This window comes from Xenopus laevis, chromosome 1L (genome assembly GCF_017654675.1).
Source record: "Xenopus laevis strain J_2021 chromosome 1L, Xenopus_laevis_v10.1, whole genome shotgun sequence".
NCBI classification, from domain to species: domain Eukaryota; kingdom Metazoa; phylum Chordata; class Amphibia; order Anura; family Pipidae; genus Xenopus; species Xenopus laevis.
In genome coordinates, this window is record NC_054371.1 from 143,147,759 (window position 1) to 143,219,847 (window position 72,089).

The 72,089-nt window shown below is 35.9% G+C and overlaps 1 protein-coding gene across 1 annotated transcript; it reads left to right on the forward strand.

Annotated features, from left to right (window-relative positions):
- Positions 1-4,895: 4,895 nt before the first annotated feature.
- vps13a.L (vacuolar protein sorting 13 homolog A L homeolog) lies at positions 4,896-50,292 on the forward strand (the record flags this gene model as incomplete). The annotated part of the gene is given in 26 exon segments (NM_001092965.1): positions 4,896-5,063; positions 14,588-14,631; positions 16,768-16,810; positions 19,132-19,227; positions 19,789-19,890; positions 20,280-20,389; positions 22,686-22,745; positions 22,873-22,932; positions 24,500-24,577; positions 25,302-25,359; positions 26,907-27,034; positions 28,905-29,011; positions 34,053-34,224; positions 34,396-34,458; positions 35,052-35,184; positions 35,692-35,786; positions 39,177-39,319; positions 39,507-39,705; positions 40,336-40,450; positions 41,322-41,458; positions 41,999-42,131; positions 43,270-43,387; positions 43,730-43,868; positions 45,076-45,160; positions 48,049-48,221; positions 50,214-50,292. Coding segments are annotated over 26 exon segments (2,770 nt in total), but the record flags the coding sequence as incomplete, so codon positions are not given.
- Between the last annotated feature and the right edge of the window lie 21,797 nt (positions 50,293-72,089).

Sequence of the window (72,089 nt, forward strand, 5' to 3'; positions counted from 1 at the left end):
TTGGAATATGGCTATGAGAGGGCTGACTAGAAAGATGAGTAATAAAAAGTAACAATAACAATAACAATAAATGTGAAGCCTTACAGAGTATTTGTTTTTTAGATTTTGTCAGTGAACCGAATTTAAAAGTTGGAACAGTCAAAAGAAAAAATGCAAATAATAAAAAACTATAAAAAAAATATCAAAGACCAATTGAAAAGTTGCTTAGAACTGGCCATTCTATAACATACAAAAAGTTAACTTAAAGAAGAACCACCCCTTTAACAAGAGCAGATGGTCAAATTCCACTGGCCACCAATAAATTTATAAAAATTAAGGTAAATTCACTGGGCCCCTAATGGAATGACTGACTTATTAGCACAGTCATTATTTTATTATCTGTTTATATGAATTGCTTATTTTAGAATAACAAATAACATTTTGTCACAGTTGATTTTGATCCACACTTGACACACAACATAATCAGTATCATCGCTATGTAACTTTATTCATAGGAACCATGGATTCCACTAAATGGACACATTCATTTTAAATGCACTTGTTTTTCTATGTAAAACATGCTCTTACCAAGTTTATTAGCATGAGGTCGACTAATTGTGCACTTTTTACACCTGATGTATAACTCATTAATGATGCATGCTGTGAAGGGAGGGTCTGATGTTGGGGGGGGGTATTAAGGATCACTTGGTATTTGAAACATTCACATCCTGATGACGGTCCCTTGAGGTACCAAAACGCGTAGATGTTTATATGATTCAGTAAAGGACTTCTAACAACCTTTATGCCGTGAGTGCTTCCTTTTATTTTTGGACTATATATATATATATATATATATATATATATATATATATATATATATATATATATATATATATATATATATACTGTATATAAATTCTGCATGTACTCACTAGAGGGCACTAGATGCTAAGAGTATTTGTTACATAGACAGCAAATCCTCCAAACAATAAATATGATGGAAAATTTAAGAATATTTCTAACTCATTTTGCTTATCTGAATCATTACTGCTAAAGAAAAAAATAAATAAATAATAGGAACCACTACTTAAGCATAGTTAGTTGCCAGGAAAGGCTCTTATTAAACAACATGTTTACATTCACATTTATACAAGCAGCACATTTATATTTTTATTAACATGTATTTTTAGAGTGCCAACATATTGTGCAGCGCTGTAAAATAAATGTGTTTATACAAAGAACTCACATGAATTACATACATAGAACATACAGCGTTACATACATAATGACCAGTATCAGTACAAAAGGATATGGAAGGCCCTGTGCAAAAGAGCTTACAATCTAAAGGGGAAGGGAATGAGACACAAGGTGTGGGAGTGGGCATGATCAGAAATAAGCAGGTAAGAAATTGAGCATATGGTATTGCATTTGGTAACTAAACAGAGTGATGGTAGGCTTCTCTAAATAAGTGTGTTTAAGAGATCCTTTGGAAGCAGAAATGTTGGGAGAATGTTGGACAGACTCTGGGAGAGAATTCCAGAGGAGAGGTTTACAGGGTCGGACTGGGCCAGCGGGACACTGGGGAAAAACACGGTGGGCCCCCGGCTCTTGTGGGCCCTGCCAGCCCAGATCCGCACCCAGATCTGCTTCTTGATGGCGTGACCCCCTTTGTCGGAGGTTGCAGTATTGCTTTACACATACTCTGAGCCGCACACATGCACACAAATGCGGAAGCGGCACAGGATGGGCCGGAGGGGGGCCCTGGAGCAGTAGCTCCAGTGGGCCCCGGGCCCCCCAGTCCGATGCTGGAGGTGCAGCCGACAGAGTGCAGCTTACAGAGTCTTGAGCATGTGTCAAGGTAATGAGAGAAAGTTGAGAATTAGGTCAGTAGAGGAGAGTTGTATGTGGTTGGGTGAGTATTTATAGATAAATTCAGAGATGTAGGGATGTAATAAAGTAATTTGAATGTCAGGGTCATTAGTTTATTCTGTAAAGTAGCAGGAGCCAGTGCAGGGATTGGAAGAGTGGCATGGCAGAGAAGGAGCTGTTTGTGAGGTGTATACGCCTGCCGGCAATGTTCATTATAGACTTACGAGGTGACAGCCTCTGGCGGGGAAGGCCAATTTATAGAGAGTTAACGTAGTCTAGGCGTGATATGATGAGAGAGTGAATAAGAAATTTGGTGGCATCTTGGGTGATAAATGATCGTATTTTGGATATGTTCCTTAGGTGAAAGTGTCATGATATAATAAGTGACTGGATATGAGGAGTGAAGGACAGGGCAGAATTTAGGATAACCCCAAGGCACTGGGCCTGCGGAGACAGGCTTAGACATCCAAAGAACAATACTACTGAGCCTAACTGCATATTTGGAGCAAACACAGTCAGCAGAGGGCCTTAGTGTAGAAATACTAGACTCTTTCATTGTCCAATTCAAAAGACTATAGGGGCTTGGAGTAAGAGCAGAGACAGCCATTAACAACCCAACTGCTATTAGTTAAAATTAATTATAAATATTATAAAGTTCATTATTTATTTTAGGTTGAACTGTACTGTGACTGAAGGTGCCCTACTGTGCTGGTGCTGAGACTTGATAATATTCTGCAAAATGAAGAAAATCTGATGCATTTAAAATAACAAAGAACCTTTTGAAGAATACAGTTGAAGGCATCATAGCAGTTACAACTTAGAACTTTCTCTTTAAACTGTGAAAATAGCATCAAAATATTGTATACAATTAGTATAGCACTCTCTTAAATGCAAAAATAGCATTGGGTATTTCTAGGTAAATAGAACATTGGTGTATAGACATACGCCATATAACATAATAAACAATACATTCACAAATGCCGCATCCCTCCATACTTATACTGTACATTGCACTTAGTCTTTAGATGCTCTCTACTGTCTTCATTTATTCCGTTTATCTCTATTCTTCCAGCTACTGTATCATCTGCACTGCACTCTTTGCCATTTTTCCCCCTGCACTTCATTAATTTGATTATTGCCCTTCTTTTTGGCCCATTTATTTCCCCCTTCTCTTTTGATCTCTGTTCTGCTTTTTTCTCCTTCCAGTGTCCTAACTATAGTGGAAGCAGACTGAGACTACTTGGCCCATGAGGTATGTGTGTCTAGTGGGGCACTGTCTGACCCTGTCTATGAAAAATGTCTTAAACAGGCCATAGATGCAAAGATCCGATCGTACGAATCATCGTACGATCGGATTTTCCCATCTCCCGACCCGCCACTAACCATTCAGATCAAAGTCTTACCAGTCAGATTAGTTAAAGAACAGATCAGCAATGTTCTGCCCCTGACAGCAATCGTACGATATCTATGTCCAACCAAAGCTAGTGACAGTCTCCCACTGAAAATCGTACGATCGGCAATACACGCAGAGATATTATCGGCAGCCGACAGAAATTTTCTAACCTGTCCGATCGACCAAGCGACCGATCTCCGCCGGACGGAAAATGTCGGGACTCTCCACACACGGTTCGAAAATCGTACGAATCCTCGATTCGTACGATCAGATCTTTGCGTCTATGGCCAGCTTTATACCCAGCCAGGGCCGGAACTAGGTAGGAAGAAGAGGCACCTGCTTAGGGCGCAAAGATGTGGGGCGCTGGGCAAGTATTTGTTCAAAAGTTTTATGCCTACTCTTAGACCGGGAGGTTCGCTCCCCTGCTGCTCTCACCTTCCTCCTCCACTCCCCTCTATCACACTCCCCCTCCCTCTGTCACTCCCTCCCCTTCCTCCCTTCCTTTCTTATGGTGCATGTGAGTTGCGCATACGCGCGACCACACAGGGGTGGTAGCCTAGGGCGCCCTGTTGGCTTGGCCCGGCCCTGTACCCAGCATTGAAGCCAGTGATCCCCAACCAGTGACTCTTGAGTAACATGTTGCTTACCAACCCCTTGGATGTTATTTTTTAATTACTGACTTGGAGACAAGTCTTGGCTATCAAACAGAGCCTCCTGTAGGCTGCCAGTCCACATAGGGACTACCAAATAGCCAATCATAGCTCTTATTGGGCACACCTGGAACTATTTTCATTCTTGTGTTGCTCCTCAACAGTTTTTACATTTGAATGTGGCTCATGCATATAAAAGATTGGAGACCCCTGAAATAATTTTTTGGGACGTATTCAAGTTTAGTTATGTCACTGTCACCTTCCCTTCTGCTCTCCTTCACACCCCACTGCTATGTGTCTCCTTCAACATCCTTACATTCTTCTTTAGTCTTCATTATGATCTCCTATTCTTCTGTTACTTCCCCATTCAAAGCAGCAATACTCAGGTCAAAGAAAAATGTCTGCACAAAGGCCCTCCTTCTCCTTGGGGAAATAAGAGGGCTGTAATGGGGAAATGCAATAAATAATATCAAAATATTTTTTTTTTATAATTGGGTGGCTGTGAAGCAATAAATGGGAAGCATGGTTTTTATGGGTAACTGAGGGGAGGGGCCCCTATTATGCACATTACCACCGTTGCAAATATAAGTGGAGAAACATTAGAAATGAAAAGGGTAATCTAATAAAATCAGAAAGTTTGCCCCGCCCCCAGGTCTAGTATACCAACTATTTACGAGATGTTTGCTTTTCTGTAATCTCACAGGTCCAGAGACAGTAGGGTTGGAGGCTAAAGTAATTGGATTACATTTATTGCAGTATAAATAGCCCACAACAGAGTTAAACATTAAAATCACCCCAACGCCAAAGATTTAAGAATTGGCATATCCGGGAGGCGGGAGCACAGAAAAGTTGTAACCCGTAAGGTCAGCATAATACAGAGAGTTTCCTGAATTTGACACAGGGTTGGTGTTTGGGGCGGTCCGATGGGCGGGGCAAAGCCGCGGGCGCAGTGCGCATTGGGAGACTGGAGGTTCCGGGCTGGCAGAGTGCTGCTGGTGTTTGTGGGACAGGCGGGTGACACAAGGGGTGGGGGAGGATTGCTGTGGGGCTGCTGCTGCTGCTTTAGGACAAGATGGTGTTTGAGTCTGTGGTCGTGGATGTGCTGAACCGCTTCTTGGGAGACTATGTTGTGAATCTTGACAGTTCTCAGCTGAAACTCGGCATATGGGGAGGTGAGTGACACACCCATACTGATTGTGCTGATTGAATACTAACAGGTCCAGTTCGTCCGTGTATACATTACGCACATGCCTTCCGTGTGCCTTATTTGCGTGATGATCATGCTTCCCACGTGGGCATGTCCCAGATATGGGAGATTCAGTGTGCGCCACATAGAAAAGCATTGTCCTCCTGTGCCCTTTGCTGGTCAGTGGCGGCAGGTGGTGTGAGGCAGCAGCGTGTCAGTCCGCCCAAGAGGCTTGTTACTGCTCATAGGGGCCCGTGCCGTTAGTCGCTCAGATAACACGCTGTCAGTCCTTTTAGTGGGGCTGGGCTATCTGTCAGCGTGGTATCATGTCTCTGTATGGCTCGTCTCTCTGTGTGCTTGTTGGTTGCATTCGATTGGTGCTTTATGTGGGCTTTGCGGTTACAGGGTGTTAGTTAACCCTGGGGGAATGGGGGGTCCCAGACTGTCAGACTTACGTGTGGGAATGGCTGTCCAAGATGGAGGCATGTAAGTCTCAGACTGTCATTCTATTCTGGGGGAATGGTGGCCCATACTGCCAGTATTCCCTGTGGAAATGGGGGTTCCAGGCTGTCAATGCAACTTGTGCAAATGGCTGTCAGTCTAACCTGTGGGAATTGTGGTTCCAGGCCGTCAGTCTAACCTGTGGGAAAGGGGGGTGCCAGGCTGTCAAAACAACCTGTGAAAATGGCTGTCAGTCTAACTTGTGGGAATGGGGGTCCCCAGCTGTCAGTCTACTCTGGGATTGGGGTTGCTATGCTGTCATTCCACCCACTGAATAATATTGCTTTTACATTGCCTATTTCACCCCCCATGTTCTTCTATGAGGGGGATGCCATATCTGTCTGTTAGCATTAGAAGCTCTAACTGACCGGTTGAGAAAGGACATTCAGTTTGGCAAAAAAGCCAGATTCAGGAACTCGGTGACAATTACAAGAGCAGTCTGATCAGTAAAAAACAATCTGCACAACATATAAGTACGTTTTATTGTTTATCTGTAGAGTTTATCTGAAGAGTTTTTGTTCAGTATCACTTTAAAGCTGATTTTTTCTGGATCTGAGCGATTGAACGTTTTTAAAAAGTTGCACTGTGTGTTTGTCCATGTCTTTTTAAACGGCTTATGCCCACCCTGTCACTGTAGCTGTTCATTACCATTGGGCAGTTGCACTTGCAGCCAGGTCCGGACTGAGAATTAAAATAGGCCTTGGCATTTCAGGTACACAGAGGCCCACATAGAGGCCCAAACAGCCCCCACCAGCCCACTAAATACTGACTTTCTATGGCACCTTATAGCACCCCCTCTGGCAATTGCCAGAACCCACAGATTGCCAGTCCGGGCCTGCTTGCAGCACAACTTTGATTTGCTACTGAACAAAAGAGTATTGGAGTAGAGATTGGATGATAATACATATTCTAGCTGGCCATAGATGTTGAGATTTTTAAAAGATCCGATCCTCATCGTGAGACCACGATTTTCTCTGAAAGATCGTACGAATTGACCATCAACTAAAAAGACCAATTTGCCAGGAAAACAAAGGGGAGCTGCCTGTTTGGCCCTGCAAACATAGATAGATTGCACTTGGACCGACAAAGATTTTTGACCTGGCCGATCAATTTCCTGACAGATGTCGGCAGAAAAATCGTACGATCGTTCGAATCCCACTAACCGAACGATAATTTCGAAGGATTGGTCGGACTTCCCTAAAATCGGTCGTTCTGCAAGAAGAATCGTCGCATCTATGGGGAGCTTGGATAAGGGCACACATTAAGATTCAGGGAGATTTAGTTGCCTGGCGACTAATCTCCCCGAAAAGTCTTCCTGCCGGCTAGAATCTAAATCGCCAGCGGGATGGCACTTTGAGCAATTTGTTTTCCAAAGTCGCCCCACAAGGAATTAGTTGCCGGGCGACTAAATCTCTCCGAATTTTACCCTTAAGGGATTGTGCATAACATAAAGGGCTACACTAGTTTCAAGAGCCACAGTTAATTTTGTTTATGTGTATTTGTGAGTGTGCTCATGCTGGGCATTTGAAGAGGTTGAACTTGATAGACACTTTTTTCAATACAAACTATGTTTTGCATTATTTTTTATAATCTACAATTTTAAAATCCTTCTACACATTATACACTCATGCTATATACCAAGTGATGTTTTCTTGGGTGCCCAGTGTTTATACTTTTGCGTAGTAGTGTTTATAAAAGGCAAACATGATTGCAACATGTAATAGCTATGTAAATAAAATAAAAGCATTTGGTAGGATAGTCTGAATTCCTTTTTATGTCTTGCCCTGAAAGAACTGTATCTTACAATGACTGTAGGTCCCATAAAATTTTATAGCACTATAAGATTATTTTTTGGAAACCTCAAGGAAGTTCTACTGTTGACATTACTGTGTTTTTTTTTTACTGCAGCTGGGGGTGTCATAGATTTAACAAACTAACTCTGACTGAACCAGGTGGTCACAAGTTGTCACCAACATATTGATTGTTGCAGTTTGTGGATGACTATTTAAAAGCAAGCTGGTGAAATTCCTGCACACTGAATCACAGGTTTTCTTGAAAGAAACCCTTAAAAACAAAGAAGACCTGTTTGCTTACACAGTATATATTCGTATTCCAATGTAAAGATCCCTGGTATAGATCTATTATCTGGAATATTTTGGACCTGTTCATTTCGTATAAGGGGTCTATTTATTATGGGGAGATCCATGCGAAATATACATTTATTTATGTACTCCAGGGGTGCCCAAACTTTTTGCAACGAGGGCCAGATTTGGTGAGGTGAAAATGTGTGGGGGCCAACCATTCAGCCCGACATTCTTTGAACCATTAACATTAAATTACAGGTATCAAGTAATCGTAGCAGTAATATTTGGGCACATTAGTGAAATGATATGCCACTTGTTCTATACTGCTCCCTGTGTGCTGAAGGTGTTAGCAATAGACACGTACTGGAACTTAGTGACGCTATACTTCTTTAGTTTACTGTACTGGCATGTCAGTACGTCTATTGACCCCTTCAGCCCTAAAGAAGAATGTAAAGCGGGGCGTCTCTGATAGACCAGCAGTATAGATCAAGTGGCAGATAATTTCACTAATGTGCCCAAATATTACTACTATCGGATTCCTGATCGTACTGTACTGGGGGGCCTCATTATTATTAATTTCATGACGGAGGCTGAGGGCCGGTGTAAATTTGAAAACGAGCCGCAATTGGCCATGCCTGATGTACTCTATCTTTAAAATTACTTTAAAACCAAAAAAAAACATTCAATGGGTTATTTAATAAAGTTTGAATGCATAAAACTCAGTTTTTTGCATTATAAAATCTGAATATTTAGTGGGGAAAAAAACCTCTAATTTTTCAAGTTTTATTAAATCTCGAGGATGGAAAAAGTCTGAATGATTTCACTGACCCTATCTAAAATACAAATTCTATGTTAAGCTTCACAGTTATTGTTATTGTTAGTTTTTGTTACTCCTTTCTATTCAGGTCCTCTCCTATTCTTATTTCAGTCTTATTCATATCAGTGCATGGTTGCTAGGGTCCTTAGAAACCATACTGCTGAAATTGCAAACTGGAGAGCTGCTGAATAAAAAGCTAAATAAATTAAAAACCACAAATAATAAAAAAATGAAAACCAATTGCAAATTGTCTCCTAATATCAAAGATGAACAGCCCCTTTAGAGCAACTAGTACATGAGATAAGATGCTGACATAACCATGTAGGATGGGATATTTTACTGTAGTGAACAGAAATACAGCATGAAGATGCAAGCATGCATCTACCTGACCTGACAAATCATAAAATTGATTTTTATGAAAATAACATGGTTTAGGCCTCTTACATATTATAGACTTTTTTTTGCTAACTAGGCCAAAGATAACATAATAGGATGCTGTTAAGATTTGAATAAGCTGGATTAGAATTGGAGAAAAGGCTTTAGTGTAAAAGAGGCCTGACTATATATGGACTCAGATTTAGAAAACTGCCTGCATGAAGCTGCCCTTAATGAAATAGTTAAATCTTCAGGTTTCCCACAGTGATATTAACAAAAGGCGGTTTCCCTGTACTGCCAAAAGTAGATCTGCTGTCTGATGATAAACAGTTAGTGGTTTGTATTACACAAATCGTTATTGAGTGTTGTATTCTTGCTGCAATACTACTTGCTGTCAGTCACAGTGCAGTATAGAAGTCTGAGGGGTGGTCTATTATGTCTTTAGGGCTTTTTAAAGCAAGTCAAGTTCCCAGGGCTTTCTTGCATTCTTGTTAAATGCAGCAAATATTCCTGTTGCAGCCCAGATACTTTCTGAGGCAGCACAGAGATCATCCCGAAATGGTGGTTCAAGGCAAGAGATGTAAAAGGCCAATATTTACTTAAATATATATTCAAGTTTGTTAAGATTCTTTAATATGCCACTTAATTTGATATAAACTATTGTTGATTAAGTATTCATTTTGGGGGTATAGTTTTCCTTTAACCTAACTGAAGACATTTTGAGGACTAAACTATATTAAAATTATGAATCTCTTAAAGGGGTTGTTCTCCTTCCAAACAATTTTCAGTTGAGGTGTTCACCAGAAATAAAGACTTTGTTTCAATTGCTTTCCATCTTTTTGTTTCCATCTAATTTTTTTTTAATGTTCTTGTCTCTGGTGTTTCAGTCATTAATTCACAGCTCATTAATCACGGTGCAGAACTGTTACAATTTTCTACATTTAGTTGATACATTTGTCAGCAGCATCTTGGAATATTAGCAAACGTATTAATTCTAACAGCTGCCTTAAATGAAACTTAATTTAAAACGGCTACAGAGTCCGCACCAACACGACCCCCCCCCAGGTGCTGCATTAGAAAGAAGTTTAAAATAGGTAAAGCCAATTAGCAAACATAGAACCATAAAATGGTTGGGTCACATTCAGTCTTGTTCCATTTAAAAGGCACATATTGTGTAGAAAAAAAAAGTGCCAGTACAAGGAATGTGCTTAAGGGGGTTGTTCACCTTTAAATTAACTGTTAGAATGACATACGGAGTGATATTCTGAGATAATTCGCAATTGGTTTTTGTTTTTTAGATGGGGTCAGTAACCCCAATTTAAAAGATGGAAAGTCAGAAGAAGGCAACATATTTTAAAAACTATAAAAAAGAAATAATGAAGACCTGCTTACTATTGCCCATTCTATAACTTACTAAAAGTTATCTTAAAGGTGAACCACCCCTCTAAAAAGTAGTTTTTAGGGCAGATGTATTGAAAATTTTCCCCCAAACCTTACTAACCCCACCAATCTATTCTGTAATTGACTTTATGAGAATATTTTAGGTAAAAGGTAAAAATAGTTCTCCTACTCAATAGTCTCCTACTCAAGGACAGTTAAAAAAAATCATTGTAGGAAATAGGGGATAATTCTCGGCATTCTCTGAAACACAGAATATATACAACCAATGGGTAAAAACAGTAGCAAAGAAACATATGTAAGATGTTAGTAAAAAAGTCAGCTAACAACGGGTTTTAGTTTCTTGTTAATTATATATAAATATATATACAGAAACAGGCTAAACTGTGATAAGGTTACCCAGGGGAAGTTGTTTTAGTCTACAAGCAAATGTATGCAAAGCTTTGTCATCATCAGCTCTTTGCAAAGCATTAATTACAGAGTAAATCTATCGAGTCATCATTTTAGCGGTATGTACCACTGCGCTTTTGGGATGAAACACTCTCTTGAGCAGTGGCCAGGAAAATGTCAGTGATTTATAAAAACTGCAATCTGTATGTTTCTCGAGGTTCCCTCTTCTACTAACTAGATGGTCTCATGGGATTAGGCAACAGATGCAAATATTGAAATTGGATCCATGAGACATTGTTTTTAAGTTTAATAAGCTCAATATGAAGGTTGGAGGTGTAGACGATATGTTTTGCTCTAATTTGCTTGCAATCCTAATTGCTGTAAATGCTGTTACACTAAGTAAGCCAAGTTTTTTTCAAGACTAATATATTTGGTATTATACTGGGGGGCACAAGCTATTCTTTTTGTTGTTGTTTTGAATCTTAAAGGAACAGTAACACCAAAAAATGAAAGTGCATTAAAGTAATGAAAATGTAATGTAGTGTTGCCATGCACTGGTACAACTGGTGTGTTTGCTTCAGAAACTCTGCTATAGTTTATATAAACAAGCTTCTGTGTAACAACGGGGGGCAGCTTTCCACAACTGAAAAAGGAGAGGATACACAGCAGATAATAGATAAGCTCTGTAGTATACAATGGGATTCTTCAGAACTTATCTGTTATCTTCTGTGTGCCCTGTGCTTGAATGGCTGCCCCCGTGGCTACACAGCAGTTTCTTTATATAAACTATAGTTGTGTTTCTGAAGCAAAAACACCAGTTTTACCAGTGCAGTGCAGACATTATATTGCCTTTAAAATATTTTCTATCTTTTGGTATTATTGTTCCTAACTAAATCTATATACTAAATATACAGCTACACCTCTAGCTTTCTGTCGACTTGGAAGACTTCTGCTTTATAGCATATATTTACGTATGAACAGATGATAAACACTTTATATTGATTTGTTATTAAATGGAACTGTTTACCTTCAGGAAACTGTATTTTGTTACAATATTAATTTAAAGGGAAACTTTTTTTGCATTATTAAAGAAAATTTAGTTCCAAACATTATCCCATTAATTAAGTTTTATCAAAAGTTCAACTGCTATTGAACACAGTATCTGTCTGGCTATTGATATTATCTATACTGTTGGTCTCCAGAAACAATGTTGCTGAACCCAGCTGATGAACTGACTTGGAAAAGAACTGACTTCTGCTACATTGTTTCAAATCAGAACTAGAGAAAAAGAACAGGATAAACAGATACTGCTTTCAGTTGCATTTACACACTTTAAACTGGTAAAATTTGTATGAGGATTAGAATGACAGTTTCTTTCATTATGCAAACAAATATTTTGGGTGTAGTTCTCATTTGATCTACTGCTTTGAATTTGCCGTGAGCACAACTGCAAAATCATAGCAAGAAATGTCCACTGCCAGAATGCAGAAAGCCTATAGGAAGTCATGCATATAGATCAGCAACCTTTTCTATCAAAAGAGCCATTTTGCCCCCTCTTCCACTAAAGAAAAATAGTCGGGTGCCGCAAAACATAACACAGCTTATAAACTTTTAAAAGTTTTAACCTTTTTTTAATTGTAACTGTTACAACAACAGAATACAACAAATAGAAGTGCAGTGTGTATGTGTAGGCCTACTTTGAAAAAAATTAAACACTGAATGGCCCTATTAAATGATAGTGCATCTGTTTAAAGGCGAGGGCTATAGACATCATTAAAATATGCGTCTCGCACCTGCTGCAGCTGGACTGTGGAGGCTTCTCTCTTGTCTTGAGTGTGTGACTGCGGTAAGGACCATGATGAATCATCTTGCTGCACCTCTGTCTTTTTCTCTGTAACTTTTTCCTGATCTACTGTTTTCATCCATTGTCTGTCCCAATAGCTGATGTGCTACACTGATTGATATCACTTGGGCAGGGTAACCAATGAGCCCTCCACCTTACTCCTTTGGGTCTTGGTGAGAGAGAAAAAGCACCAAAGTACATTAAGCTGGTCAAAGATGTGTTTTGTTTATTGGATTACGTATATCTTGATTTTTCTTTGTTACTTCAATCTTCAAACTGGATGTTTTCTCACAATTCTGAGAAAATATACAGTGAAGCTGAGTACACCTTGGGAGGTCAGTGACTTATTGCTCTGCATTATTTTTCTAGTATCTAAGTTGGTGGATACAGATTCAGTTTCCTATATTCAGAATTGGTTACAATAGAATCATTAGATGGGGGTTTATCCATTAAAAGAAAACTATACCCTCCAAACAATGTAGGTCTCTATATAAAGATATTGCATACAACAGCTCATATGTAAAACCCTGCTTCATGTAAATAAACCATTTTCATAATAATATACTTTTTTAGTACATTGGTATGGGATCTGTTATCTGGAAACCCGTTATCCAGAAAGCTCCAAATTACAGAATGGCTCCCATGTCTCCCATAGACTCCATTTTATCCAAATAATCCAAATTTTTAAAAATGATTTCCCTTTTCTCTGTAATAATAAAACAGTAGCTTGTACTTGATCCAAGCTAAGAATAATGAATCCTTATTGGAAAAACAGCCTATTGGGTTTATTTAATGTTTACATGATTTTCTAATAGACTGTCCAAATTATGGAAAGATCCGTTATCTGGATAACCCCAGGTCCCAAGCATTCTGGATAACAGGTCCCATACCTGTAGTATGTGCCATTGGTTGATTATAAATAGAAAATAGCCATTTTAAAAAAAAAAAATAAGGGCCACCCCCTGGGATCATACGATTCACTTTGCACACAAACTATACTTGTTAGGTCCCATGAGCCAATAAACAGACAGAGTTCTGTCTTTTGCTTCCACACTTTGTAGTATTTCTGGTCAGGTGATCTCTGAGGCAGCACAAAGACCATCACAAAATGGTGGCTCAAGGCAAGAAATGTAAAAGGGCAAGATTTACTTAAATATATATTCCAGTTTGGTAAGATTCTTTAATATGCCATTTTTATATGATGTAAACTATCTGTTGCTTAATTGTTCATTTTGGAGGTAAAGTTTTTCTTTAAGATAATTCTCATGTTGACACAGTCAGCGGTCAAATGGATTTACCAACATATCTTCTTAGAAATTTTGACCATTTAGGGAAAGATTTCTATTTTTTTTTCTCCGGTCAAAACTCAAATTTTCAGGTTAAACAAAAGAAACCCTCTTAATTGTTCAAGATTTATTATGTTTTCCTCCTGGAATAAGCTTGAATCTGAAAATACACCATTTAAAACCTTTCAGTCATGTAGAAGTCAATGGTGGAGGTCCCTTGAACCATTTGAAGATGTTAATAGCTTGCATGGTGTTTTTTTCGGAGGGTTTTGCACAAAAACTTGAATGGTTCAAAAGATTCAAGTTTTCAGGTTTTGCAACTAGAACTCGCAGAATCGAGTTGTGAGTTCATTCGAGGTATAAAAAACTCTAACATGCAATCTTTTCTAAATAATCCCCTTAATCCCCCTATGCTGTTTCTATGTATTGTTCTTTGTTCTACATATCTAAAAAAGTAGAATGATTTTATAGTCTTGTAGTCTTGCAATTACATTGGCACCACACATTGCTGACCGAATTTTTCCTAAAAAAAGTACAGGTACTTATTTAATTCAGGGCATTGTTTTAAAAATAAAAAAAATAGATTATTCATAACCCTGCATGTAAAATCATGTATTGAGCTAAAGTGTATTTCACTTAATTTGAAACTGTCTTCTGTGTGTTGTTTAAGTATTTTTAAAAATATATTATGCATTGCTTATATGAGATTTACACAGTATTTACCAACTAACACTAATATAACCTCAGGAATTCTCATTTTAATTAATATACTGTAGGCAAATTAAATTTACTGACTTTTTTAATATCCTTTTTTAGGAGCAGTAGCACTAAAGAATTTAGAAATTAAAGAAAATGCACTGGTAAGTTTGAACTGTGAAAATACTTAGATGATTTGGTAATCTGGAGAATCAAGTTGTTAATATTTATTTCTCAATTCTCTCTTCTTCTGTCTCATTACTGAAATGAGTTAATATTCTAAACAACCCTGAGACAGTTTGACACACTCCACATGTTTACATCTTGTTCTCAACATTGGCACGAATCCTTTTGTTTATGTTTGATTATACCTGTACTACTATTTCTATCTTGAAAGCTTCCATAAAGCGGGCCTTCATTTATTTTTGCACACCACACTTTAATTTTCAAATCAAATTGCTGCTACTGTTTATAACCTACAAACACACTGAGAACTATAACTCATATGTCTTTATAGGGATTTCCTAGTTAGTATGGGTATATAGAATTTAATTAAAAGTAGAGAGTGGTGTGTGTATGGATGCTGGGTTTTCATTTGGATGGGTTGAACTTGATGGACTTTGTCTTTTTTCAACCCAATTTAACTATGTAATTATCTAGATCTCACTGCCATTTGTTTGGCTTAATTTTTTTTATGCTGCAGTGCATTAGATACCGCAGCTCTTTGGCATCCTAACCTGGCTTTTTCTCTTCGTGTATCTGGCAGCACACCTTGCCCCAACCTTTAAAGCTAACAGTAAGTTCAGCAGAAATGGGATTTGGTGTGAGGGTTAAGGCCATGCTCTGCGGCATAAAAGTGATTCAGTTCTTTTTTTACAGCATTAAAAAAGTTTAAACAAAACCAGCCAAAGGGCTTATTGAAAATTCCCACCAAAATAAAATGCATAAAGGACTCCGTAGAAAGATTATTTTTAGTTTTAAAGCATAACATAAAATATTGGTCTCTTTGTGATAAAAAAAAAAGCAAAAGAAAGAAAGCACCTTATTAAAAGATGTTTTCTAAACAAAAGTCTGGCATAACATTGACTCCCCACTTGTGTTTTTCATTAACTAACAATATACAGAAATACATTTCTGGATGTTCAGACTTTATTGTTATTCTTTGTTTATCTATCCTTTTCTTATTCTCGTGTTATTTTCTCTTTTACCACGTGTGGCCTAAAAAAAGTGTAAAAAAAAAAAACAATAAAAATGTGTCCATAGGAAAACAGAGCTCAAATGTTTTCAGTGTTTTCGCATTTCTTTTTCTCGCCAGTGTTTGATTGATTCCTAGGCTTTCTCAGTACTTCTTCCATGGTTTACATTACAAACATACAAACATTTTTGCCTCAAGCTTTCTTGAAAAAAATGAAGTTATTTGTGTGGGTGTTATTAGTTAGAGATTCTTTAGTGAATACCTAAAGTATGTCTTATTTTGTATCTCTTAATTTTCCATAGGCATTATGTTGAGTTTTTTTTTTTTTTTTGTATCTCTCCCAACTTGGATTAATAAAGTGTATGTGAAGTTGACTGTATTACCTGTTAATCCATTAAAGTCCAAGAAAAGCTATACAAGGGGGGGGGGGTGCTTCCACGGGCTGGTGCTCCTTTTAGCCACATGGTCCACATTACCCTAGCAACCATGCCTTGATTTGAATTCGAGACTGGAGTATGAATAGGTGAGGGCCTGAATAGAAAAATGAATTATAAAAAATAGCAATAGAAATAAATTTGTAGCCTTACAGAGCATCTTTTTATTAAATGGGGTCAGTGACCCCCATTTAAAAGGTGGAGAGGACCTGAGGAAGAAGGCAAATAATTCAAAAATTATGTAAAATTTTAAGTCCTGAACCGTATTTGTATGTACAAATGTTACATATACCCTAATTTTGTGGCCCTGCCACCTTCTTGAGTTTTGTTCATTGTAGCGCTTTTCACTTTGTAATTGGATCCTTCTTTTGTTGCCCATGTTTTTCCAAATTTTTAAAAATGGCATTGTTGAGCATAAGTATGGAAGGGATTAGATTGCAACAAGTGTGATTTATATGGCATTGAAAGAGTTATATGTGAATTAAAACTTTTAATTAAATCACTATTATAAAAAAGTCTGAATCTGTTCTTTGACACATGTCAATATTTCATGTTTTACTTACTGCACTTAACAGCATCAATAATTTTCATAAATAAGTTTTACATGTTATTTTAAGATTGTTTTAAAATTAAGTACATTTTCCTTTCCTGTCCTGTTTTTTTTTTTTTAGAGTCAGCTGGATGTGCCATTTAAAGTAAAAGCTGGCCATATTGGTAAGTTAGGTAGAAATAACTGTTTAGCAGCCTGATATATGTTGCATAAATGATATTTGGTGTTACTTTAAATTAGTGAAATGGAATTTGTATATTAAAGATGAACCATTCCTAGAAACTTTTCAGGGTGGGGGGGGTCATTTCTACTTTGATGCCCCAACTCTTCCTCAAATTAAACCTCTGTAAGACAGAAGTGGTTATTTTTTTTCCATTCCATCATCCCAGGCATGTCTTTTACCATTAACGACTTCTCTATCACCCCATCTCCCCAGGCATGGGGCCTTAGGGTTATTCTTGAATCGATGAATAATTAACTCCTGATACTGCCTACAAAACGATATTTCTGAAAAATGTTTGATTCACTCTCTCATCATAATATGTACGGACTACTGTAACTATGTAACTGCTTGCAGTACAAATGTGTTAAAACTATGGCAGCCCCATGGCGACATAGTCACTTATTCAAACAGACTGTATGAAATGGAGGTTCAAGTTCTGCGAGTCGGAACCCAAAAATTGTTCCCCGTGGTGTTTATGTGAAATCACCCCCTGAAACATAAAACAGAATTCTTTCCATTGCAGGCTGGCTAACTAACTGTACATTTCTCTGCAATTCCCAAGCAATCATATATTTTTTTTTAATCTGTGTAATTAAAGGAACAGTAACACCATTATGTTTTACGGAGCTTATCTGCTGTGTAACAAGCCTTTTCTCCTGTGCTGCCCCCATTGCTACACAGCAGCTTGTTTATATAAACGATAGCATAATTTCTGAAGCAAACACACTAGTTGTACCAGTGCAGTGCAACACTACATTATATTTGTATTAATTTAAAACACTTTCATTTTTTGATGTTATTGTTCCTTTAACCTATGCACTAATATGCATTCCTTAAAAATAACTAACCTTTCATGCTGACCCTGTAACAGCATTGTTTTTTTTAGGAAAGGGTTGTACAGCTTAACCCCACAGCATTGTACAAGCCTCATATTATTTATTTAGTTATTTATTTTTTTATAATACTGTTGTCTTGCAACTCGGAAAGACTTTCAGGCTTATTTTTTTTTTTTCTTATAAGTCATGCAAAGGTAGTGCATCTTCTAAAATTGTCTGGAGAACAATCTTTGTTCTAATGATAGTATGGAAAACTAATGATGTATGCCAGGAAAGCATCTTTATGACTGACTATAATGTAAATGTTTGCGTTCTGCTAAATTGTCTAGTAAGAAATGCCAGTGAGGTGCTGTTTTTAAATACAGGTATAGAATTCGTTATCCGGAACCCCTTTATCCAGAAAGATCCGAATAACGGAAAGGTGGTCTCCCATAGATTTCATTATAATCAAGTAATTACATTTTTTAAAAATGATTTCCTTGTTATAATGAAACATTACCTTGTACTTGATCCCAACTAAGATATTGTATAATGAATCTTTTTTGGCGGCAAAACAATCCTATTGGGTTTATTTAATGTTTGAATGATTATTTAGTAGACTAAAAGGGATTCTGTAATGATTTTTATGTTATAGTTTTTATTTCTAAATTACACTGTTTACACTGCAAATAATTCACTCTACAGTTTAAAATGTCATCCTTGAACCAGTAAGTGTATTTTATTTTAGTTGTAATATTGATGTGTAGGCAGCCATCTCAGGTCATTTTGCCTGGTCTTGTGCTTTCAGAAAGAGCCAGCATTTTAGGATGGAACTGCTTTCTGGCAGGCTGTTGTTTCTCTTACTCAGTGTAACTGAATGTGTCGCAGTGGGATCTGGATTTTACTATTGAGTGCTGTTCTTATATCTACGAGGCAGCTGTTCTTGTGTTAGGGAGCTGCTATCTGGTTACCTTTTTGTTCCCCATTGTTCTTTTGTTTGGCTGCAGGGGGGGAGGGAGGGGTTGATATCACTCCAACTTGCAGTACAGCAGTAAGAGTGACTGAAGTTTATCAGCGTACAAGTCACATGACTGGGGCAGCTGGGAAACTGACAATATGTCTAGCCCCATGTCAGAGTTCAAAGTAAAATGTAAAAAAATCAATTTTATTTATTTTTTTGCTCTTTTGAGAAACCTATTTCAGTGCAGAATTCTGCTGGAGCAGCACTATTAACGGATGTGTATTGAAAAAAATATTTTCCCATGACATTATCCCTTTAAGGTATAGAGATCCAAATTACAGTAAGATCCCTTATCCGTAAAGCCCCAGGTCCCGAGCATTCTGCATAATAGATACCATGCCTGTATATATTTTTGAGTAGAACCATTATTTTATGCTCATTTAAAACTTTGTAAGCAACATTTTCCTTTGTTATGTTAATGCATAGGAAAGCTTGATCTAAAGATTCCTTGGAAGAATTTATATACTCAACCTGTGGAAGCGGTTTTGGATGGAGTCTATCTGCTTATAGTTCCTACTGCCAGTAAGTTGAATATTAACTGAAATAAATACCTTCTGAATGAGAAATGAATATCACAATTATTTAAGCCAAAATATGTTTTATTGTGTATGTAGCCCACCGGTGGGTGTGCATAGTAACAGTGGTTGCTGCTTCTAACATACCTTTTGCAACCCAGTATTTAGGGAACAGCAGCAATGTATTACCTGTAGTTCTTCTCACTCTGGTGCATACCATCTGGACCATTTACAGCTTATGCAAAAAAGTAGAGGACAAGAGATTTCTTTAAAAGCTAAAACAGCTAACTCTCAGAGTCTCTACATGTAGTGAATAAGTATGTTATGCTCTTTGACAAGACCTTTTAGAAGCTCACATTTCACATGTATGTGTGTTTCTATTGCATTTATAATGCAGTATTTTAAAAGGGTAGATAAAAGGTTGTCCGCATTTCTTTACATATTCTACATTTTTATGCTCAGGTAGCAACAAGCTCTTGTTTTATTGCTTCTCTATAATGTAAATGTCACATCTTTTTTCTGCAAATAAAGTAAGCTCTCTTTTAGTTCTTAATGCATTTTCTCTTAGGTATAAAATATGATGCAGAAAAAGAAGAAAAACAGCTCTTGGAAACAAAACAACAGGAACTTCAGCGTATTGAAGATGCAAAGCAAAAGGTTGCTGATCAGGGTAAGGGAGCATTAAATAACAATTTTGTCATAGATCACAAACTTGTCTGTGTTAGTCAACACAATGGATGTTCTATTTGAATATCTCCTTGAGGAAGCTATTAAGCTATTTTTATGGTGGAATTGTAATTCAAATAATACTGGATTCAATCAATTATATGAAATCTGTGGATTTCCAGAAATGAAATATGGAGCACAATGTAAAAACATTAAAACCTCAATAGAATTTTTTTGCCACTAACATGTATTTACACTAGGTTAATTAACACTATGTTAAAAAAGTGATTTCTTAATACAATAAAAATTGAATAATTGTGAATCGGATTTTCATATTTTGCAGCTTTATGGGTATTGGCATTCTTATTTGCATTTATCTTTGTTTTTCATTAGAAAAACCGAAAGAAGAAAGACAGGACACTTTTGTTGAGAAATTAATAACTCAGGTCATTAAAAATCTTCAAGTGAAAATTTCCAACATTCACATCCGTTATGAAGATGATGTAAGTACATACTTATGCATCTGCCTTATTACTCCAACAGACATCAGATCAATTTCTGTGTTTGAAGCTCCCTGTTCTTTAACATACAAGTACTGCAAATGTAGAACTTTTTTCTACTTCTTTCTAAATTTTGATGTTTCGGTTTGACTCCCTGCACCTATTTTTTCAAATATACATGTGTTTCAAACTAAGTTTCTTTTTTATCTTATTTTTATCTTATTTAGAGGACAACAGTGATAGATTGGTTTCTAACTACTGCTTTAGAGCCTACTCATTCTTTAGGAAAAAAAATGTTTGTTTGATAACTCCCTTCACCTAGTAACAAAATTGTATTACTGAGGTGTCTCCACATCTTAACCAAAAGATCATGAGAAAAGGCATATTTTGGTTTCATTCAACGTTGCCTTCATGAATTTCAAGGGCTATAGCAGTGCACATATGTGTAGCGATTAACCTTCAAACCCTTTTTAACCATTTTTTTTAAAAGCTATCTGTTCATTGCATATATTAGTCCACTTATGTGTAGTGTTTGACCTTCAAACACTTAAACCATTTTTGATGGCTTTCTGATCAGAAGAGAGAAGTCTCCTTGAAGATAATGTGTGATTCATTAACTTAAATCAACTTGCTATTTATGCCAAACTCAAAATGCAGCAACAAGCATGATAAAAAATAAAAATAAATATATATATATATATATATATATATATATATATATATATATATATATATATATATATATACACACACACACTTTTTTTGCATATTTTGTACATATTTAAAAATATATTACATTTTGTGTGCTTTAACGTATTCTGAGGTATGATCATTTTGTTAAGTATCTGTGCTTCAATTAAGTCTTCTTTAGATTAATGAAACAATGCCTGGCTCAGTTGACCTGGGGCATGTTCTTTTATCTCAATAAAGTCAACAAAGAATGGCATCCCATTAGCGCCTAACTGTGCCAATGGGAATACTATAGCGATTCTATAGCATTTGGTATCCAAGTGACCACAAAAACACTTGTTAAATATTACAATTAAAAGCAGTGGTTTGAAAATAAATGTATTTGTACTTTGTTGAATGTGTCAGGTTTGGGAAACAAGGTACATTTTTTTAGATTCTTTAAGACCCTTTATCTCTGTCTTAAAAACTTTTCTCTGAAGCATGGTGTAATGATCAAACCTTGCAATACAGGAAATGGTCAAAATTTTAGATTATTCCATTGAACTGCAAACTGGGTTCCCATTTTTAGGAAGAGTTGCTGATAGATACCTGGACTTGAAATAGAAAAACATAATTTTGACCTTCTGTGTACAGCAACATTGACAAAACAAACTTCCACATGGAAGTGGCTCTCTGGGAAAGGACCTCAGCAACATGCATATTACAGTAATAGTTTCCTGCTGATTCTGTTTGTCGACATGACAAGGTGGGAATAAGACATCTCTGGCTCCTATTTTTAGGTACTTGGTTATCCAAGTTAATAATAACTCTACCAACCTCTTCTCAATGCTTGATATTATACTTGATAGTATTTATCTTAGTCCATATCTGGAGTTCAGATAGGTTTTACATTCAAATTTATTTTAGTCGTCCCTATCTTTTGGCGGTGTACTCTAAAACCACACTTTCATTGTTTGAATATTCTGGGTGGTATAAGTGGTTTAGTTTCTTCAAATTTATACCTGTACCTGCATAACTTACCAGGTCATGCAAAAACTGGAGTACATTTGGCTGCATATAATACATAGTAGGTATTTTTAATTTGATCATTATAACAAAGGAAGGGGCGCTAAGAAGGCATATAAATAAGTTGACCACGTTTCACAATCCTTATATTTATCTATACAGTATCTGCCTGAAGTTAATAGATATCCAGAGTTGATCCAAAGTAACAGTGTGTAGAGTATAAAGTAGAGTTGTATGGTGGTGTGCAGCCTCCTCAAATGTTGGTTGGCTTAACTGCCAGTATCGGTACACAACAAAAATACAGGGGTGGACACTCGCATCATAAACTCAATAGTACAGTTTTTTAAAATCAAATATTGCACTTGCACTATTAGGAGTAAACACAGCTCATCGATATAATAGCCCAATGCGTTCCGCTGTTAATTCCAACTTCCTCAGGGGGATGATGTGTTGGGCTATTATGTTAATGAGCTGAGTTTACTCCTAATGGTGTAAGTGCAATGTTTTTGCTACAGTGTGCCCCTCCTATTTTTTTTTCTTTATTTTGAGCCATGAAAGATTAATGATTTTTCCTCATTTATGTTTTTTTTCTTTCTGTTTAAAGATCACAAATCCTAAGTGCCCGCTATCATTTGGAGTGTCACTTCAAAACCTTAGTTTGCAGGTAAGAAAAATAAATAAACTAGAATACGATATAAGATTTTATATAACGTGTATCTGCCCCTCTTTTCATTATGCTCTTAAAGGGATTTTGACAAGGAATTTTAAAATATATTTGTCCTCTCTAACAGACCTCTGATAAGAATTGGAATCCATGCTTACATGATGAATCTGCCAAGTTATTTTACAAGGTATTGTTTCTTTAAGCTTTACTGTAGTATCAGGTTAAACTAAATCTAAAACTAGATCTAAAAGAACATTTTATTGCTCTGACAAAAGCTTTATCATATTCAATGGGGGTTAGTTACATGAAAAACAGCAGTGTGCAAAACAGGCCACAATCGTCCGTTTTGCACTTTGCACATTGCTTTGTTTCTGTGCAGAATGGCTGCAGACCCTGTGCTCCATTTCAGAGTGCAGAGACATGTGGCTGGACCCTTGGATAGAGTGCTACCTGCTATCATTAATAATTTAATTCAATAAGGGGTTAGTTAAAAAACTGCTTTGTTTCAATAAGGTAGGTAGTAATGGCAGGGCCCGCAGTACTCTCTGAACTGAGCAGCAGATATTTGATTTGTCACTTGGTGTAGAGATCAACATTCCCCAGATGCAAGTGCTTGGTAAGTGAGCACTGAGGGGCACCCCAGGAAATAATGATCCCTAATGTCTCTTGCTTAGAACATACCATAATTTATTAATCCTTTATTGGTATGTAAGATATTTGTTGCCCTTATCAAACATACATTTAGACAGCTTGGAAAGTTTTCAGTTGATTTCTTTTGTTGTAAGATAACTAGTCAAATACACTTCTTACTAGTTAATTTATTGTAGCTGCTAAATATCGGCTAGAATAACCGCCGTTTGCTTTCAGCCATTAAAAATAATAAAATGAGATCATTAAATGTATTCCCTTTTATGTAATGGAACAGTATAGCTCCTTTGTTTAACATATACCCTAAGCTGGCCATAGACGTGCAGATATTGTTCCCACAAATGATGGGCGATTGTTCGTTCCAATGGACCGACCTGCTACTAATCATTCAGACTAAATAAAGTACTAAAAATGACAAATCAGACATTGTACTGGACATAAATTGACAGACGGCAATTGTACGGAAATTATGTCCCAGAAATGGTAATGACAGTCACCCATGGATATCGCAATACTTGCAGAGATATCATTGTAGCAGCCAGAAATCTTCTACCCTTTCCGATTAACTAAACAACCAATTGCCACTGTACAAAAAATGTCGGAACGATCCACACACGGTCTGAAAATATTACGAATCTTCTGTTTGTACGACTATATTTTTGCGCCTATGGCCAGCTTAATAGATATGCTCTGTAGAATACAATGGGGTTTGATTCCTGTGTGAGTACTAAACTCGTATTCTACAGATCTTATCTGCTGTTTACCTTGTGTTATTTAGCCCTATTTAATCTTGAATGGCTGACCCCATGGCTTATTTATATAAACTATAGTAGTGTTTTTGAAGCAAGCTGCCTAATTTTAACATTGCAGGGCATTAGTACATTATGTTTTGATTACTTGAAAATCCTTTACTTCTTTGGTTTAACTGTTCATTTAACAGAGGTCAATTTAGTGTTTCTCCAAAGGGCATGTAAATTTGAAAACAAAGATATTAACTGCACATGCAGATTCTGAGGTTTTATGCACTTTTGTTTCTGGCATTCACTAATGAACTTTTTTACTTGTTAAAACTCATTTGTGTAATGATTATGTTTTGTCTTTGATAGCTTGTACGCCTCGATAACCTGTTTGCCTACTGGAATGTGAATTCAAATATGTTTTACCACAAAAGTAACACAGCTTTGGTAAGTTTAGTATCTTGGATATACTTCTTTTATCTGTAATGCTGTTATTTTTGCATGTGCAGCAATTTAAAATTTATGGAGCACTCCTATGTCCTTGCATGTTGTACTTTCGTAGTAAGTTAGGATGTCTTTATTTTAAATGTGACATAGTAACATAGTAAGGTTGAAAAAAGACATACGTCCATAAAGTTCAACCTTTTAAGTCTATATATAACCTGCCTTACTGGTAGCTGATCCAGAGGAAGGCAAAAAAAAAAAAAACATTTGAAGTCTCTCCAATTTGCCTCATAGGGTAAAAAAATTCCTTCCTGTCTCCAAGATAGCAATCGGATCAACTTTACATGATGTTATGTAACACAGCTACTTTACTAGTTCTTGACGCTCGCGAGCTTAGACAGAATGAGCTGAAATACTGAATGAGACAACTTTTGGGAAGCCGCATTAAATCTTTTTCAGAAACATGTTCATATGTTTGAGTTTTACAAAGAGGCGCTCTATTGAAAGGCAGATACTATTTAGCATATAAGTGAAGAGTATTTTAGCCCAGTTGTTACACCTAGTCACATTCTAGCCAGACAGACACTGGACTATGGTGGGTAATAGATATGGTGATACTATAAACTGTGATGACTCTTTTCCTCCAGAATCTTTGCTAAAGGTTATTAAACTGATTGGTACTTTGTTGTCCAAAAAGTTCTGTTAAATGTTAACTTGTATTGTACAGGAAACCATGAAATATGGGGTTGCTGCTCACAACACAATTCCTGAAGGTTATGATTTTGGTAAGCAAAAGTATTGTATCTAAGTACTACATATTTTTTCTTTCCAGCTGAAAAAAAAACATTCTGTTTGAGCCTGTGGAAGTATATGTATAGAAAATACTGATAGCATTAAAATATAGGAGTGGCACACCAAATGCAAGTTGGCCAAGCTCGTCTGGAAATACCCATAGTATACAGACTAGTTTAGATAAAACAAGACAATTATGTCACAAAATGGCAATATTCATCATCTGATTAATAATATTGGTATCTAATTGAATTCAATCCCACTCCACACAGGAGCTTTGTTAAGGGAAACCATAATATCTTTATTGCAAATGAATACCTTTAACTTTAGTGAGTGCCATTTCCACCAAATTGCACCCAAATGCCAACCATAACTTGCAGAGATACATGGTCACATGGGGCGTTGACCTTCCATCACAATCCAAACCGACTGCTGTGTGATTGACTGACAGCATTGTGTATGTATTATTAACCACAGCAAGCTTAGTGTGTGAAACTGATATAATAATGTACATAATGTTTTCATAGTAAGAAAGCAAAGCTTACAAAGCATAAAATAAGTAATGCGTAATAGAGGCAGAGCAATATTTGCAGGAAAATTAAAATGATCTACAATGACTTTTAATCAGGTATAAGATGCCACAGCATTGACAATGTAAATACCTATGCCATAGCTTGATAGATAAATCTACATTAATTGTGCAGAAAACTACATGTATGATTTTTCAGTCAAAAACAACAGTCTTGCTTAGAGACAGGCCCTTTACACATTACTATATGAATGGTATTAAATTAAATGTAACCATCCTGTAGTGCATAATGTATTCTCTCCATTCTACATGTGCCTTAAAGGAGAAGGAAAGGCTAAAGGTCTATATACATACACCAGTAAACCCTCAAAGTAATGCTGCTCTGAGTCATCTGTCAAAAGAAGCACAGCATTTCTTTCCTTCTATTGTGTACACATTGGCTTCTATATCAGACTTCCTGTTTTCAGCATAAACCTTCAGGGCTAGGGCTTGAGCATGCTCAGTTTGCTCCCTTTTCCCCCCTCCCTCCTCCTTTCCCTGCTGTAATCAGAGCCCAGAGCTATGAGTAAGCAGGGAGAGACTCGGGCAGAAAGGGATGTCACACCAAGCTAATATGGCAGCTGCTATCCTAAACAAACAGAGAGAGCTTCTAGAGCTGTTTACTCAGGTATGTTAAAGCATTCTGTAGAATAAGTATAGTGTTATAACTTGCACTATTGTGGCTAATCTATTGGCAATAATCTGCTTCGGTAGCTTTCCTTCTCCTTTAAATTTTATAATGAAATACATAGAAACTGGAACTCCTAAGGATAACAAAGTAATATAAAGTAAATTAGAGGCCTATTTTAGATTTTTTTTAAATGTAAAATTTAGTTTTCAGATCTGATCATATATCCTGAAAAAAGGGTTGTATTTACAATACCACTTATAAGCATGTTGAATATTGTTAGTCTTTATTTACCGTACTTATGACCATCTTGTATTTTACAACCTTGTTTATTTTTTCTCTAGTGTTCCGTCCAATATCAGGAAGAGCAAAACTCCGTATGAACCCTCGTTCTGATGTTGACTTTTCCTCACCAAAGATTGACTTGGATGTAAATCTCCAGGACATAGCAATTGATTTTAATAAGCCTCAGGTCAGTTTTGTGTTCAGTGCTGAATATGTGGTCTTATAAGGAGTGTGCAGTGCAATTGGTAATCTGTGCCCTCATAATTACTGCCTGGATAAAAGGTTGGTGTACTTATACTTGTATGTAAAAAAACACATTGAGTATATTTGTAGTATATTCAATATCTAGTTTGGAATTTTTCATATTTCAAACATAACTTGTTCTTGCTGCAGCATAAAGTTACACAGCTAAGCCTAAGGATGCATCCTGACAAAACCGCTGGTACTGCTGGAACATTTATTTGTCAAGCTTATCATCAGCTGCAGTAATATTGGACTGAAATAGGTTTAACAAATGCCAAATAACTTATTTTAATCATGTTTATGACTCAGAATGGGATATAGTCAAAAATATAATGACTGTTCTATTATTTACCAAGGAAAATGATACAGAGTTACAAATTTGTGTTTGGCAGTATGTGAATGTTTGTTTATTTTTAGTAATTAGTGTGCCCCATCTGGGCAGCAATGACTGCAACTAAACATTTGTGGTAAATGTAGATCAGTTATGCACATCAGTTTGGAGGAATTATAGCACATTCCTCCTTGAAGAATAGCTTAAGTGGGCTTCCTCGCATGAACTGCCCATTTCAGATCTTTCCACATCATTTCTGTTGGATTAAGGTCAGGACTCTGACTTGGCCATTCAGAAACATACATTTTTACATGCTTCTTTGATAGATCAAATAGCAAATTGTTTGTTTTGGGTGATTGCCTTGCTGTGTGACCCACTCTCTGACATTTCCTCTTGAGTTGGCTTTTACAATTCAGAATTCGTAGTTCCATCAATGATGGCAAGCTGTCCTGGTCCAGAGGCAGCAAAAAATGCCCAAAACATGGTTCTGCCACCACCGTGTTACATATACTGAATAAGAATCTTATGCTGAAACTTTCAAGCCAAAATGTTTTAATTTGGTCTCATCTGTTCACAGAAAATTCTTCCAGAAGCCTTTTGACTTATCCATATTATATCACAAGCCATTAAGCTACCAACTGGTCTTTTATTGCCAGCTTTATATTTTTTTTTCTGACTAAATTTAGTGCAGTGGAACCAGAGACTCATTGACTGGCATTCTTTAAGGAGCCCACCGACACCCCAAACTGATACAACTGATACTGATAGTACAGATGAGGAAATTAGGAATAAACTGCGGAACTGGAATCTGCAATCTGTGGCTCTCCAGCTACTCAATTATTATTATTATCCTTACAGAGTACCATCATGTTCCACGGGGCTTTACATATATTGTTCATCATTTACATAATCACCTTCCTCAGTGCAGTTTATCCATATCACATATAGTAGGGTCAGTTTAATTAACTATTAACCTGTCTGTATGTTTTTGTAGTATGGGAGAAAAAAGAAGTAACTGGAGGAAAACCCACACAGACATAGGAGAAGTGTAGAAAGCCCTATCAATGTCTTGATCAGACACTGATACTGAATTCGACCCAGTACTGCATTCCAGTTAACTAATGTACCACCAATGACTATAGCTTTCTGCATCCCATCACAGATAAAGATTATTATAGGATTACTGGTAATAGTATGTTTGTGAAGATTCTCATTCATCTAGGTCATGATATACTGTATCTATAGAAATAAGTCAGAACAACTGGACTTGCTGTGTTTTCTTTGAAGACGTTTCACCAGTCATCTGACTGGTTTTCTCAATTCAGAATAACTGGAAAACACAAAAAGTTTAGTTGATTTGACCTATTTCTACAGATATATTGGTACAGGTATAGAACATGTTACAGCATGTCAGAGTATGTTGGTTACCTTGGTTTGCTTGTGTACTAAAATTAACTATTTCTGTCTTGTTTTGTTTCCTCAGTACCACAGTGTCATGGAACTTTTAGAGTCTATTGACTTGATGTCCAGAAATTTACCATACAGGAAATTTCGTCCAGATGTTTGTGTTACCAATCATGCCTCAAAATGGTAAGCTTTATTTGATTTAATCTTTCATTTAAAATATATCTCAAAGCATGAACCCACACTAATTCTCTTTCTTGAAGACACCTTATCACAACAGTATATTTCCATTATTGTTTATGTCATGTCACAGTAGCCCCTTCATAGCTGTCTGTTTATTCCATAACCACCTTCACAGGAAACAGACAACTAGAAATGCTGTAGTTTGGTTGTAATGCGGCCAGTGGGTGTAAGCTGATGTGCACAAAAAAAAGTGAATAAGAGGATGATGACTGATGAGAAAACTGACCTGATACACCTCTGCAGTAACTGACAATGTAGCTTTCCAAAATATATACAACATGAAATCTGCAAGATCTGCTCGGAAATGTAGAACTATTTTCAAAATGTATTTGTTTTAAATATTGCTGTGTTAAGCTCTCTTGGCGTCTGAACAGGGGAGATTCTACCCCACACCCCACTATGAGACATCCTTGCTGTACTATTTTATACTCCCACATGGGCAAGGAGGCACAGCATATCCAGAGCAAAGCGCACAAAAAGCTGAAAAATGGATGGTAGATTTATCAAAATGTGAGTTTAGAGCTTAATGCGTAAAAACTCACTCAGGTTCTATTAATGCCTATGGTATTTTTAGAAGCATATTTATTAATGGATGATCTCATCATTTGATAAATAGGCGTCTAAAAATCCAAAAGGAATGGATAGAATGTGTCTGAGTTTTTATGTAAATAAATGTAAACAAAGGACACAAGAAAAATTTTGAAAACACAAATGCACACATAACTGTCACATATCAATGTAGGCAGTTGTGCATTTTAAAGCACCAATAACTTAAAAAATTAAAGGGTTTAAAATGAATCTAAATCTAATATACTGTTACCTCTCAAAATAAATGTTTTCTTCAGAAACCCTACTAGGGCTAATATAAAAATAAGCTGCTTAGTAACTATCGGGCAAACATTTAAAAGGGCAAAAATGCTTGTTTACATAGCAGATAACAGGATGGGTTTAGTTATTACACATAAAGATAACCAGGAGTCAAAAGCCATTCATGCTTCTACAGAATAATACTATTAAAACCAAATAAATTTTGTCATGTATTGCCAAGAAATAGTTTATATAAAGTAATGGATCACAAAATACAAACTCTAAATTAGTGGTCCTTTTTTTGTCTTGGCCAGTGTGCTTTACTGTGATAGTGATTCTTTATGACATTTAATATTTATAACTGCAATCAATTTGGCATTGGACATCCATCAGAAAACTCCTTTTTAAATGATAGGCTGTTTTGGAAAGACAGTTGCAAATCATTACCACGGGAGTCATAACAGTAGATGACAAACTAAAAATACATCTGATGAAAACTTGTGGTAAAACATAAAACTGAAAAGAATCCTGTTATACCACAGACATTATCTTTATGATTTACTGGAGCACCCAAATTTTTCTTTGGATTTTGAAATATAGCTAGTTCATTAAGCTGCCATTTGTGTGGAATATACGCTTTTCTCCTAAATTATTTAGTTCATAATAAAGTCTGTGCTTCAATCATTGTCTTTTTTTATAGCAATAAGGAATATTGCCTATATTTCTTTTAATAAATGGGCAAAGTATACTGATATGTTATATCACCTGTATCTATTAATGTTGTTGAAATGAAGATCAAATATCTGTATGATGAAAAACTAAAAAAAAATGCCACAGTGTGTACTTACTTTTTCTCATCACTGTTGCTCAGCCCTATACACAGAAATGTTTCATTATTCACCTTTGTTCCTGTGCCAGTTGAGTTTAAAACCGGCCTTCCCTTTCTCATACATGCTAGGTTTCATTTTATCAGGAGTCCGTTAACCTGCCTCTATGTTGTTACAGTGTGGGAGGATATTTGAGTATATGGAGGTGACCCATTCAGATATTGGAAGATTCTACAAATTATTTGCAGATTACAGTGTACTTGGAAGAGCTCTCCATCCAAAAATATGTTTTGCACAATTACAGAAAATGTAATTCTAAGCAACTTTGCAATGTACAGTAATTTAAAGTTTTCAGTGGCGATTTGTACATTTATTTGCAACTGAAAGCATTATTTGTTTAGCATATCCTGTTCTCTGGTTGTGAGAAATTAGTTTTCCTCCAAGACTGTTAATTAGCTGGAACTGCCAGACTGTAGGAATTGCGTTTTGAAAAAAAAAACATTGAACAATATAATGTAAAGTTAAAGAAGGGAGGGGTGTAACTGTGGGGCAAAATTTATCTAGGCACATGAGTTCCGATGATTTACCATGTTCCCCATCATCTCTTTTAAAAATAAGTTAACAGATCCCTTGAAAATTCATGGATGTGCAGTATATTATAAATGCAAGTGCTGAACTGCAATGATTGAAAGCCGATTATATCAAGAGTAGTGCAGCACTTTTAGATGGATTTGGTAGTATTACATTAAAAAGTATGTCACACTATAATAAATACTATGACCAATAATATGTGACTTCAATTATTTAGATCATCACATTTTTCTAGTGGCATAAGTAATGCTATTCTGAAGCAGACAAAACTGTTGTTTTCTCTCACTACTACTAAGCTTTCTTTTGTGTTGATTTGACTGCTCACTTCCTCTTAGACCTGGTATAATTCTTTCATAAGATCCTGGGGCTGCAAGTTAAAGAGCTCTAAACTAAAGAGCACAGTTAATGAGCTTCCTGACCTTCATCTGTCAAACTACTACAAATCCCTTCCATGTTTCATCTATACATGCAGGCATGGCAAACAAAATTGTTTCCTGTAGTTTTGGTTAAAAATCTTAAAAGTTAGAATGAAACTGTACACCATGTTTTTCCCAACATTGAAAGAGGTAGTTGCTGATGGGCTCCTCTCCTAAATGTGATTAAATATAAAGCAAATCCATAGGAACAGTGTGAAGAAATCTGTTCCTTTGTGGTTTTTGTTTGAGTCAGGAACAAAGCAGGATCCCGCACACCCAACAGATAACAGCAATATGCCTGGTGCTCACTGGCAGAGGTTCGGCAGCCCCACAACAGAGTACAGCAAAGGAATTCCAACGGCACACAGGACTGTGAGAAATCTTCAAAAATTTATTTCAATGCGGAGTGCGATGCAACGTTTCGGGGAGTAAAACCCCTTTGTCAAGCATACGTGATCTACCGTACATACAGAGTGCAAATAAATAGAGCAGTGCATTGTTCAATTAGCGTGTCATCATTAATTATCCAATCAATGTAAGTTAAAAACACATTTAAAAAAACTTTCTCATATATAGTTAAAATTATCAAATAGATAGTGTACAATACATAAAGTGTCATAAAAGTACATACAATAGAAAAACTAATACCCACAGAAGTGTACTCGATGAAAGGAACAAAATCACAATGAATAATCAAAAAAATTATTACAATAATACTAACTGTGTCACACAGCAGTCATAAATGGTTAAATTAACCCTTGCAGGGATTCTTCTAGAATGAATCTTACCCTATACAGGGAAAAGGGGAGGCTGACCCTGCTTTCAAATTATGCTGCCATTTGTAGTAATTATCTGTAAAAGAGAAAAATTTAAAATTTGAAAACTGACTAAACTAAACAAAGTTAGATTACAAAAAGCATGACATGTTAAAATCCTCATTGAGTCCCTTCAGATCACGAGTTTGAAGAAGCCAAATCCAAAAACTTTCTCTTTGGAGAAGTAACTTTTTGATATCCTGCCCATGCCTTGCGGTAACCTTTTCCAATATCTGCCATCTGACTTGTGACACTTGGTGACCATGGAAGAAAAAATGTTTAGCCAATAGTGTCTCTTTCTTTGTCTTGCCCTTCTCTTTGACATCACTATTACTATCTGCTTTAAAATTTCGTATAACAGATTTGTGTTCATTTAAACGAATTTTTATCTGTCTAGTGGTTTGTCCTACATAGGACTTACCACACGGGCATTTAATACAGTATATGACATTCTGGCTGTCACATGTGGAAAAGCAGTTAACCTGATGTTTGGTACCCAATGATGGGTGCATTACCGCATCACCTGCAATAATCCTGTTACAATGACCGCATTGCCTACAGGGAAATGTACCTTTGATATTAGTGGTTACATGCAAATCCCCTCTCCTAGTGGTGCGTGTTCTAATAATATCCCCAATATTTTTTCCCCGTCGATACGAAAATATGGGGGGAAGATTAAATATTTGTCCGAATTTAGGATCTGCTTGTAATACTCCCCAATATTTCAAAATGATTTTTTTGCACTTAGCAGAATTCGTATCGAAGGTGGAAATAAATGGGATCCCATTTATTTCCATCTTCGATACGAATTCTGCTAGGAGAGGGGATTTGCATGTAACCACTAATATCAAAGGTACATTTCCCTGTAGGCAATGCGGTCATTGTAACGGGATTATTGCAGGTGATGCGGTAATGCACTCTGTATGTACGGTAGATCACGTATGCTTGACAAAGGGGTTTTACTCCCCGAAACGTTGCATCGCACTCCGCATTGAAATAAATTTTTGAAGATTTCTCACAGTCCTGTGTGCCGTTGGAATTCCTTTGCTGTACTCTGTTGTGGGGCTGCCGAACCTCTTCCAGTGAGCACCAGGCATATTGCTGTTATCTGTTGGGTGTGCGGGATCCTGCTTTGTTCCTGACTCAAACAAAAACCACAAAGGAACAGATTTCTTCACACTGTTCCTATGGATTTGCTTTATATTTAATCACATTTAGGAGAGGAGCCCATCAGCAACTACCTCTTTCAATGTTGGGAAAAACATGGTGTACAGTTTCATTCTAACTTTTAAGATTTTTAACCAAAACTACAGGAAACAATTTTCTACCAATAGCACAGAAGCAATAAAATGTGCACACGCTTCTGACCTGGCTCGTTTCCACCATGCCTGGACCACCATATAATACAATCAAAGGGATGGTAAATGGGCAACCTAGTCAGTGTTTAGGAAAACCTTCAAGGAGAAATTACTAGCTTGAAAAGCCTCATGTAAACATTTGAACAACTTGATTTCTATATCAAATACAGGTGGAAGTATGCTATAACTGGCATCATGGAAGTAAACATAAAACCAAGACTTTATATGTGGTCATGGAAATGCATTAGAAAACACAGGCTTCAAGTCAAGAAGTATAAGGAATTGTATAGAACGAAGATAACATCAAAGAAGCCACCAGAGGAAGTTCTTTCCAAAACTGAGGTTGTACTATTTAATTTCTTATTTCTAATGTATTTCTGGCTTCTAATGAGCCTTTTTAGCTGGATTGTATTCCCCCACAGACTTATTGCTCTACTTTTCTGTAAATAATGCCTTCTCAACTACTAGTAGAAGTTGATAAAAGTGCTATAAATATTGTGTTGTATTTTTCAGGAATATGAGAAGGCTTTGGACATATTTAACATAACCTTAGCAAGACAGCAAGCTGAAATGGAGGTAAATAATCAAGAGAAAACGTTTATAATTAAAGAAATGTAGTCCTCTTATGTTATAGTTTACTAAGCCTTAAAGACTTTTTTGTTAATTCAAAATGACAGGTTTTTTTTTTTATTATTTATGCATGCACGTTATCACTAGTACCAAACTGAATTTGCTTTTGAAAGCAACCATTTGATTTATTTATAGCAGTGACTTTTTTCAAGCCCCTTCTTATTCTATTTTTTACTATATAACCCTTGTTTATTAAATTAGTGTATGGCTCCTGTCCATTATAGAGTAATGAAAATCACTGTGTAACTTGAGCACTATATAAATAAATGGTAGGCATCCCTAGGAAGCATAGTGGAACTGCAGACATCTTTCAAAATAATTTCAATAAATGTCATATTTTTATAAAGCAATATTATATTGCTTCCAGCAGGTTTTTTCAGTAAATCTGAGCTTTTTAGCAAGTTATGATTTCATTTTTGGTGCATTGTGCAGAAGAAGACTTGTCCATTGAACACATTTTAATTATATTGAGTTGAAATGTAGACTACTTCTGGTCTCCCCCTGCTGACTGGTGTCCCTGACGTTCCTATCTGTTTTAGGCATGCAAAGCTGGGCTTAAAATCTACAGGCCAGGTGCAAAAGATGATGAGTGCAACTCCAAGGGATGGTTTGGCTGGGTGTGGGGCTGGTCTGGAGAAACCACAGAGAAAAAAGAGGATTTCAAATCTGGAGGTAAGCATGACTTTGTTTGCATCATCTCACGCCACTATTATTATACCAGCGATTGTCTCTAGATTATTTGCAGATGTGTGCTTAGAACTTTATGAAGGCAGAAAATGAAATTTATATAACTTGATACATTTTTTTTCAGTTTAAATTATTGTTGTGGTATGGTATTTGAGTTTACACCTTCCATAAGTGTCAGTTATTTTATAACTCACTACTACCAAGCAAGGACTTTGTTTTATCCTGTTTAGCACATTATTGCTGAATGTGAGAAATGGAAACAAAATAACTTATTTACTTTAGTTCTGTATATCTGTGGCATCTGTCCCAATATTTTTACTACTTTTAACAAACATATTCCTCTTTCTGTTTGTATAAATACAGTGGGGAAAAAAACTGGTATATATTAGAAAAGTGAGAATTATGCAGCTACTTGCATTAGCTGAAAAACAGATATCATGAACACAGACCTTTGTAATAGGGCATGGTAAATGAGTATACTGTTCTTCTTAGGTCTTGAAGAACTGATGTCACCTGATGAGAAAACAAAGCTCTATGCAGCCATTGGATACAGTGACACAGCTGTTGACCCAACCTTGCCAAAAACAGTAAGTATTCTTAACAGTAAGCACTCAAATGCAAACATTTATAGTTTTATTTACTGTATGCAGTTTACCAAGCATTCCAGAACATCAGTCCTGCTGTGTCTTCTTACCATGTGTAAGATTTAAAAGGTTTCACTACAGAGATAAACTGGCCCCTGCATGGTTTAAACCTCAAATTCAGACTGTAATCTCCTGTATTGTTCACACATGCAATCCCCCCTGCATTGTTCACACTTGTGACACCTCTATTGTTCACACCCTACTGTTCGCACCTGAGACCCAGACTGAAACTGCCCACATTGTTCACCTGTTTACACTTCATACAAACTGCTGGAGGGGCACCAGCACTGTCTCACTGTATGTAGCACATTTTAGAGTGGTCCTGATAGGTTTCCCTGTCTCCTGCTCCCTGTGTGTGCAATGCTCTGCCTTTCCTTTAATCCCTGTGTGTGCCATTCTCTGTCTTCCCTATGCACCCTGTGTGTGCCATATTCTGTGTGTGCCCTGCTTTGCCTGTGGAACATAAGCATGGTATTTTTTCTGTGGGTTTATCATTTGAAAATTATTGTTAGGGGGTCCCTATGGTGTTAAATCATGTGCTGGGGGAGCTGTGTTAGCCACAGGCAGGTTATTTATTCTCGGGGTTTATCATTTGAAAATTATTGTTAGGGGCCCCTATGGTGTTAAATCATGTGCTGGGGGAGCTGTGTTATCCACAGGGGACAGTGGTGGTACTACCGGGAGATCCGTGGTTACAGTTGTAGCAGAGCCTGCACCCCCTGCAAGCCCGCAGGCAGTTCTCGCGAGTTAAAAACTGCTGAACTGCTGCAGTTGCGTTACTGACAGGGGAGGGGGCATATGGATTTAAGGGTATGTCTTAATATGACATTTTTCATATATGAGTGATAAGTGATATGCCTGCAGTGAGCACCAATCATTTGGTTTTTTTTGATGTGTTACCACAATTAATGTGGACATGGTCTTGTGGTTTAAGTGGGTGTGGTTTAAACACAGGGGGTGGCTAACAATGGGTTCTATTATTGGCCTCCACCATGTAGGCCAGAAAAATTCCTGCCCTCGGTATTACAGAAGTTGGGCAGCACTGTTCCAGAGGGCTTCCCAATGTGTAAACGTTCAGGTTTTGATCAGCAACCCTCCGCAATCTTAAGAGTGGACATGCAGACATCTTAATCTCTGTCCCTGTAAAAAGTTTGGCTTCTTTCTTACTGGCTACAAGAATACTTTTGAGTATTAAATCAGTTGTTATTACCAGACAATAAACCAGTCCTCTCTTTTGGTTATCATCATCATTTATTTATATAGCGCTGTCAGGATACGCAGTGCTTTGGCTATAACAAGCTACTGGCTACTTATGCAGATTCATATTGTAGCCATTGAAAAACAATCCCCAATGTCATTCTTTTAACATTTCCAGGGGAGGATAACTTGTACTCAAAAAATAATCCCCAAGTTTTATAATATAAGCATAGAGTTGCAGGACTTCACCCCAAAAGTGGATAATGTTGCAGGAACAAAGCTGATTAATTTCACTGACACACATTTTTTCTAAGTATTCAAATCTTTTAAGTAAAAAAAAATATTTTTCATAAGCAGTATTTACTTTATTTTTGTCATAAATGTTTAATAGAATAAAATAACACCCGTGGATTGCAATAAAAAATGTGTAGTTAACTTATAGTGAAAATTGTAAAACTGTAGCATCTCGTGTCTTGTTCTCATCATGTAAGTCATACAAAACATTTATTGCTTGTAGAATACATAATTTATCTTTATAGTGCCGGTGTAAATTATGTAAAGAGCAATAAAGGCTTAAGCAAATCTCTTTTGCGGTGATGAGTTATAATTTTACTTTTACAGGCTTCTTGTTTCTGGGTAATGATAAATGTAGAAATGCATTTAAGGTGTTTTATAGCTGCAAGAAAAAAATATTTATATATTCTCTAAATTAGGAGCCTTAAACTAATATCAGGTGTGGTGTTTTCTCTGCTGGCAGCAAAACATCCAATCCACTCCTATCTCCATATTTTATAGATTTTGTGTCTGAAAAGTGCACATTTGCAGGTTTTAGGAATAGTAATGACAGGTAGATACTTTGCCTGTCTGTGCTAACTGAACACTGGTCAGATCGAGTCAGATTGGGGGTTTTCTCTGCTTTTATGCTTTCTACCCCCTCCCTCTAGCTAGCTCTTTGTTAAAGGGAATGTAAACCCAAAACTACAATTTTAACTGTAAACAACCTAAACAACTACTTCCTAAACAACGTTGTCACTGAAATAAAAAAGCCAGCGCCAAAGGCACGGGAGACAGACAAACAAGCCAATAGGGTAATATTGTTTTACGTTGTTGCCACCTCTTATGTGAGGAACAGACCAATTGTTTCACCATATATGTGTTACCCTCATTTGCTATTGACCTCCACCAAAGAGTTAAAAAGACTTTCCTTAAAAACTTGTTTAGGTGGGTACTCACAAACAGGGAATATCAACTCGCACGTAAAATCATGAAGCGCTTCTCCTTGTATAAACTGTGAATCAACATGCAGCAGCAAATAGTGTAAAAATACCTTTTTAATATTCTTAAAAACAAAACTTAAAATGCACTCACATGGCAAAAGTTTATAAAAAGCATATCTATGCACCGTCCTCCTGGAGGCTCCCCCTGTATGCACCCGTCCGCACAAAGAAAGTCCCAAGAGGGTCAGAAGTAACTTGGGAAGATGTGGTAGCGTTTCTTTGCGTTCGTTCCGCGTGTGCGATGCTGGGCGCCTTCCAGTGACGTCACCTGCCTTACGCGTTTCGTCTTGCGACTTCTTCGGAGGCTTGATACCTTAGCAACCATGCATTGATTTGAATAAGAGAACAACAATACTACACAAGCTAATGAGTCATACTGCTTTTAGTGTTGTTGGCGTGTTTTGCGATTCCAGTAGAGAAACCCACATACACTAATGGGACCATATCTTCTAGGCTACTTCCTAAACAACATTCCAATATACATTAAGTACAAGATTTCAAGGTTTTTTGCTTTAATAAAAGCAGCACATATGAATCTGCTCTGCTTTGCCCCCTGTATTGTGCCTTACTGCTGCTTCCTGATAGCTTGCTTTTTTGGCCTGTCTTCTTGCTGGAGGAGCAAAACAAAATATGTTTATATGTGCCTAAATTCTTTATGCAGTGTTGCATATAGCAGATAATGCTCTTGGTTTTTTCTCTGACGATATATATATTTTTTAAAGGGGCGATTCACCTTATAATATTACACTAATATGCAGCACTAAATAAATTACTTTCAAAGGTACTTCATAACTGTTACATGTATGTATGTATGAATGTATGTATGATTGCTTTATACAAATTTACTGTTCTATTCAAGTTCGAAGCCATGCGTTTATGTGTCAAGCTGCTGAGCATGTCGGTTCAATTACGAGAAGATAAAGGAACAACAGAATTGATCAACTTTGCCATAACTGATCTGAGCACAGAATTAAAACAGCGACCAGGAGCACAAGCAATTAAGTAAGACTTTTTACATGTTGTTATTGCCTTAAAAGGAAAACATTTTTACTGTTCTTGAAATTAGCAATGCTTGGTTGGAGCATCTGTTATTTTATAACTATACTTGTTGATGTTAGCAATATGTGAGCTAGCTTGCCGCGTGATCATGTTAATATTAATTCTTACCGAGCGTATTACTGGTTTACAGGTTTGAAGCACAGATTGGCACTTTTGAAGTGACAGGCACACCCCAGGGAAAGTCAGTGCCTTGCCTCTTGTCTTCCCGACATCTGATTGAAAATAATATTTCCCTATTGAGCCTTATGTTTGAAACCAACCCATTAGATGAGCGTGCAGACCAAAGACTTCAAGTGGAGTCCCAGCCTCTAGAAATAATATACGATGCAGTAAGTAAAAACTTGAGCATGCTTTGTAATTGCATTGTTTTATCTCGCACTGCAGCTCAAGGAAAATCTTTTCTCTAGGATGTTTTTAACTTTGATATCAATTGGGCAAGTACAAAATAGTTTATTACAGCATTTAAATATAGTATTCTTGATAAAGGTTTTGCATTGTTGCTGAGTTCAATATTTATCTCATTTTACTGATGTATGATTACTAAGTATGACCTAAACAGATTGTAACTTTCTTGTAAATATTTATTCTCTGTGCTTCCATTGCTGTGCACTTGACTCTCATATCCAATAAATAATGGGAAACAGAGGTTATTATATAACTTCTAACACTTAATCAGAAATAGTAGTGGATTTGTATTAACTGTGGTACTAAACAGTTAGATTATATGTTTTATATAGACCTAGCACATTATTTCAGAAGTAGTAATCAGACTGGCCCTCAATAAGGTATTGCTGAGCAGTGACAAAACCTCACTGCTTGGAGACCTGTTGATCTCTTAGGTTATACACCCAGGGTACTAATCCTACTATACTCTGTATATGTGGCTGGAAATTTGTTTTGTATTTGTTAAATAATGAGGACCTGTGTTAGCTACTAATATTAGTCTGTTCTTATTCTAGAAAACCATCAACAATTTAGTAGACTTTTTTCGACCTCCACAAGATGTTCATCTTGAGCAACTGGCCTCTGCCACAATGACAAAACTTGAAGAATTTCGGGACAGAACATCAACAGGTATGCTCTAATATTTTCTCATTTATTACTAAGGTGCTGGCTTTTAAACGTATCTGAAAGCGTCAGCAACCTACAACTTTTCTTTACTGATCTTAAATATTAATTGATATTCTTGGTTACAATTAAAAGAGTATACATGTGATATAGCATAGTAATTGTATAGATGATGGCTTGACCTTGCCTGAGGACTTATTTCATTGCCAAGAGGAAAGCATTTTCATTTTAATTGTTGCATAATAAAGTAATTTTTAAAGCAGCTTTTCATTATACATTAATTGCAGGTTTTATTTAAAGTCAGCCTGCAGTTGGTATTAAAATCAGTGTTTGTTCTTTGTTATGCTCTGTACCATGCATACTAATGTTCGTCAGCTCCTCTTCATTCTAGACTCCATTTTCCACACTGTTATGTTATTAAAAGACCTATAAGGGAATCCCAGTGTGAAATGGGGCCATTTACAAATGTACCCACAAGCAATGCATATTGTCGAAGTTCATTAAGATACATGCTTCCACACACACACACACACGCTCCTGTACTTCCACATGGTAGCCAATGCACTATTCATCCTTTTTTAATCAACTGTGCCTGTTGATTGTGAGCTACTGCCACAGTGTGTCTGGCAGTTGCTCAAGGGTTCCAGTCGGTTGTGAGACACGTTACACTTGTGCCAGTAAATCAGACATAATCTTGAGAAAAGGCCATAGAGCCTGAAACATCGCTGTATCCAGATCATTGCCAAATGTGCTTAATAAAGGCTTTTTTATTTTTAAACATAAACCGGTGCTGTGCTTCAAGTTTTCTACAGTAAATCAGACATTTATAGCCTAACTAATAAAGCATATAGATTATTTTCTTTGTTTTTTATTGTAGGCTTACTGTATGTCATTGAAACACAGAAGGTTCTTGATTTAAAAATTAACTTGATGGCTTCATATATAATTGTTCCTGAAAATGGATTTTATGAGCAAGCCTCAAATTTACTTCTTTTGGATCTTGGTAGTTTGAAGGTAAATATCTTTTTGTTATTAAGTTCTCTTTATTCTGTCAGTATATTTAAGAATGTTAACAAATCACGCATGGTCAATTATCTGCATCCCTTTGATTAAACTGTTTGTACATGGATCAAGCACAAGTGCAAATTGTATTTTCTGAGGCAGATTCTGACTTACCAACTAACTGAATTTTCACACAGAGACCAGTTGTTTCCAATTTACTTTATAAGAAGAGCTTTCATTGAAGCCACTCAATATGAAACCAGCAGAGAATGTTCTGCTGCCATTCTGCCATGGTGAAAAGAGCTTTGCCATCCCAGACTCCTCCTTACCTTGTCTTCAGCTTTGGTTGATCTTAGGGCCTTGATTCCTAGTGAAGAAACCATTAAACACTTTATTTAAAACATATAAATTCATAATAAGTATGGATTCTAATGAGCCATCAGCCTTTGGCAAGTTTTTCCACTTTATGCGTAGCCTAAATATGCAGTACTCTCAGTGCCTAATTGCTTGATTATACTAATTATCTTACTAATTTTTCCCATATTTTTTTAGATGGTCAGCAAAAGTCGCTCACACCTTCCGCAACTGAAAGTTGGACAGAGCACCATTGAAGATATTATGTCACGAGCATATGATAGTTTTGATGTGCAACTTAGCAACATGCAGCTGCTTTATAGAAAAGACAGTAAGTATTTGCTATTAAAGTTATTGTTTTTAATGGATTAATGAGCTGTTCAATGCATTTGCATAACACATGAATCTGCGGAACCTGATGCAGAGAATTAATTGAAGAGAGTTCAGCCTATACTACATAGAATGCTTTGTGGCGTAATAGGATCCCAGAAGCAAATACATAGTTTGAAATGCTTTTGGTAAGTTGACAGTTTTACAGCAGATATGAGTCCAGCCAATCTACACCATTAAATTATTGCGCTTGATAAAAATAATGCTCTGGCATTGAAAGATAAAACTGTCCCAGATGAGTGTAAAATTGGATTAAAACAAATTAACTTGCTATATCATCTTGCTTAATTAAAGGTATTTAAGTTACTTCATCTTGATACAATAAAGATATTTTGGTTGACAGCCATTTGAAACCTCTACACCTTTAAGCTATGGTTCTCCAGCTTCTGCTGACAACTGTCAGCATCCCTTAATGAGTGAAAAAAGATAGGGGTTAACAAACCTACCCGACAGACAAAAGCTAAAGCCTGTGCTCTAGAGAAAATGGCAGGGTTGCCTCTAAACAACATCGCTTGGAGCCTGAAAACAAATCATCTAGCAAGAGGCCGGCCATTGGAGGATCCTCAATAGACCTTCGTAACAACCAATTCCAATCTAGTCTACTGGGAAGCAAGGTTCAAATAGAGGCATGCTCAAGGAGAATAGCAGTATTTTTCTCTAGGAGCAGGGACCCAAAACCTGAAGGTGTTATGTGGACCTGATCTTTCTTGCAATGGGGATTGTTACTATTTGCCAGCTTTTCCAGACGTCATGCATCAGGGGCCCATTCAGCATTACAATCTGGGAATGCTGTCTATGATAACGTGCCGGTTGCATATGCTTTTTGAAATGTAAGGGCTTTTGTGACCATAATGTTTATACAGTACCTTCATCAACTAAGTTGTATTACAGACCAGTTGGCAGAGGAGGGGTTTGACCAGTTTGCAGAGGAGGCTGGAAGGTGGTCTTAAGTTTTCCTTTCTTAAGATACAAGTTATAGCTTTAACCCAAGATTGCTAAATTCTCCAAGTGACTAGAGAGAAAGATATTTAATATTAAGTTATACAAAAATCAATCTCTTATTATTTTTTTCAATTTAGATGAAAACTGGAAGCAGGCCCGCAATCTAAAACGTTCATCCCAGCATATTCTAGAGCCAATGGATCTTAAGGTGGAATTCAGCAGAGCAATGGTTGTTACTGATGCCAGGATGCCCAAGTAGGTGTTTTCCAGAGATAATGCACAGCATTATTTTTGATTAAAAGTAGTTTTTAACTTTTGCTGATAACAGTTCATTAGTTAGCCACGTTAGAATTGTTTGTGGTCCAGCTGGCCATGATCCAAATGAAAAAGCATCAGTTACTTGTATCAATATGTCTTAAATATTTGATTTTTCACATCCAAGTAGAAATGTTGGTTTTTACATTGTTCTAGATTTTCACTGAGATACAGTGAGTGTTATGCTATAATGCTTCTTTCTTTGAGGTGCATGTTATACTCATAGCTTGTTAGGAATGTTTTTATTATAAGGCTCTTTAACTTAATTGTTTCTGTTTACAGATGTAAATTATCTGGAGAACTCCCTATACTTTCTGTTCAGATTTCTGACCAAAAACTGAAGGGTGTATTGGAACTGATTGACAGCATTCCAAAACCTGAAAGTCCTCCTGAATCATCTGCATCTCCCCAAAGAATTGCTGTAAGTTATTTTATGTCAAGCTATGTCCAATGTTTTTCCAACTGTAGCTCTGTGGGAGACTACAATTTCTCTTGTGTTCCAAACAAAATGTAAACGTTTGTTGTAAATGTAAGTAAAACATTCTTAAATACTTTAAGTGAAAAATAAACATAAGAGGTTTGGTATAAGATGCACATATCTGAGTTATTTTACCTGCCACATGGAAAAAAAATCGGAGCAGTTTCCCATGCAAAATACAAATATGTTTTTTCGAAAACAGGAAAAAAGTTTGGCCCAGTTTAAATTGATTATATTTTTGTTGCTCACTTTGGAAAAAAAAACATTAATTTAACTACTCGGCTCAAGTTTAGTTTCTCTATCATGCTGAACAGAAAATGTTATTTAAATGTGAACTAAATTTCCACTTTACTGAACATGGCTACCTGTGGGTCATTCCTAAAGCGATAGGGCTGCTTGTAGTCAGTCCTCGTTTGCAGACTCCATAACTGCTATGATCATTGTGTCTGGCCCAATCTATCTCATGTCTTCAGTATGTGATCATCATCTTCAGACTAGTCACAACTTTAGCCCTAGTCATGACACTTTTGTATGATTTAGTCATGCCTTACCTGAACACCTCACCTGTTTCTATGCTTTGCTCAGCTAGTTGTATGCTGTAGGAAATTCTGTCCAAGATTATTTAAAAAAATAATTGTTCCTATTTACACATCACTTAGTTCTGTGTATTTTTTATTTCATGTTTATCTACTAGAACGTTTTATAATCATCTTGCTAGCATTTACCCATAGCCCTATGCTATGAATGTGTTTGTAAATGTATAGATTTGTTGAAAGCTTCAAATAATTTGAATGCTTTAAGATTGTTAGGATGTAACATTTTATTTGGAAACAATTTTAAACATGGGCAGTTGAAAGGTTTTGGCATAGGCTATGTATTGTTCCTATTGATAAGACACCATTGATAACTACCTTAATCTTTATTTTATTGCATATTAAATTGCTTGGATTTTATTTCTGTGTGGTAAGTATTTTAGCCACTTATTCTTATACACTTCAATGTTATACCACAAAGTGTTTATTAATCGTTTTAAATGTATTGCTTCCTAAATACATTAAACAATTACAAAATATAGGAATTCAGACTACCTGTAAGTGTTATCTGAAAATGTAATTTGTTTTGCTGTTAAAATATTTTTATTTTCTTAAAGATGCAAAAATCCACTGCAGTGACTACCCCTCAATTGGCACCAAGAAGACCTGCTTTTGTGGACCTTCCTTCTCTGATTGAGTCTGGTAATATTAAGGGACTTGCTTATCAACACTAGGCACATTTGCACCTGGGCAGTATCTCATAGCAATGAATAAGTGATTATTTTTTCAGCTAGATGGAAGTAGAAAAATGAAATGTACTTGGTTGACACGTGTTCCGGCCATATGCAAATTTGCCCATTGATAAATGGGCCCCAAAGATTAATATAACAATCATAAATGTACTGTATACAGGAGATCAGTAAATGCTACCTTTTGATTCTTTCTACTCTAAACCTTACATTTTAAGGCATGCGTTCATATATATATATATATATGCTGAGCAAATTTTGGGAACAAATCTGTCACATGACTGATGAAGTTTAACTATGCAGCATTAAATGCTGCGACAGGGCTATTTACAGTTCTGTGAAAAAGTTTGGGAACTCCTCTCAGCCTGCATAATAATTTACTCCACTTTCAACAAAAAAGATAACAGTGGTATGTCTTTAATTTCCTTCACTTTGTCTTTAATACACGTGGAAAGCAGCAATGTGGCCAGTCCCGCTGTCTCACAGGTGCTCCGTCCACACACCTCAAATCTTGTAAACAATCGAAAGCGGAGAACAGAGGAACAAACTTGCAGAATAACTGCTAAAGTGCAATTTTATTATAGTCCACACAACATGTTTCGGGCCTCACAGGCCCTTTTTCAAGTGTGAAAAAGGGCCTGTGAGGCCCGAAACATGTTGTGTGGACTATAATAAAATTGCACTTTAGCAGTTATTCTGCAAGTTTGTTCCTCTGTTCTCCGCTTTCGTATGTCTTTAATTTCCCAGGAACATCTGAGTACTGGGGTGTTTTCTGAACAAAGATTTTTTTATTGAAGCAGTATTCAGTATATAATTAAATCAAATGTGAAAAACTGGCTGCGCAAAAATGTGGGTACCATTGTAATTTTGCTAATTGGAATGCATGTAACTGCTCAATACTGATTACTGGCAACACCAAATTGGTTGGATTAGCTCGTTAAGCCTTGAACTTCATAGGCAGGTGTGTCAAATCATGAGAAAGGGTACTGTACAGTATTTAAGGTAGCCTGACTCTCCTCTGAAGGATCTGAAAAGATCTGAAAAAAAAAAGATTGTTCAGTATCATGGCTTAGGGGAAGACTACAAAAAGCTATCTTTTTTTAAACTGTCAGTTTCAACTATAAGGAATGTAATCAGGAAATGGAAGGCCACAGGCACAGTTGCTGTAAAACCCAGATCTGGCAGGCCAAGAAAAATACCGGAGCGGCATATCCGGAGGATTGTGAGAATGGTTACATACAACCCAAAGATTACCTCCACATACCTGCAAGAACATCTTGCTGTGTACATCGATCTGTATGGCAGGGTGATAAGAAAGAAGCCCTTTCTGCACTCATGCCACAAAAAAGTCATTTTGGAATAAAGTGCTTTGGACTGATGAGACAAAAATGTAGTTATATGGTCATAACAAAAAAGAAGAAAACTGCATTCCAAGAAAAACACCTGCTACCTACTGTCAAATTTGGTGGAGGTTCCATCATGCTGTGGGGCTATGTGGCTAGTTCAGGGACTGGGGCCCTTGGTAAAGTCGATGGTCAGATGAATTCAACGCACTATCAACAAATACTTCAGCATAATGTTCAAGCATCTGTCACCAAGTTGAAGTTATGCAGTGTTTGGGTATTCCAACAAGACAATGACCCTAAACACACTTCAAAATCTACAAAAGCATTTATGCAGAGGGAGAAGTACAATATTCTGGCCACCCTGTTTGGGCGGCCAAAATTATGCTCCTGTCTAATTTTGTTATGATGCATATTTTTTGTTAATCCAATAAACTTCATGTCACTGCTGAAATACTACTGTTTCCATAAGGCATGTTATATATTAAAAGGAAGTTGCTACTTTGAAAGCTCAGCCAATGCTAAACAAAACTCCAAAGAATTAAGAGGGGTTTCCAAACTTTTTCCTATGACTGTATTTTTTCCTTCAGCTAATGTTTTCACAGATTCTCATATGCTCTTTTGGCTTTGAAAAAGATCATTTTATAAATAATAAACTGCCCTATCCTAAATCTATACAAAAAAATGATAAAAAAACATTTTAAAAATATGGAACTGCTTGGGACTATAGTATATTATTACGAAAAGCAGGATGGGACGATGAAACACCATGGAATTATGGAAGGACAGATATGTGCAAGCTTTATTGGACACTGCCTGGTACAGTTTGGGCATGAGTGCTATTGTCTGGAAGCTTCTACAGAGGAGGTCGAAATGTAGTTGCAACTAGCTGCAAATGCCCAGCCATTTGTGGTCTATCAGGAAAACCAGAGGTTTCTCCTGAGAAGCAGACTCTAGATTCAGTCTAGAAGCTGCCATGATTATGGGGAATATGGCAATAATTAATGGTTGGAGAGTGTAGTGTACTAAAAGTGAGCTAACCAGGGTTTCAAAGTCTTAGCAAAAGTCCCCATCAGTAACATATTACAGTCCCTGATCAGACCGCGGTATTTAAGGGACCCTCTACTCACTAAAAGTACAGTTCAATGGCAGTGGGGGATATTGAGGGCAACCTGTGCAAGACCCTTTTGAATGGAGATGCATCCTGCATAGAGAATTAACCCCCAGTCCAATGGCTTGTCAGCAATCATGGGGCAAAGGAAATTTAGGCTTTTAATACCTTTTTTTCTAATTAGTGACTCATTTGAAAATAAAAAATGCTATATTAGCCCAGGGCAGCATTTCATGCATGGAGATATTTATCAGAAGATTGAAAGAGGGTTCTTGTATAGGCAGCTGTGAAAGAGGATGCAATATTGGGCTTAGGTGAGAAAACTGATAATGATATTCTCTACTGATTTATATCCAGTAAAATTTTTGTATTTTGTCTATTATTTAGAATCGGAAGAAGAGTTCTATGATGCACCTACAAGCCCAGTGGAGGAAATGCCATTTTTTCAGGAGGCTAATGGGACACTGGTTAGGACAGACAGTCTGAGAAAGAAGAAGTTGAGAAAACAAGAGACTCTAAAAAATATGACAGAATTTCAGATGAGATTTGAAATCCCAAATGTAAGTAAATGTTTCTTTGTTTAATGCTAACTGATAGTATGAACAAATTCTGATATACCATCCAATTTTACCCAAATCTAATGTACTTCTAACCTCATCTTACTGACCTTTTTTTCTCATGGTTCTCATGGTTGTGTTTTCATTCTTCTTTCCTGTAGAAAATTATTTATTCCCTTTATGGTAAAATCACTGGGAGACTGTTAAATTGGTAGCACACCATCCAGGATTCATTGTTTTCAATTAGTAAACCAGAAATTGATACCTTTTTTGTATTCAACAGCATATTTCAGGTGTTTTTCTAAAGATTTATAATACACAAATGAATAAATAGTGTAGGATTTTGCAGTTGCATATTCTTCAGTTTACTTAATTCAAATGTTTAGTGACCAGTGATTCACACTGTAATGATAGTATCAGTGTATTCTGATATATTTTTGCTGGTCTGGAGGAGATTAAACTAGGGCAATATAAAATGTGCTGTATGCTATTGCCCTTGGGCATACATTTTTATTGTGTAATGGGAATATTGTCCTACTGAAACAAGAAATTTATCCCAAGCAGCCCCACAGTAAGATGCTGCTACCATCATACTCCACTGTAAGTAGGGTCATCCATTTGAAGATCTCTGCATACTACTTTTTTGTGTGGGAGGGAGGCACAATAGAAGCCATTACTCAATTAAAACATGTGAGCATAAATTTGCCAGGCACCTCCCAATAATGTTGTAGAAAAGCATTTTGTGATCAGATGAGACCATGCTTTGTGGCCAGATTTTAAAGCAATATGTGTAATGTACACACCCCATTAAGCAATATACCTATAGTGAAGTAGGTTGTTGTAGCAACATCCTGTGGATCTGTTTCCATTAGTCAGAAATGAGCATCATGTTAAAATGTAAGGAAAAATAGATGGTGAAAATACATGGAAGTACTATATCTTAAAGTGATACTAACACTAAAAAACAACTTTTCAAAATATTAATATACACAAAAGATTACCTATGGGTCATGTTGACGGTTTTTCACTAATAAGCTTTTGTAAGTATTTGTCACTTGAAGTTCCTAAACCTAACTATTTTGCCAACCTGACTTTCCCTTCTCAACCTGTCAGAGTTTCTAATGCTAACGAAATACTGCTGCACAAATATGGCAGCCCACTCATAGAGAAACATGGGGAATCAGATAGGTAACATAAAATCTTTAGTAAATTATTTTTATAAATAGCATGCAAAGACAATGTTATGATAGATGTAAAAAAAAAAAAAAAAGGTATAATTTCATGTGTCACTATCTCTTTAATCTGTTACCATTTTCCAAAAAAAAACTCAAGCCAAAGTATATCTTTTATTAGTACTATTAGTACATAAGGCCAAAGTAATACTAGAATGGTTCAAAAAAAAGGTGAATATCCAACAAAGGCCCAGTCAAAAAAACAATCTCAATAAAAACTGCTGTGACACTATTTGAAAATTCAGTAACAAAAGTTATCCAACTAACATGAAAAACCTGGATACACCTGCTGAAGGAATGAGTGTGAGTGAGTGTGTGTGTGTTTTTTTTGTGAAGTTTGCACATACACCTAAAGACCTTGACATACAAACGGATAATTTTCTGATTTGCCATCTTAAGCAATGGGGTTATCTGATTGATTGATTGATGTGCAGATGCAATCATGGCTTGTTGAGATTTTCTAACCTGTAAAATGTTAGACTGATAAAGTGAGGGCCCATACATAGGCCAATAAGCTTCTGACTTAGTCTGGAAGGGCCAGATTGTGTGCTTTTATCAACCCATGTATAGCTACCTAAAGAGCCTGCATTGCACACCATCCAGTTGTTTGGTTCTGTCTGTGAGCAGTATGGCAGCACCCAAACTCAAATTCAACCTTCAGATAAACAATACTGAAGAATGCATTCTCTGTTTTTTTCATGTTTATTGAAGGTTCTGTGGCTTTTTATTTTATACAAATGTGTTCTTATTTGTCCAATTAAAGGTTACACTACAGTTATACAGCTTGTCAAAAGATGTTGAAAAGACTATTTTGCACCTAGAGATATTGGGATTAGGTACTGAGCTCAATGTTCGCACATTTGATATGTCTGCAAATGCTTTTCTACGGGAGATCTCCTTGAAATGTCCACAATACACAGGTAAGATCTTTATTTTTATATGCTGTTGCTGTATCCATATAAGCATCAGGTTAATATTGCCATTTTTTTGTTGTTCTTTTAAAGATGATGAAAAGAGACCTGTTTATATTATTACAACCTTGGATAACACTACAGATGATCTTTTGACTTTAGAGTACATAAAGGTAAAAGAATACTTTAAAGTAAAGTAAATTCATTCCTGTTACATATGCATTCTGGTAAATATTAATAATACTTGTATACATTTATTTTATATTTTTATTCAGGCTGACATAAATGGACCTGAGTTCAAGACTACTTATAACAATGTTGAACAGCTTATAAAGGTATGATTCATTTTGTACATTTTTTAACTGTATGTTTTTAATGTTGTGTTTTGATAGATCCAAGACCTGCAGTCTTGTGATTGTTGGCCCATGTTTCAAATAATCACATTTGTCCAGCCTGGTATGCTGCTCTTGTATATCTACAGTTTCACAACTGAATCTTGACATGAAGCTTTATGCTGAAGTTAAAACTACTAGACTGACACTCTCTTCGCTTAGATTGGCGCATTTCCATAATACTCTGAATAAAACAAAAGCATACATTCTAGCTACTGTTTCTTCTTACTAATTTAAAAAAGGCTCTTGACTTGTGTAGCTGCACTTTACTGTTGTTTTAGTTTAACATTTTCTCACTCATTTAAAATGGGACAAGACCAAGGGGACCACACACTCTGTTAATTAATTTGGTCCCAGGTCTCCAGGTTGCAGAACATTTACCCAAGTGAAGTCCAGGGACACTCTAGCTGTAACTTTTTTATTACTAGGATTTACTTTTGTGGTAGTAAGTGGTGCATGGTTAAATCCAGGGAGCAACCTGCCTAGAGAACGTATACCATGGTGAATTCTGCTTCAATTTATGGTAGAGTTTATTTGATTGTTTGTCCACTCAAGTAATGTCTAGGCTGCGATACACAGATGTGCTGTAAATACATAATGCAGTTGGTCAAGACTTTTATTTGAGATTTTCTGTTCACCAAAGTAGCTGATTTTCTTAAAAGCTAAGCTGAATAATGTCCCAAGTCAGTTATCTGCATTGTCCATTCTTTTCAAGAAGTGTTTGTGCAGTCAATACATTCTTGCTAGTAGTTGCTAAAATTGCATCCCTATAGGAATCTGATACTAATATGGAATATCATTGTGGCACTGTTCTCAATGTAAAAAGCTTTCAGACTCTGGGACAGATTTTGCTGTTTTTGACTTGATCTTTGTCCAGAAGGCTGTTGTAGTCTCTTTGTTAGAAGTATTTTTTCATTAGGCTAAACCAGTTTTCCAGAAATCTTAAAGGTCCATTCCTCTCTACCAAAGTTAACATTTCTATGTTTTTGCCTGTGTTTCAGACCTTAAAGGGGACCCATCACACAAAAACATTATTCAAAATCGTATTTTATCACATTAGTCAAGCAAAATGAACTTTAATTACACAATATAAATTATTTGAATCTTGTTTCCTTCAGTCTGGGAATTCATAATTATAGCAAGCAGGCAGGAGCCATTTTCTGGACACTGTTATTAAGGCAAGCCTTGCATCATCTAAGAATCTTGTTTGTGCGCTAAAATGGGGGACAAGGCATAGAGGAGGGGCAGACAGTATTTGATTGACAGCTGAGATTTTTAAATGAACTTACAACAGCTATAAATGCTTTAATTAAAAACAGAAATTGGATTTCATGTTTAATTTGAAAAGGACTTTTATTATACAGCTTTTTCTGTCTGGGTGACAAGTCCACATTAAACAACCCTATTTGTGCATATGCTGACATGACAGCTACTGGTTTTGGCAAAAAAACTCTGGGGGCACTTTAAAGTTGATAAAGAAAACATGCTTTATTTGAAAAAGGTCATAAGAGAACTGTGAAAAACTTCGATAGTTGCAAGAAAAAAGCTTGTGATATCTAGCGAATCAAGGTGTTCCTTTAGAATTAATAGACATTTGACGAGAATGAGTATCTGCTAGACTGCATGGAAAATGGCACAGAATAACTTTAAAGGGCTGTTACACGGACTTCCCTATATACCTTCAAGAAGTTTTATAAAATAGACATCTTTTCTCAGCATGCCAAATGCTGAAATCAGTCAATTTGAGCTGGTGAAATCTATCCTAGATTCAGCATACATTCAATTAAAAGGATAGTATACAGCACTTTTCAGCATGGGCTCATTAAATAGGACATGTGCTCTGGGACAACTGAGTTTAGTCAAAACACCCCAACTTTCAAAGTAGAAAAATGGCTTATTGTGTTCATTTTTAGCAAAGGTGTTTGTAGGTGTATTTTGTCCCTTAAAATAGATAAACAACTGTAAGGAAAAGAATAATAAAAAAAGTATTTCTGAATTAAATATAATTAATTCAATAGCACTGGTCTCCCTTTAACCTTAGGGTCTCCATGGACATTTTAAACATTCCTGACATTTGGGGGCATATTTATCAAAGGTTGAAGGTCGAAGTTAAAAAAAACTTCGAACGTCAAATTCAAAAAGACCAATCGAATGGAGGTCGGAGGTTTTTTGGGCTCGAAGTGGGCCGAATTCGGCCTACTTCAAATCCTACGGTCGTACTTCTATTCAAAGTTTTTTTTAACTTCGACCTTCGATCTCCCAAACTCCCCCAATTGCCTCCATACAGGTTCTAAGAGGTCCCCCATAGGCTAAAACAGCACTTCGGCAGCTTTTAGGGGGCGAATGGTTCGAAGTTTTAAAGAGACAGTACGACCTTCGAATTTCAAAGTTTTTTCAAATTCGAATCGAAGTTGGACTATTCCCTAGTCGAAGTACCCAAAAAATTACTTTGAAATTCGAAGTTTTTTACTTTGAAAATTCACTTCGACCTTTGATAAATCAGCCCCTTGGTGTGTGTGAAAGTAATTTTCTTTTCTTTGTTCATTACATGTTTCTTTTGTCTCCGTTATTTTCTAAGGTGGACTTTTCTTCTTTGGATATCCATTTGCACACAGAAGCTCTTCTTAGCACAATAAGCTTCCTAACAAATCTTGTCCCGCAGTCTGAAAACAAGGAAATGGATCAGCCTGTCCAAGATGCAGAGGAGGAAAAAAGGGAAGAACAAATGAAAAAAAGTAGGATTTAATCCCTAAAGCTATTCCAATAGCTGTTTTAGTCACAATAATTTTGTTTTGAATCACTAAATTTTGAATTGCCTTCTATGATTTTACAGATAGATGAAATAATTTATTTTGTAGAAGCATTTAAAAGCTATGTTTGTTGGGAGAAACACATTGCTAGATTCCCTTTGTAGCTTCGATTTAAATATATATGTGCTAGTTTTTAGTTTCCCAAAAGTGGGAGGATGAAATAGGATACAGTGAAACCACAATTGTACATCCCCTGATTTTATTTCCCTTATTTAACATTGTTGTTTTGTGGTCCCACCTATATATTATGCATAATACATTTCCATGAATTAACATTTTTCTGGATTTGACACCATTTTTTTCTGGTCCCCTGAAAAAGGTTAAGGTACAGGTAGAAGTAAGGCTGTTTTAGGGTTTGTAAAATACTGTCTTGAAAGGCGAGAGAGAGAGAGGGATGGTTTTTGAAATCTTTACTTTTAGACACTGGGGGAAAAGTATTAGACACCGGGTGGAAAAGGTTCTTTAGAGAAAGAAAATTGTAAATGGCCAATGTTTAAATTACAACACTACAAAAGGGGGGGGGGGGGGGGGTTCTTGTGAAATTTTGTTAATTATACAAATGCATAGTACTGAACTTGTCTAAACATCCGTTTCAAGTTTGTGCAGTATGATAAAAGACAATATTAACTATTGTATTATACAATATATATTTATATAGATTTTCACACTGTCCATATTTTTTTTTTTTTTTTTTTTTTATTGTGGTTACCTGATGTTACTCGTAGTTACCTGTGTTTTTCATTTTCATTTAGCAATGAAAAAATCAAAGTATGATGACGTTATAAATCTACACGTGTGTGCAGAATTGTCTTGCCTCCGTGTTTTTATCCGTGGGCAGAAATGTAGGATTTCAGAAATAAGTATTGAAGGTAAACACTTCTGTTTCTTTCCTATAATATGTAATGAAAAAATATAAATGAGTGCAGGTTGTCCATACAGCTGATTTGGTTGATTGCATGTCTGTAAATCCAGCTAGAATTTCTGTAAGAGCTACTCAGTTCTTTCTTGCACTGTACCTCTCTCTGTCTTAAAGTGTGCCTTATTTTTTATTTACAACTTAAAATCACACTCATCATTTGTTTTCCATTTACAGGACTTGATTCTCAAGTTATTATTACAAAGAAAGTAACAGAAGTTGTAGCAAAATTAAAAAATATTGCTGTCCTAGATTGTGATACTGAAGCCTTTTATAAAAAGGTATGGGTGTATTTTCTGGATTCATTTACAATGTTTTTAAAATACTTTAAAGGAAACTAACATTTTTTTTTTGTTTAAATGCTGAATGTTTCACCCTGTAGTTATATCTATTAAGTAAAGACTTTGTGTAATCTTAAAAACTATGAAGCCAATGTGCAAAAATGGTTTGTTACTTATCATGAATGGATGAGAAGAAAGCTTAGGGTGCTTGTTTTGTTGTTGACCTATGCCTTTGTAACAGTGCCATTTTCCAAGCAGTGCAGCAGATTGTCTTTTTAGAATGCAGACTCTGTTAGCAAATATTAATATTTATGCATTTTGGTTTGTGTTAAAGCATATTAAAGAAAGAAGGCTACCCTGAATATCATGTTCCAATACCAATATATAATTCCAACAAACTCACTAGTCCTGAATATGGAATATGGGGTATAATCCTGAACTATCCCTGTCCTGAATTTGGGGTGTAATCTTGGCACAAACTGGGTCTTGGTATGGTCCAAAACAGCACATAATTACATTGAGCAATTACCCGTATTACACCCTCGCCATAGCTAAAGTCAGATTTGTTACAGTGTTAAATCATCGGGTGGGGGTTCCAGGAAGAAATGATGCCTACAATCCACAACACTTACCATGTTGTGCAATAATTGGAATATTTATTTGGTGCATATATTTTTAGCAGCCCATAAATATTTTTTTCTGTTTGTGTTAGTTTGTTTTGTTTGCATGAATTTGTAGATGACTAATGATTATTAATTATTTTTTTATATATATGTAGGCTGTTTGCATAAAGGGAAAAGAGTTTTTCAGCTTTAAAATGTTGTCCTACGTGGGTGCTACTGAAGGAAATTCTTATACAGATATGAGTGTGGTGGACAGCCATATCGCACTAAATGTTGGATGCATACAAGTCATTTTTGTTAACAAATTTGTTTCAGCAATTTTGGTAAGTGAAATGAAAGCAATGTTTATATTTAAAAAAAATTAATATACGAAAAAAAAAGTCAGAGTCTATCAGCACAATCCTTTTTTTCTGACTAAAAATACTTTAAACTGTGTTTTAAGTTTCCCTTTGCTTATTATAACCATGTCCTATTGCATTCCCCTGGAATCTGGCACTTGTGTAATTTTTTTAAGAGAAAAGTACATTTTAGTCATCATATTGCTGCATTTTTAGGCAAATATGGTGAAAAACTACCATATGTGCCAGAGGCCTCAAGACTGAGGCTGAATGATACTGCAAGCTTATGCTTACTGTATTCAAGTGTTACTTTTTTTCCCTGAAATTGATTGTTTACAAGTCACTGCCAAACACTCTTTTGTTAATTAAGCCCTTGCTACTCACCGTGCCATTCGAGACTGATCCAAATGAATAGAGCAGCTGGAACCAGCAGCAGCAAACTATTTGCAATAAATTAATAGAATTAATTTAATAAATCAAAAGATTTCTTTCCATTTACCGAGAGCAGTTCATTTATTTTGTTAGAACTGTGATTGTGACCTTTTCTCTAACTTAGCTCACATTTACTATTTGTGTGATTTGTTTCGCTAGTACTATTATATATCTTTTTTTTTTTTTTTTAATTTTTAAGGCTTTTATTAACAATTTTCAAGCTACTAAGGAAGCCCTCGCTGAAGCCACAGTACATGCAGCAGAAAAAGCAGCATCGGGAGTAAAAGAATTAGCCCAGCATAGCTTCCGTTTAGCCTTGGATATCCATGTTAAAGCACCGGTCGTTATTGTACCACAGTCATCAAGAAGTCCTCAGGTCCTTGTTGCTGATCTTGGTCTCATTACCGTGAAGAACACATTTTCCCTTGTAACACCAAAAAGTCGAAGTAATCTTCCTCCTGTCATTGACTCCATGATGGTAAACCTGAGTGAACTGAAGATGTACAGGTAAATAAACAAAGGGAAATCAAGGGGAGACCACTGATAACTATTTGCCTCTGCAAATGTGCATACAAAGCTAGCTTAATGGAACAGTAACACCAAAAAAATTAAAGCGTTTTAATGTAATTAACATATAATATATTGTTAGCATGCACTGGTAAAGAGGCTCTGCAAAAATAAAAAAATGTTTATAATATAGTTAGTTAGCCAAAAATGTAATGCATAAAGGCTGGAGTGAGCGGATGTCTAATTTAACAGAACAGAATATTACTTCCTGCTTTTCAGCTCTCTAACTCTGAGTTAGTCAGCGACTTTAAGGAGGGCCAAATGGGACATAAGTGTTTGCAATTCATCCTTAGCATGCAGGTCAGATTCAAAAGCAAACAGTTATGACCCGTGTGCCCCCCCCCCCACAAGTCTCTGATTGGTTACTGCCTGGTAACCAAGAGAGCTGCAAAGCAGGAAGTGGTGTTCTGACTATATTGTTCTGGCTATTATTAGGCATCCAGTCACTCCAGCCTTTATATATTACATTACATTTTGGCTAACAACTATATTAGAACCATTTTTTATTTTGCACTGCCTATCTATTTACATAGTTATTTTTATACTGAACAATTCCTTTAACTGGTGTTTATTGTTTATTTAATACAGTAGCGTTACACCAGTGTTTGACACTGCAGCTAGCCACCTGCATACTGCTACATTTTCATATAGCTATGTAGTAGTGTTGCTTACTCTGATCATGCCATAATGTTAACTGTTTGTTTTGGTTAGATTCTAAAGGCATAATGAGGTTTGGGAACAAATATAGAAATGTGTGATCTTAAAGGGTTGTTCACCTTTAAGTAAACTTTTAGTATTATGTAGAGAGTGCTATTCTGACAAAATTTGAAATTGGTTTTCATTTATTATTTGTGGTTTTTGAGTTATTTTAGCATTTTATTCAGCAGCTCTCCAGTTTGCAATTTCATCTGGTTGATAGGGTCCAAATTACCCTAAAAACCATGCACTGATATGAAAAAGTTGTATGAAATATGAATAGGACAGGCCTGAATAGAAAGATGAGTAATAAAAAGCAGCAATAACAATAAATGTGTGCATTTGTTTTTTTAGATGAGGGTCAGGGACCCCCATTAGAAAACTGGAAAAATTTAAAAGAAGAAGGCAAATAATTCTAAAATGATAAAGAATAAAAAATAAAGGGCAAATAAAAAGTTGCTCCAAATTATGCATTCTGTAACATAATAAAAGTTAACTTAAAACTGAACCTTTTTTTTTTCTGTAAATGTGTTGTGCACTTTAAGGAGAGAAGTTTTTTATTTTTCTTACAAATTCACAGGACTATATATGAAAATGGATCATTGCAATCAGAATTACAACTGTTGCAGCCATTGAACTTGGACATCACTATTGAACGCAATTTGGCAGCTGATTGGTACCATGATATTCCTGATAATAAAATTACTGGACATCTTAAACCTATGAACGTATGTTTCTTATATGTGTATATGTGTATATATATATATATATATTGAATACATTTTGTTTTAACAATTGATGAAAACAGTTCCTTTTTAAAGGGTTCTTGTCATCCTTGGTGAAGAGAACTGTAGTTCTAACTAGTGATGGGCGAATTTATTCGCCAGGCGCGAATTCGCGGTGAATTTGCGCGTTTCGCCGCCAGCGAATAAATTCGCAAAACGCCCCTGAAAATTCGCGGCAAAAAACGGGCGCCGGCGTCGAAAAAACGGCCACCGGCGTCAATAAAGACGCCGGCGGCGTTTTGCGAATTTTTCGCCGTTTCGCGAATTTCGCTCTAAATTCGCTAATTTTTCGGCGAAGCAAAACGGCGCAAATTCGCCCATCACTAGTTCTAACTAACAAACAAAGGTCCCACATAAGCCACATTACAAGTTATCCAGTTATGACTTGTGGTGTCTTTTTTGTATTTTTTTTTTTATTGCTGCATGTAGTAGATACTGGATTACCCCTACTATAGCTCATTAGACCACAGTTGTGAAAACGTCACAAGGGTAACCAATGAGATTCTTAAAAATGCAGAGTGCTCCATATACAGTTAATGCTATAGAAATCATCAAGTAATGTCTTGTAATTTACAGGAGTTCTTTGCTACTTTATTTAAACATTACAAGCTAAATTGGTTAATATTACAATTTTTGCTTTGTCATTCTTGGCATATGAAAGTTCTGTAGCCATATGAGAGCCCAAAAAGGACTGAATAAAGCACAGCCATAGCAGGAACAATTTATCCCCTCCCCCAAGATTGCTCATAGCTTGTACAGAGAAATAATATAAAACTATGCTAGCATAGGGCAATAAATGTATAGTTTACCTTTAAATGTGTTCTTAGTATAATGTACACAGTGATATTCTAAGATAATATGCACTCTCCCTGCAGTATTTATTTTTTATGGTTTCTGAATTATTTAGTTTTTTTCCAGCAACTTTCTAGTTTGGAATTTGAGCAAATGTCTGGCTTCTGCATTCCAATTTACCATAGCAGACAGGCAGTAGTTTTGAATAAATGACTGGAATATGAAAAGGAGAGGACCTAAATAGAAATAAAAGTAGTAAAAAGTAATACTGAAAATGCAACCACACAGATGTTGCTAAGAATAGGATATTTTAAAACATACTATGAGTTAACTTTACATGGAACCTTTAACTTTATTCAACAGAAACATTTTAGGCACCACAATACAAAATAATTTTATAGACTGAACTTTCAAGTTATGTAAAGCAACCATTATGATCAAAGCAGATTCAATTATTGGTCAGTAAAATAATAAAGCATTTTACAATTAATGTATATTTTTCAGTACGGTAATTACAGTATGCAATTCGTTGTACAGGATGAATCATGTAGATTATTTTTACTCCTAGTTATGGATGAGCATTTACATTCAATTGCACTCTTAGATATTTCTATATATATTTTCAATAATGGCAAACACAAAGAATCCTTTGACTTGACTTGTCTTATAACTGCAATAAAAGTGATGTTGTCTCTGCAGCTAATACTTGGACAAGAAGATTTGACTCTTATACTACAAACACTAAATGAGAATTTAGGAGAAACCTCTGAAATTTTTCCATCTAAATCAGAGGATGTGACTTCAGTTAGTGGGGACAACAGTAGTTCATATTCAGCAGGTAATTCAAAAAAAATATCAGTGAGTGATTTTGTATATATTGTAATTATAACCAGACATCTGATTTTTTAACTTTATGGGAGCTGTCTTCTGTTTCTGTTCTCAGAGGAACAGTAGATAACAAATATACAAATATTAATACCTGATGTGTTGAAGATTTCAACATTTCTTCAGCACCATTCAAATGAAACACACGCACATATCAGCCTTGCTAGCTTTTCACTATGGAAGAAAAATAGCAATAGTCATAAAATTGGAATTGCAATACTCATAAAAGCTCTGTATTTTTTACTCTGATGCTAGTGTTAATACAAAGCAGAAAAAGATGATGTAAGACTTTTTGATAATGATTTTTGTTGCTGATTTTTGACAAGATATTTACAGTCATATGAAAAAGTTTGGGAACCCCTCTTAATTCTTTGTAGTTTTGTTCATAATTGGCTGAGCTTTCAAAGTAGCAACTTATATAATATATAGCATGCCTTATGAAAACAGTATTATTTCAGCAGTGACATAATGTTTATTGGATTAACAGGAAAATATGCAATATGCATCATTAGACAGGTGCATAAATTTGAGCTATTACATCAATATTTAGTTTAGCCTCCTTTTGCAAATGTAACTCTAGACACCTCCTATAGCCTTTGTTGACTATCTGGATTCTGGGTGGTGGTATTTTTGACCATTCGTCCATACAAAATCTCTCCAGTTCAGTTAAATTTGATGGCTGCCGAGCATGGACAGTCTGCTTCAAATCATCCCATAGATTTTCGATGATATTCAATTCTACTGGAGTAGCACTATTAACTGATTCATTTTAAAAAAAAAAACATGTTTTCTGATGGCAGGATCCCTTTAACAAGCTAATCCAACCAATTTGGTGTTGCCAGTAATCAGTATTGAGCAGTTACATACATTCAAATTAGCAAAATTACAAGGGTACCCACATTTTTGCACAGCCAGTTTTTCACATTTTATTTAATTTCATACAACTGAATACTGCTTCACTAAAAATCTTTGTTCAGAAAACACCACAGTACTCAGATGTTCCTGGGGGAAAAAAAGACATACCACTGTTATCTTTTTTTGTTGAAAGTGTATTAATTTATTATGCAGGCTGAGAGGGGTTCCCAAACTTTTTCATATGACTGTATTGTGGGAAAATAAATTTGAGGTGTGTGTAGAGTGAAAGCAGTAGAAAACAAAAACAGCCATAATCAAATGAAAAACTGACACTCTAATTAGACCATCTTTCCTGAAGGCTTTCTTTGTCATCCATTTTATTTATCATTGAACCACGTGTTTCTTATACTACACGTTCAAAGGTATGTGTCAAGATGTCCATTGCCATTTAAAACACTTCAAATGTGACTTCCAGTTATTATATGATCTATGTCACTATTTTATTATTAGGAGGTTTACTCTACCATGCATCATTAAATACATTGAGCTGGGGCAGGGAATACCACACTGAATGCTGGCGATCCCTAGAATGCTTCTCAGTAATCAAAATGCTTGATGGGTACGAGAAGCATCAGACATGTCTTTCTAATCATTGAGTCTCTCAGAGATGTAGGTGGGTAGTAAGGTACTAGTTTTTCAGAATTTATGGGTCCTAGACTCTCCATCATTTGGATGGCAAGGCTGATGGCACATTTGTGCCGCTACTACGTATTTAGGATTTCGTAAGAAGCATTTATTTTTGTTTTTTAAAAGCTGTTTTTATTTTATTAGTTCTTTTTTTCTTCTAAAGCTGTTTTTCCTACTGCTTTCACTCGGTATATATCTCAAGTATTCCTTATTACCTATCCACTCTTGTGGCCTTCAATGGTGTGTGCACTTGGAAACAGCCTATTAGCTTCATTCTTATTTTCGTTACCAGAGCAGAAATCTACTCTTCCTTACTTATAAGAGTGTTTTTAATGGTTATTGTTAAAAGTTATGTTTTTATCACTTTTTTTTCTGGAATAACCTTTCAACAATTAATCATAAACTTTATCAATGCGTTTTCAGCAGCTAACCATAAATTGATCATTCAACCTCAATGTTTGGACTGAAAATTAATAGTATTTCTGTGTAGTTTGCACAATTCACTATACATTTTTTCCTGTTTTGCTTCCTTTTTTAAAGGGACAACTGTAGTAACAGCTGCTGTTGTGGAAACATATAGCCCTGTTAAACCCAAAACAACACTGAAATTGGACTTCCAGTTTGATTCACTCACCTTAAATTTGTATAGTGGCAAAACATCTGTGCTGCAGGTAAGGTTACCAATCTGCTATCTTCTTAAACTGTAATTTTATATTTGTTTAACCCCAAAAAAAGATTTTACAAAACCATACATTTGTTGATGTGTGTTATGCCTGCTTCATCTCCTTCACATTTTTGACAAAGTTACAAAAACAAACATTTTACGTGATGGCTAGTAAAAATATATATATTTTTTTTTTTGCAAATACAAGTTAAAAAGCAAAACACGAGTAGCAAGAAATGTTATGCCATTAATGATTAACTACCGGTACATGGAAATATTACAAAGCAAGCTTGTGGTACCTTCTTCATGCTAACATTTTACAAAAAAAGCTAGGTTTAAATATCTCTACAGAAACCTGTACATTAAAATAATTGTTTTAAACACAGTAAAAAACTGAAATGAGGCTGATGGATAGATCCAAACCAGTTCCAAGTTTTGTATTAAAAAGATAAAAACCAAAGTTGATTCCTGTTTTTAAATATTTTCACAAATTTAAATTCCCAGATCTTAAGCACCAATACTTTAATGCCTGAGAGGCAATGATCTGAACCACAGTAGTGTTTTCAAATACACACCAGTTTGACTGTTCAAGCACATCATATAGAAAACATTAAATGTTGCACAGTTAAATGTACCTGGAATTGTGTAATCTTGCTGTCTGTCGGCAACGTGTGCTGTAAATTGTATTGTAAGGGAAGAGCAGCGCTGCGTGCAAATTAAAAATAAAAAATAAATAAAAAAAATACATGCAAGTTCACCCTGCTCTTTTACATTTTATTTTCTTTTTCTACATTTTATTAACACAACTGTACCATTCTATGCAATGTTTTTACCATTATGCATCATTCTGTAATTGATAAGGAAGGCAGTTTTCTGTATTTACTGTATTCAATTTTATACTATTTTGTAAATTTTAATTTAACATTCTCTTAATGTTACTTTTTTTATAGGCAGGTGTTCATGAAAGGGATAGTAGCCTGAAACTTGCCGAATTCAAATTAGGTTTAATATCTTCAGCTGTCAAAATGTCTTCTGATGGGACTATGAATGCTGCTGTTAAACTAACGAACTGCTTATTGGATGATAAGAGGCAGAGTGTTCAGAAAGCTACACCGAGGTATTGTGTTTGCTCAGGAAGTATGATTTTACTGGTTCTCCGCTATTTAAACAATAAAAAGTATACCCTGGCATAGACACAGTAATCTGATCAGTCTGGCCACCTTTAAGGATTTTTTATTTATGGTCATGTGTATTGACAAACTAGATTTGAAACAGTTTATTAAATACTCCGATCTATTTCATCAGTACACAATACCTTGTTCTGTGTTACAACCCATGTCATATAGCTATGTGCCACTTATTGCAAGAAATTCTGTATTAAAACAATTATATACAGCATTCGGTTTCTATGCCTTTTTTTAATGTGATGAGCAACATTATAGAACTGAAAGTTGTAATAGTGCACTGTTTTCTGTTTTTAAAGTGTTTTGAGCTTTTGTATCTATTGTCTGCCATGATCCTCCTTGCATTCACCTTGGTATAAAGAAAAAAAGAGTTTTTAATATGTATCGCTGTTAGCATTTTGCTTACAGATGCATAAAAGTTATTGCTGGGTTTTTACAGTTTCTCTTATCAGATTATTTTTTCGGTCACATATTGCTTACATCTCATTTCAATCTGTTTTTTTCTGGTTGTATCTTTTTGATCTCCTACTGCTCTCTTCATCTCAGTTCCTGTCTTTTTCTCTCTCCTCATTTTTGTCTGTTCAAGGTCTCATCCTGTCCCCTATTAAAAGGCAACAATGAAATTTAATCTGTAGCACAAGCCTAATTACATTTACTTATTAAGCTGAAGGCACACAGAGTTTTGGCTCTGCATCCCTCAGCCTGTGTTTTACTGCTGACTGAGAGAAGTGGATCCGCTCCATTATGCACCTCAGTACAAGTACAGCTTCCACTTCCGTTCAGCTACATGAAGCAGGGATGGGCCTGAAAATGCAAAAGCCATCAACAGAATTTGTCCATAGGACCAGAATGAGGCTAGAGAGAGAGTAATGGGGTGTGGAAAGCTGAGGCAAAGGGAAACACACAACAAGTTTACTCATCTGCCTTTGCACCAAGAACTGTTTACCCAGCAGTACATATAATTTGAGTATACATTAACCAGTGCAACAATAGCTCATAATCTTCCTCTGCATCTGGAAATCCAAATTAAAAAACATATACTATATATATAGACAGTTGCCCTACCACAGCTAATGTATAAATTTGCTTCTGTTTCCTAGAATGTTGGAAATGAAGGTTGGTAATGAGAAAAACGTCATGGTTGATATCAGTTACAAACACGGGAGAGAAGGGACAATACTAGATGTAACTCTGCGTGACATCTACCTGTGTGCTAGTATGGAGTTTCTTCTGACTGTCGCAGACATATTTTTGAAAGCAAGTCAGCAGAGCTCTAATGCTGAGAAGAGTATCAAGCAGACAACCGCTCCTGTGAAGGAATCAGGTCTGAGCTTAATGTATAAAGTATTTTCTAGTCCCCAACGTGAGAATTCAGGCTAAATAACTTTCTGCAAACTATCATTCAAACAACATTTTTGAATTTTTTTTTTTATTTTTTTAAAAATTCTTGTTGTCTTTAATTGTGTTGATGTTTTGTTTATTTAGCTCCTACACCGCAAGTCTCTAAAATGGAAATGAACGTAGTGGTTAAAAATCCAGAGATTGTGTTTGTGGCCGATTTATCAAGAGCAGACGCACCAGCACTAGTAGTGACAACACAGTGTGAGCTCTGTATAAAAAACGACCCTGAAATGCAGAACATGACAGCTGCGGTTAAAGACTTACATATGAAAGCATGCCCCTTTCTTTCAGACAAACGTGCTGGGAAAATCACCACTGTGAGTTTTTCTTCCCATATTTTGTGTTACACCTCTTGATTGGGAGGTTGTTGGTTGTTTTTTTTTTTTGTTTTTTTTAAATAAAGCTGCAACCTGATTAAAAACTATGTAAAATACATTTTCTTTCACAGATACTGCAACCATGTGATTTGTTTTTCCAAAGCATTCAGGCTAATGGTGGTCCACAACTGATCGAGCTTTCCATCAAATCACTTATGTTAAAGGCAAGTTGCTTGCATTCCTGTCTTTTAACCTTAATGGGAAACCCTCTATAACATATACTAATAATAGAATTAAGTCCATTGTTATGTGAATTAGGTAAGACAGAAGATGTCCATAAAAGGACCTTCTTACTTGACTTATAAAGGCTCTAGTGAACAGGATCTAACATAATAGCCAGACCACAACTTTCTCCTTTGCCATATGGGTAGTATGTGTTCAGGTAGTATTTTGTCTGAACACACAGGTCAGTTCACTACAGCCTTTATAAATTCCATTTTTTTTTTTTTTACGGCACAATTGTCATAGTAGATAATAAATGAGTGAGGCAGGAAGGAAAGAACAACAACATTCAAGAAGTACATTCTTCTACCTAGATTTAGAACTTTGGTTACAGTTCTAATTGTGTTTAAACAACACCTTTATCAGGTGAAATAAAAATAGAAATAACATAGTAATGACAATGTAACTAGGCTTACAGATAAATGAGAAAGTATTAGGGAAAGGAAAAAAGAGAATAATATGGGCAGATTTCACATACGTTATAAATAGTTTTACCAACTAGTTAACCATCTGTTTTAAAGGACTTCTCTTGTTCCACCTATACCAGTAATACAATTTAAGAATCAAGTTGGGAATAAATTTGCCAGGGGCACAATATTTTAAGATATTTTTTTTTTGTATTTCCCCAAGGATTGAGCCATTAGTGCAGTTCATTCATGCAGTAGTATACCCTCACCATCCTCTTCTTAAAGGAAAACTATACCCCCCAAACAATGTAGGTCTCTATTAAAAGACACTGAGTAAAACAGCTCATGTGTAAAACCCTGCTTCATGTAAATGAACCATTATCATAATAATATACTTTTTTAGTAGTATGTGCCATTGGGTAATCATAAATAGAAAATTGCCATTTTAAAAAATAAGGGCCGTCCCCTGAGATCGTAAGATTCACTGTGCACACATACAAACCACATGTAAGGTCACATGAGCCAATTAACAGACAGAGTTCTGCCTTTTGCTTCATCACTTCTTCCTGTTACAGTTAGTGTTGTAGTATTTCTGGTCAGGTGATCTCTGAGGCAGCACAGATAGAGTCACAAAATGGTGGTTCAAGGCAAGAGATGTAAAAGGGCAATATTTATGTAAATATATATTCCAGTTTGGTAAGATTCTTTAATATGTCATTCAATTTGATATAAACTATCTGTTGCTTAAGTATTCATTTTGGGGGTATAGTTTTCCTTTAACTTGGTTAAACTGTAGTAAATGAGTCTTCCAAGCTGCTGCAATAGCCTGTTTAAATGCATTGAATATATAAGTGATTAAGGGGCAGATTTATCAAGGGTTGAATTTCAAATTCAAGGGAGTTATTTAAAACTCCCATGAACTCGAAATTCGACCAATTGCAATTTATTGGGGGGGGGAATCGAATTTGGCAAACTCGGGTGAATAGGATCAACATGGAAATTGAGTCAAATTCGATTTGAGATTTTTCGCCTAAACAACTTGAATGTCAGGAAGGCTGCAAACAACTCCAAATTGATCCCAGGACGTCTTCCATAGGCTAAAACAGCAATTCGGCAGGTTTAAGGTGGCGAATAGTCGAATTTGAGTTCTTAAAGGGCCAGTGTATGGTAAATCTCGAAAATCTTACAAAAAACTTCACAGTTTTGGCCATAAAAGAAATACGAATTTTCACTTCGACCCTTGATAAATCTGCCCCTAAATGTAAGTCAATTTTGGTAACTTCTTCAATTGATTTATTTAGTAAAGCCTCCCATGAGTTTTTAGCCAGAATACAATCTATCATAGCATATACTATTCAGCTCCACCTACATATCCTGTCATGATGCCCAACTCCCAACAACATCTGAAGCAGTTGGGGTCATAAGATGGTACCCATTCCACTATATGTGCTGGCACTAAGTACCAACGTGTAAGAATTTTATAGGATGTTTCCTTTATGCCCGAGATGATAGAGCAATGGACATTTAAAAAAAAAAGATAATATCCCAGTCTTCATCTGCTAAGGTTAGACGTAGTTCTCTATCCCAAGCCTTAACATACTTCAAGGACAAGGAAACCATTTCCACTGTCTTTTATCCATGTTAAAGATCACATTTTCCTGTACCTAATCACTAATGTAATTTTGCAGACTCAGGCTTAGATTGTCTGTGTTATATTGTCTTAAGGTTAAGCTTGATCTTTCAGGTAAGGTACAGTTGGTCAACTTATTATAGAAAGAAGAGATTTGTTTTTTTGATTGGGGATACTTATTGAAAACATTGCACAATCTTTGTACTCCGTTTTAGTTTTACACTGAGCTTTATCTTTAAAAGATCTGTGACACTTTTCATTTCAGGTTTCTCCAGTTATTATAAACACAGTCATCACAATCACATCAGCAATATCTTCTAATAAAGAAGTAGTATCTGAAGCGACAAGCCCTGTTCCACCTGACCTTTGGAAAAAGAAGAATTTGAAAGACTTAAAAATGTGGTTTTTTGAAGAATCAAAAGAAAGTGAAAACAAACCTGGGGAATCGACTAACTTGGTTTTAACCGGTGAAACTCTGAAAATAAGCATGGAGTCAATCATTGTGACTCTTGAAGCTGGTATCGGTCACAGAACAATACCAATGCTTTTGGCAAAGTCAGCATTTTCTGGAAATGTGACAAACTGGAGTACTCTAATAAACCTTCACTGTCAACTTGAACTAGAGGTAAAATATATAGTGAATAAAGTACCCCCTCTTGTAAAATATAAGGATATTATAAGTTACCGAGGAGTTTCATGACCATATAAAAACACGAGGCCGAAGGCCGAGTGTTTTTATACAGGTCATGGAACTCCGAGGTAACTTATAATATCCTCATATTTTACAACTGGGGGTACTTTATTTATTATAATACACAAATTTCAATGAGTCATGTGACTGAAATGACATCAGAACTCACCGTTTATAACTGATGACATCAGAACTCACCGTTTATAAGGATATAATTTACAAGATATTCATGGCTTTTGTGTATTATATATACATATATACATTTTGTTACACTGTATCAGATTAAATCATATTCGTGTCTGTATGAGCAATAAACACATAGGGGCAGATTCACTAAGGGTCGAATTTCGAAGTTAAAAATACTTCGAAATTCGACCCTCGAATTGAAATCCTTCGACTTCGAATATCGAAGTCGAAGGATTTAGCGCTAAACGTTCGTTCAATCGATCGAAGGATTTTTCGTTCGATCGAACGATTAAATCCTTCGAATCGAACGATTCGAAGGATTTTAATCCAACGATCGAAGGAAAATCCTTCGATCAAAAAAAGGTTAGCAAACCTATGGGGACCTTCCCCATAGGCTAACATTGACTTCGGTAGGTTTTATCTGCCGAAGTAGGGGGTCGAAGTTTTTTTTAAAGGGAAAGTACTTCGACTATCGAATGGTCGAATAGTCGAACGATTTTTTGTTCGAAACTTTCGAATCGAAGTCGAAGGTCGAAGTAGCCCATTCGATGGTCGAAGTACCCAAAAAATACTTCGAAATTCTAAGTATTTTTCATTCGAATCCTTCACTCGAGCTTAGTGAATGGGCCCCATAATGTTCACTGATTTGTCTTAAGGGAAGAAGTTTTCTTAAAAATGTAATGCAATTTTTACATGTTAAACTGGCCACACACATATATTCATGCATTATGGTCAAATTCAAATTGAACTGCGTAATTGTTCTTCTACACAAGTGATCAGTCTTGTAATTTGACCCATGGTGCCATTGTTTTAAAATGGGTTTAACCAATCAATCTGCGGTGCAAATATTTATTCACAGAAAATGAAAACTGGATGGCTGATAAACTGATATTTTGAGAATATCAGATCATTGGCAGTGGTTGATAAGATCACTTCAAATTAATTACTTGTGTGTGTACATATTGCTTTATTATCCATTTGATAATTAACCAGGATTATTAGATAGACCTCTGCTTGTCCAATACCTGGCTATCATAATAAGATAAGAAAAAAGAGGAATTAATTCTGTAGCATAGGATGTGAGAACAACAAATTCGGTTTTGTTTAAGAAGTCACTTGCATATTGTAATCTATTACCTTGCTTCTGTATACAGTATTGCTTTCCAGCCCAGATAGCCTCTATTAATTCAACTAACTACCATCCTAATATATACAGTGTCTAAAAATGTTTCAGAAGTGGAAAAACTCCAGATGCCAAAAGACTGAAAGCAAAAGTATTATCATACTTACTGTTTTTGTGTTATTGTCTCCAGGTTCTTTGCTACAACGAAATGTTTGGAGTATGGGAGCCATTGTTGGAACCTCTTGAAGTTGAAAAAACAGATGATTTCAGGCCATGGAACCTTGGTGTTAAGGTACTTTATTGATCCAAACATAGAAAATTCAAATATATACTAATGTGCCGATGTTTTATAGGTTACTTTAAGGGGGTTATTTATCAAAGGTCAAGTTGTGTTTCTCCCCAAAAATTCTAGTTTAGAGTGTAGTTTCAGTAGAAACTTAAATTTTTCAGGATAAAAAAAACTTAAATTTTTCGAGATTTTCATAAATAAGCAAACATAACGGGTTGTTAGTTTATTTGAGGTAGAAAAAACCTCACAAACTCAACTTTTGATAATTAACCCCTAAATGTAGTGGAGCCCAGCAGAAGAGTGTAATCTCTGTGGGCAGCTGATAGTAGAGTAATACTTGCAATAATAGTATAACCCTGTACCTGTACTATTTGTTACATGTTCTCAAATGTTTGTTTTTCATTGATTCTTGAGTTTAGTACATAGTTATACTAAAAGTATACTAAAAGCTTTTTCACTAGCAATTGCTCTTGTGTGCAAATGCATGTTCAGAGTACACAAGTTTATATATATATATATATATATATATATATATATATATATATATATATATATATATATATATATATATATATATATATAAGGTGATGGCACTCACAGGATTTGATTAGACAACAACTGGATAAAAAAAGAAAAAAGTTTATTGATCAATAAACTTTTTTTCTTTTTTCTTTTTTTATCCAGTTGTTGTCTAATCAAATCCTGTGCGTGCCATCACCTTATATCCTATACGAATCTCTGACGCATGGGCACCCAGGTCTCGTCCTTCCTTCAGGGTGTGCGGCCCTTACCTGCTGCTTTATATATATATATATATATATATATATATATATATATATCTATATATATATATATATATATATATATATATATATATATATATATATATATACACATACATAAAATATAATCTGTGACTGTTAAATTAGCTAATTCTGTGGTTTATTTAAACTTTTAAAAGGCAAATAATATCATACATTTGGGTTTGATCTGTTATTTTTAGATGAAAAAAAAGTCAAGGAAGCAGATTTGTGAAACAGACGGAGAAGAAGAAGATTACAAAATTCCAGAATATATAACTGCAATAAGCATATTTTCTAAAGACCATCTGAATATCACCCTTTCTAAGTGTGGTATTGCAACACTTGGAAATTTGGCACAAGTAAGAATCATTTACATCATTTTCGTTATTATGTTTTGTATGCCATTTACTCAGTACCAAACTTGCATTCGGATTGTTATCGACTTATTCTATGCAGTTTAAAGGGAATGTCAATCCCAAAAATACTTTTTTTGCCTAATAAACAAACATCATTCTATGCAACTTTGCAATATACTTTAATTTCAAATTTTCTATGGTTTTTAAGTTAATTGTATTTGTATTGCAAAGCAATGTTTGTCCCTTTCTATTCTGCCCTGCTGGCTGAGAAAAAATGTACGACAAGGCAGTTGATTAACAGACCTGTCTTTGCTAGAGAACCAATACTTTTGTAACATTGTTTAAAAAATAACCAGGCAACCAGTTAGGCAATAGATGCTTTTCAATAGCAGAAGGCACAGGTTACATAGCATATCTGCAATGTAATCTGTGCCTTTTCTCCTTTTTTCAGATTGAATGGCTGCCCCCTTGGCTACACAGCAGCATGTTTATATAAACTATAGTAGTTTCTGAAGCAAACATGCTAGTTTTACCAGTGCAGAGCAATAGTACATTAGGGTGGTTATTTATCCAAGGTTGAGTTTTAGTGGTTTGTGAGCTTTTTCATACCTCAAATGAACTCACAAATTGAATGGTTTCTAATTTAGGAAAAAACTCGAATGGAAAAAATTTAATCCGTGAATTTGGAGTGAAAAACCAGAAAAATCAAATTAATTGAGTGTTAGGCTAAAAAAAAACTTGAATCTCTTCAATTAATCTAGTTTTTGAGAGAAACCCTCAGAAAAAACCTCAAACATCACGAAGGCTACAAACATCTTCAAATGGTTGAAGGGAGTCTGCCATTGACTTCTACATGACCTTGACAGGTTTTAGCTGGAGTATTTTTGGATGCAAGCTATTTCCACGTTTGAGGTATAATAGTTCTCGAAAAATGTTAGGTTTCTTTTTGTTTTTTACAAAACCCTAAAAAAAAGGGGTTTTTTTAACCCAAAAATTCAAGTTTTAACTATAAAATACACTCGAAAACTTTTTTGGGTAAAAATCAACTCGACCGTTGATAAATAACCACCTTAGATTTTAATTACTTTGATACACTTTCAGTTTTTGGTGTTATCTCTTGGTTATGCCTATTGTTAATAACATTTTAATATTGTATGTGTTTATGTACTAGTTCTCTGATTCAAATGACTTTATTTTGTCATCCAGGCATTTACTGATGCAGCCAGTAAAAAATGTGATGCCTTTAGATTAGACCAAGCTCCGTTTGTGGTGAAAAACCGTTTAGGACTGACCGTCTCAGTGTCTCCCAGTGATTCTTTTAAAGCATTAAATGCTG